Here is a 72,089-nt window from a genome sequence, read left to right as displayed (position 1 = left end):
AATCCATAGAAAAAGAGGGAATGCTCCCTAACACATTTTATGAAGCCAGCATCGTGCTGATACCAAAGCCAGGCAGAGACACAACCCAAAAAGAGAATTTCAGACCAATATCCTTGATGAACATTGATGCAAAAATCCTCAATAAAATACTGGCAAACCGAATCCAGCAGCACATCAAAAAGCTTATCCACCATGATCAAGTGGGTTCATCCCTGGGATGCAAGGCTGGTTCAACATATGCAAATCAATAAATGTAATCCAGCATATAAACAGAACCAAAGACAAAAACCACATGATTATCTCAATAGATGCAGAAAAGGCCTTGATAAAATCCAACAACTCTTCATGCTAAAAACTCTCAATAAATTAGGTATTGATGGATGTATCTCAAAATAATAAGAGCTACCTATGACAAACCCACAGCCAATATCATACTGAATGGGCAAAAACTGGAAGCATTCCCTCTGAAAACTGGCACAAGACAGGGATGCCCTCTCTCACCACTCCTATTCAACATAGTGCTGGAAGTTCTGGCCAGAGCAATCAGGCAGGAGAAGGAAATAAAGGGTATTCGATTAGGAAAAGAGGAAGTCAAATGTCCCTGTTTGCAGATGACATGATTGTATATCTAGAAAACCCCATTGTCTCAGCCCAAAACTCCTTAAGCTGATTAGCAACTTCAGCAAAGTCTCAGGATACAAAATCAATGTACAAAAATCACAAGCATTCTTGTACACCAATCACAGACAAACAGAGAGCCAAATCATGAGTGAACTCCCATTCACAATTGCTTCAAAGAGGATAAAATACTAGGAATCCAACTTACAAGGGATGTGAAGGACCTCTTCAAGGAGAACTACAAACAACTGCTCAATGAAATAAAAGAGGATACAAACAAATGGAAGAACATTCCATGCTCATGGGTTGGAAGAATCAATATCGTGAAAATGCCCATACTGCCCAAAGTAATTTATAGATTCAATGCCATCCCCATCAAGCTACCAATGACTTTCTTCACAGAATTGGAAAAAACTACTTTAAAGTTCATATGGAACCAAAAAAGAGCCCCATCGCCAAGTCAATCCTAAGCCAAAAGAACAAAGCTGGAGGCATCATGCTACCTGACTTCAAACTATACTACAAGGCTACAGTAACCAAAACAGCATGGTACTGGTACCACAACAGAGATATAGATCAATGGAACAGAACAGAGCCCTCAGAAATGATGCCGCATATCTACAACTATCTGATCTTTGACAAACCTGACAAAAACAAGAAATGGGGAAAGGATTCCCTATTTAATAAATGGTGCTGGGAAAACTGGCTAGCCATATGTAGAAAGCTGAAACTGGATCCCTTCCTTACACCTTATACAAAAATTAATTCAAAATGGATTAAAGACTTAAATGTTAGACCTAAAACCATTAAAATCCTACAAGAAAACCTAGGCAATACCATTCAGGACATAGGCGTGGGCAAGGACTTCATGTCTAAAACACCAAAAGCAATGGCAACAAAAGCCAAAATTGACAAGTGGGATCTAATTAAACTAAAGAGCTTCTGCACAGCAAAAGAAACTACCATCAGAGTGAACAGGCAACCTACAGAATGGGAGAAAATTTTTGCAACCTACTCATCTGACAAAGGGCTAATATCCAGAATCTACAATGAACTCAAACAAATTTACAAGAAAAAAACAAACAACCCCATCAAAAGGTGGGCAAAGGACATGAACAGACACTTCTCAAAAGAAGACATTTATGCAGCCAAAAACACATGAAGAAATGCTCATCATCACTGGCCATCAGAGAAATGCAAATCAAAACCACAGTGAGATACCATCTCACACCAGTTAGAATGGCCATCATTAAAAAACAGGAAACAACAGGTGCTGGAGAGGATGTGGAGAAATAGGAACACTTTTACACTGTTGGTGGGACTGTAAACTAGTTCAACCATTGTGGAAGTCAGCGTGGCGATTCCTCAGGGATCTAGAACTAGAAATACCATTTGACCCAGCCATCCCATTACTGGGTATATACCCAAAGGACTATAAATCATGCTGCTATAAAGACACATGCACACGTATGTTTATTGTGGCACTATTCACAATAGCAAAGAGTTGGAACCAACCCAAATGTCCAACAACGATAGACTGGATTAAGAAAATGTGGCACATATACACCATGGAATACTATGCAGCCATAAAAAATGATGAGTTCGTGTCCTTTGTAGGGACATGGATGAAACTGGAAAACATCATTCTCAGTAAACTATCGCAAGGACAAAAAACCAAACACTGCATGTTCTCACTCATAGTGGGAATTGAACAATGAGAACTCATGGACACAGGAAGGGGAACATCACATTCCAGGGACTGTTGTGGGGTGGGGGAGGGGGAGGGACAGCATTAGGAGATATGCCTAATGCTAAATGACGAGTTAATGGGTGAAGGAAGTCAACATGGCACATGGATACATATGTAACAAACCTGCACATTGTGCACATGTACCCTAAAACCTAAAGTATAATTAAAAAAAAAAAAAAAGTCAGGAAACGGCGGGGCGTGGTGGCTCATGACTGTAATCCCAGCACTTTGGGAGGCCGAGGTGGGTGGATCATGAGGTCAGGAGATCGAGACCATGGTGAAACCCCATCTCTACTAAAAATACAAAAATTTAGCTGGGCGCAGTGGCGGGCGCCTGTAGTCCCAGCTACTCGGGAGGCTGAGGCAGGAGAATGGCGTGAACCCGGAAGGCGGAGCTTGCAGTGAGCTGAGATTGCGCCACTGCACTCCAGCCTGGGTGACAGACCGAGACTCCATCTCAAAAAAAAGAAAGTCAGGAAACAACAGATGCTGCAGAAGATAGAAACGCTTTTACACGGTAGGTGAGAGTATAAATTAGTTCAATCATTGTGGAAGACTGGCAATTCCTCAAGGATCTAGAACCAGAAATACCATTTGACACCCAGCAATCCCATTACTGAGTATATACCCAAAAGATTATAAATCATTCTATTATAAAGACTTGCACACATATGTTTATTACAGAACTATTCACAATAGCAAAAACTTGGAACCAACCCAAATGCCCATCAATGATAGACTGGATAAAGAAAATGTGACACATATACACCATGGAATACTATGCAGCCATAAAAAAAGGATGAGTTCATGTCCTTTGCAGGGACATGGATGAAGCTGGAAACCATCATTCTCAGCAAACTAACACAGGAAGAGAAAACCAAACACCACATGTTCTCACTCATAAGTGGGAGTTGAACAATGAGAACACATGGACACATGGAGGGGAACATCACACACTGGGGCCTGTTGAGGGAGTGGGGGGCTAGGGTAGGGATATCACTAGAAGAAATACCTAATGTAGATGATGGGTTGATGGGTGCATCAAACCACCATGGCACCTGTATACCTATGTAACAAACCTGCAGGTTCTGCACTTGTATCCCAGAACTTAAAGAGTGTGTGTGTGTGTGTGTGTGTGTGTGTGTGTGTGTGTGTATAGCTCAAATTAAAAAGACCGACCATATTAAGTACTGAGAAAGATGGATGGGGAGGAATTGTGATTTTTATACACTGCTGCTAGGAATGTAAAATGGTACAACCACTTTGGAAAACAGTTTCACAATTTCTTAAAAAGTTAAAAAATACAACTACTGTGATTTGTCTATTCCACTCCTACACATTTATCCAAGATAAATTAAAGCATATGTCCATATAATGACTTATACATGAATTTTCATAGAAACTTAATTTGGAATAGTCTCAAACTTGAAGCAACCCAAATGTCCATCAACAGATGAGTGGTTAAAGTGATACATTCATACAATGAAATACCACTTATTTAAAGTGGGGATGGCTTAGGAGAGGAGAAAGAATGACTCCTCTAAAGAGTTTAACTGAGATCACATTGACAACATCACGTGGAGGCCTTGAGGTGTTTTATCTCTAGTGCAGCTCTGGTGCTCAATTGCAGTCCCTTGCCAGGAGCCACTGGCAATGCTGTTTGACCTTGTGATAATTTTTTAGGATGTTTCTGTGTTCTTTATAATCCCACTTGCAGCTCCCCAATTTAAGTCAGTCATAGAAGAGTTGCTTAGATACTTACCTGGCTATCATCTATCCTCTAAACATACCTACTGCAACAGACTAGAATACATTTAGAATTGTGAAACTGCAAAATGTTTGTTTTTTGTGGGAAATATTTTATAAAACCATAAGACAGGCATACATACGTTCTCTCCCTTCAAACTTCATTTGCAGTTTTCAGGTATGGAAAATGGTTTATTCCTTCAGTGGAAACCAGAAAAAGACAAAGTTTTCCAGCTCAAGGTAGATATTTAGTCTTTCTTTTCTTTCAAAATACTAAGACAAATATTTGCCCTCCAAAAAGTCCTCCATGAACAATATTGTAGGAGGAACGTGCTGTCTTCCAGAAGTGTGTTTGGGTGTGGTAAAGATCCTGCAGAGACCTACCGAACTCTAAAAGCCTCTCATTCCTGTGATTCATAACTGCAGGGATGATTTCACCAGGAAAAAACCTAGGGATACATATTCAGGGTTTGTGGCGGCCTTGGGCAAAAAGCTGTAGGCCTGAGGAACCTGTGGTCAGGGCTTTGGATAAGGTAAGGTCTGAGAAGCTGCTGACTAGCCCCTATTGTAACGATTGCAATCTGGACTTTCTGATCTGAGTCTCCAGCTGTGAGTGGATTCTCAGTGCCTCCCAGTTGTTCTTCTGTAGGTTCCTTCTATACTTCCCCATCTTCACAAGGCTGTTTCAAACCTTCTCCACCTCTTTTCAATTTCTGGCCCTTCAAAATATCTGGACTTCTCTCTTCCATCAGATGTAACCTCACTCCAATTCTGGCCCCTAGATCCATAAGTGAACCTGCATCCTTAGTCATTCTTTTCTACTTTTCTCCTTCTAGAGAGGGAAAGGTCTCTAGATCCTATGCCACCTCTTTCTCAGAAGTTTTCACCTATAGGTTACCCTTTTCTCCCCCTGTATCTTAAACCACCTCTTCCCTACTGGTTTCTTGCCATTTATTTTTAAATGATGTTAATTTTCTTCCATTGTAACACAGAAACAACATATAAAGCCATAACACCTTCTCCCTTTATCCCTTCTTCTCATCCAGATATTATCCTCTCACCTTTCTTTTACAATTAAACTTCTTAAAACACACACATAACACAACTATCTCCCACTCACTCTTCTACTCAAATATGTCTTTCCACATCATGCCATTAAATTTCCTATTACCAAAGTTGACAGGAACTCTCTTGCTAAATCTAATGAACACTTCTCATGTCCTACCTTCTCAACCTCTGTGGTGTGTGACAATGCAGTATAGCATAGTGGTTAGAGCATGAACTCTGTAGCCACAGTGCCACGGTCTGTCTCTGATTATTCCTTATATTACCTTTGAGTAAGTTCTCTAACTTCACTTGGCTTTGATTTTCTTCCCTGGAATATGAGGATGTTAGTAATAGTGTTTACCTTATAGGATTGTTGGGAGCATGTGGCAAGCTCTGTGTATAGCACTTAGCACGGGGGTGCCTGGCACAGGGTAAGCACTCTCTAAGTGTTAGTATTATTATTGACCACTCCCTTCTTCATTCCTGAAACACTCTTTTCAGCCATTCTGCACTCCTCCAGCTTTCCAGAGACCTGTCCAGTGTTGCTTCTCATCTCCTTAGCAGGTACTATTTCTCTGCCATCCTCTAAATGTTAATGTTCCCCAGGGTTTTTTCGTAGGTCTTCTCAGTCTCCTTGGGTGAGCTATCCCAAACGTTATTTTAATTCTTTCTTATATCCCAATGACCCCAAACTGCCTCAATGCCCTAAACTTCATATCTGAAATACTTACTAAACATTTCCATTTGTATGCCCCATAGGCTGTTCAAACTCTACATGTCCAAAACTCAGTTTATTTTCCCCTCCAAAACTTGTCTCCTCTATTTTTTATTATCCTAGAGAATGACAACATGATCTCCTCAGGTAGCCAAGTTAGAAACATGGGTTGCAGTTTGAATTTCTCCTCCTCTCTTCATTTCACCCATCACAATCTATCACTAAGTCAGGGCTACTTCATATATAATTTTGATTCTATTTTTATCTATTCTTACTTTTAAACCCTGGTTGAGGCTATCACCATCTCTAGCATGGATTACTGGGAAAAAAAGAATTTGTCTTCCTCCCTTCAGTCTGGTTTCTTTCTACACAGTTCTTTGCAACTCAACCATAAGACCTTGTTAAAATGCACACCACCTTCTACCAATTCTATATACCAAATCTTTCAATATCTCTTTCTTGCTCTTAAAATCCAAATTTTTAGACATGGTGCTCAAGGCTCTTTAAGGTCTTCTATTTTAATTTCTGACCATTTTCTCCCTTCACCCTGAACTCTGTACTCCATCAGACTAAGGTACATTCAATTCCCCCAATTTTTGAAACTCACACCCACCCCCAGACTTAGCAGTCCTCTTTCCCCTTTCTACTGTCTCTCTACTATCATCTGGTTAATTCCTACCTGCCTCAGATGTCACTTCTCATGTTCAGTAAAATGCAATTGATTATCACCCTGCTGATGTTGGGCAGCTCTGTGTCTATTTATAGACAAGAGAGTTTCTTACACCCTTTTCTCCTTACCCCTGGACCTCTTATCCTGTCCCTTTTATTCACTTCCCATCAATCTACTGATAATTTCCAAATCTCTAATCTTAGCTTGGGTCTGCCCTTCAAATTAGCATTAATATTAGCATTTCTGATTATATATATATATATATAGCATAGTGTATGTATGCATACATACATATGTATATGTATACATACATGCATAGTGTATGTATAATATATGTATACATGCATAGTGTATGTATAACATATGCATACATGCATAGTGTATGTATATGTATACATGCATAGTGTATGTATAATATATGTATACATGCATAGTGTATGTATATGTATACATGCATAGTGTATGTATAACATATGCATACATGCATAGTGTATGTATATGCATACATGCATAGTGTATGTATAATATATGTATACATGCATAGTGTATGTATAATATATGTATACATGCATAGTGTATGTATACATATATACATATATACATGTATACATATTCTTTGACTTATGTGTAACATCTTACTAGTTTCCTCATTTATGATATAAATATTTAATACATGTTCACTTTACATTTTACATTTGTATGAGAATCATTTTACCCTTTTTAAAATTTATCTTTTAATAACCATGTAATAGATTTACTATCATTATCCCCATTTTACTTTTGATGAAACTGAGCCTTAATTGGTAATAGAATTGGGTCAGAGAAAGAGGAAATAATTTACTAGTAAGTGACAGAGAAGAGTTTTAAACCCAGTCCATGCTCTTAGGTACTACCTTACCTTCTGTGAAAAGTTGGGGTCCCTGTTGGTTTTGTCCACCAGAGTATCCCAGTACCTAGAACAGTGCCTGACAAAAGGTGGATATTCAGTAAATATTTAATAACTTGTGGGCTGAATTAGTTGACTAAAATTCAAGTATCTGACAAATTTCAAACTGATTTTCTGACAATTCCATCCCCCACAAAGTAGAAAAATCAGCCACAGATACTGTTACCCAGGAGATCAGGAAAATACATGACAGTTATTACATTTAGATTTTGTATTAGTCAGGATTCTCTGGAGGTATGAAACTAATAGGATATTATATATATATATGAAAGGGAGTTTATTAAGGACTCAAACGATCACAAGGTGTAGTCCTACCATAGGCTGTCTGCAAGTTGAGGAGCAAGGAAGCCAGTAGTGGCTCAGTCTGAGTCACAGAACCTCAAAGTAGGAAAGCCAACAGTGTAGCCTTCAGTCTGTGGCTGAAGACCCCAGAGCCCCTGACAAACCACTGGTGTAAGTCTAAGAGTCCAAAATCTGAAGAACGTGGAGTCTGATGTTCAAGGGCAGGAAGCATCCAGTAGGGGAGAAAGATGAAGGCTGGAAGACTCAGCAGGTCAGCGCATTCCACCTTCTGCTTGCTTTTTCTAGCCATCCTGGCAACCAACTGGATGGTACCCACTCAGATTGAGGGTGGGTCTGTCTCTCTCAGTCCATTGACTCAAATGTTAATCTCCTCTGGCAACACCCTCACAGACACACCCAGAAACACTTTGCATCCTTCAATCCAGTCAAGTTGACAATATTACCATCACAGATTGCAATATAGCATTTGACAAGGTCTCTCATATTACCCTTTTGGGGAAGAAAACAAAATGCAAACTTGATATTATTTATTAAGACGGTCAAAATTAGCTGAAACAGAAGGAAGCTGATTTCCCAACTACAGAAAGACAGTACTCTGTCTCATCTCCATCTTGTTGAAATATTTTAATCTGTCTTACACAGAGCAAGTCTGCTTTATTACCTGCTTCAGCTCCAGGACCTAGAAGAATGCCTAGCATGTAGATATAAATTTGTTTGAATGAATATTGTGATATACTTGCTAAAGTTTGCATAATAGAATTGTAATGAAAGAAATACACTGGACCTCTAAGCAGCATTAGAAACAATTGACAATTCCATCCTTGAGAACCTCTTGCTGGTTTTCTATCTATAAGTCGGGATACTCCCTTTCTTCTTCTTCCTTTGTGGAGTACTCTTTCTCTTCCAAGACCTATGTGGTGGGGTTTCTTACACCTTTTTCTCTTCTTACCCCTGGACCTCTCATCCTGTCCCTTTTATTCACTTCCCATCAATCTACTGATAATTTCCAAATCTCTAATCCTAGCTTGGGTCTGCCTTTCAAATTAGCATTAACATACTCAACTGTATATTTGACGTCTCCATTGTTGCCAATCCAAGCTTATCATGTGCAAAATAGAACTTATAACTCACCCAAGAAACCAAGAAAACACCTGCTTTTCTTCCTATGTTTTCTCTTTCAGCAAATGTACTCATAAAAAATGTTTACCTGAATGAACAATACAGAGGCCACACCTAAGAATACCCATTTAAGTCCCAGAGTTAGCTCTTTGTTCCAAAAAAAAGCATCTGCATCAGCAAGGGTGGAGGAGAAGGAGCTTAGCAACAGCACATGTGACAGAGACTTTGGGAATTGTGTGACAAGAGGCTGAGAATGAGTCAGTACTCTGAGCTGTGGCAGCCAAAGAACTGATTCAACTTTGATAGCATTGACCTGAACCATGGTATTTGAAAAAAGAAAGTGGTGGTTTTGGGTGTAATAAAGATAAGTTGGAGATAGAAGAAATTAACTAGAAAGATGCTGCAACTTAAAACCATTAGAAGGGAATCAGAATACACTACCCCAAGATATGCCACTTTGCCGTATTGATTACTTTGAGCTGAAGACAATGAGAAAGAGTGGATAAAGGTCTCTCAACTCTCCCTATTTCTACTTAAAAGGTAGGGCATAAATTTCCTTTGGGAAAGGTGCCCTTCATGTGCCAGGAAGAAAACATTCCTATCTCTAGAAACAGGGAGTTGACACAGAGATGAGTCTGTATAAATAAACCTCACTAAAATAACACTTATCTTCCATTAGTTTCCCTATATATTTCCTAGTTGCTTTCCTACAACTTACTGCCTCCAGCCCAAGTCCCTTTTTCCTTTTTCTTGTCATGGCTCCAAAATCTATTACTCTTTGTTAAAATGTATATAGGCCCACAGGTCTAACTTCTTCTTTGGGTTTTTAAAATTATTTCTATGGATCCCCAATGCCACATAAAAATATTAACATCAAATAAAATTTGTATGCTTTTTCTCCTGCTAAGGTGTCTTATGTCTGTTTAATTCAAAGGCCCAGGAACAGAAACTAATGTGAAAGGAAAATAAATCTTGGCACCCCCAAACCACTAAGCCAGGGGAAAAGTCAAGCTGGGAACTATGTCAGGCAAACCTGCCTCCCGTTTTATTCCTAAATAAGATAACTACAAAGATAAGAAGCTACATACCTCTCTCACAATTTGCCCACAAAGAAATTCCTTGTGGACAAAGGACAAACAGAACTCAAAGTCATCCCTCTGCTCACGTGAGACAAATGCATATCTGATTGTCTCCTTCGCTCTACTGTTTCACTAAGCCAGACTAAAGCATAAGTGACTATTCCTATAAATCATGTATTCAGAGAAAGGCTAATCAGAAACTAAAAATAATGCAACCTTTTGTCTTTTTTCTGCCTATGACCTGGAAGCCCCCGCTTTGAGTTGTCTTGCCTTTCTGGACCAAACCAATGTATATCTTACATATATTGATGTCTCATGTCTCCCTAAAATGTATGAAACCAAGTTGTGACCCAACCACCCTGGGCGCCTGTTGTCAGGACCTCCTGAGGCTGTGTCATGGGTGTGTCCTTAACCTTGGCAAAATAAACTTTTTAAGTTGATTGAGACCTGTCTCATATACTCTTGGTTTGCCCCAAGAGGGCAGAGGAAAAGTCTTTCCTTCCTTACACATGTGAAGTGAGCTATTAAAGGCTCAGTATAGACATAAACACTGCATCTCTACAGTTGTGCTACTTTTATCTTTTAATCTAAGATACAGGGTGCCTAAAAGACTGATGGAAAGCAACAGGTCTCAAATATATTTGCTGATTGATTCAGGACTTTAGCAATTGACTTAGTCTGCTTTCTTAAAAGGCTGAATGGCTTTCTTAGTCCTATTAATGGCACATAATTTGGATATAATTAAATATTTATTTTACAGATTTTGTCAATTCCTTGGAATCTTATGGTAGAGCAGTCCAGATTCTCCAAGCTGAGCAATTTGGCTTCTCCACTTTGTTTGGAAAGTAGATTTGGTGCAAAGGGGTTTAATTACCTTCCAGCCTCTCTAAATAGGTATGAGATTCCAAGCTTTATGATCCTTGATAGCTGTAACCAGCTTATGTAAAGATGCTCAAAGCAGCTTCTATGGCCTATTTCTTTTTTTCTTCCTGGAGTTTCCCAAATACCTCTAAGATGCAACATTTGCGTGCCCAGTGGGTATATTCAATCCTATTACTGTGCTGAGTGTGAAACTGTCCACCCACAGAATGGTCTCTGCCCTCAGGGTAAATTAAATGAGATACCAGATGTGGTGGAATACTACATTGAGTAAGTGCTTGATAATAGTTGGATGTGGATGCAAAAGAACTATCTTGCCTCTACACTAATTCATTATTGAGAAATAGCTCTAAATATTGGCCAGTTTTCAATAAGTATAGATATTGCTAATGAAACCAACACAGACTGTGAAAAAAGTGTTATTATTATTTATTTATTTTTATTTTTTTTATTTTTTTATAGAGTGAGAATGGTATTTAATAGGGGCATTTTACTCATCAAGTATAGAGGTTATGCTGAGTCTACCCAGGTGAGAGCTGATCATTTAACTTGGAACCAAAATTTAAAGGTCATAATAAATTAATTGAGGAAATGTTTTTAGGTGAAATATACATTTTTTTTTCTTTCTTTATATCCTTATTCTATACTTTTTTATTTTTTTAATTTATTATTTTTTATTTATTTGTTTATTTTTTATTGTACTTTAGGTTTTAGGGTACATGTGCACAATGTGCAGGTTTGTTACATATGTATCCACGTGCCATGTTGATTTCCTGCACCCATTAACTCCTCATTTAGCATTAGGTATATCTCCTAATGCTGTCGCTCCCCCCTCCCCCCACCCCACAACAGTCCCTGGAATGTGATGTTCCCCTTCCTGTGTCCATGAGTTCTCATTGTTCAATTCCCACCTATGAGTGAGAACATGCGGTGTTTGGTTTTTTGTCCTTGCGATAGTTTACTGAGAATGATGTTTTCTAGTTTCATCCATGTCCCTACAAAGGACACGAACTCATCATTTTTTGTGGCTGCATAGTATTCCATGGTGTATATGTGCCAGATTTTCTTAATCCAGTCTATTGTTGTTGGACATTTGGGTTGGTTCCAACTCTTTGCTATCAGAGAAATGCAAATCAAAACCACAGTGAGATACCATCTCATACCAGTTAGAATGGCCATCATTAAAAAAACAGGAAACAACAGGTGCTGGAGAGGATGTGGAGAAATAGGAACACTTTTACACTGTTGGTGGGACTGTAAACTAGTTCAACCATTGTGGAAGTCAGTGTGGCGATTCCTCAGGGATCTAGAACTAGAAATACCATTTGACCCAGCCATCCCATTACTGGGTATATACCCAAAGGACTATAAATCATGCTGCTATAAAGACACATGCACACGTATGTTTATTGCGGCACTATTATTATTTAATCTGGGTATTTCATCTCTCACCAGATACTTTTCAGATCTTGGGTATTCTCTGGAGATAAGGAGTGGGTGTAGTGACACTGGTAGTAAAGATCATGGATCTCATTAATGAGACATTTTGAGACAAGAAATCTGTCATGTCTAATGCAAAAGTCTTCTGTGAAAACTTAGAGATAGACGCACTCACTCAACATTATTTACAAAAAAGTGGATAATACATTTTCTCCCTGTGAAAATTTATTCATGAAATAAGAACACAGAAGCCAAATTGGAGAGCATGACTCAGTGGACCTCTGGTTGATTGACAGACTGATTAATCTGAAAAGAGCCTTTCCTGTAAAGAGTTTAAGGTGTTCCTCTTATAATAGAATAAAATTGAGGATACTTGAATACAAAGCATTGGCATTGAAACTGCTAGAATGTGGCACATTTTAAAAATGTTAATAGTGGGAGAACTTCCAGAATTTGTAATCATGTGCAAAGTTCATATCATAGTTTCCCAATACAGTTATACCATAGTATGATTATATGTTTCTGACATTCCAGCAACCATAACAACAGTTCACACTTAATGAGTACTTACTATGTGGATGACATGATGCTAAGACCTTATACAGATTAATTTAACAACCATGTGAGATTGGCAGGGTGGGGTGGGCTGAGGTGGGAAGATGTCTTGAGCCCAGCCAGGAGGTTGAGGCTACAGTGAGCTGAGATGGCACCACTGCACTCCAGCCTAGGTGACAGAGTGAGACCCTGTTTCTTAAAAATCAACGACAATAAAACAGAAAACCACCACCACCACCATCAAGACAGCCAAGTAATTAAAAGGGGCCCCTGGAGAATCTCTGGCCAGCTGGCACACTGGGAGGATGGGGTGAGGCCTTGGGAAGTTGGTGCCATTTGCAGTGAGGAGGAGCCTGGCCTCTCCTCTTCCTGGATGGTGATCTGGAATTCAATCTGTGAGATTGGGGCCTGTTAACAGAAACCTCTCTGGCTTTGCTGAAAGTCTTTTTCCTTTTTGCCCAATAAATCCTGTAATCCCTCACCCTTTAAAGTGTCTGCGTGCCTAATCTTTCCTGGTCGTGTGACAAGAACCCAGTTTTTTCTACAGTACTACCATGTGGGGCATAAACATTTTCACCATTTTGCAAGTAATGATGAAAATATCTAATATTTACTGAACATAGGCACTATTTCAATGGCTTTATGAGCATTATTGCATTAAATCCTTTAAGTAAAATTACCAAAAACTTAGAAATGAGGTAAAGAGGCTGCATCATGACCTTTTGAAGACTTATAGAGCAATGTCCAACAAACTTGCATAAGGGTCATATGGTTCTCTAGAGGAGGTAACTTTGACTAACCATTTACTACTAATCAGATCCCGTGCTCTGTAAAGTTCGTTTCTAACTTTTAGAAAATCAAACGTTACAAATGATTTTTGCAAATTATTTTTGTCTGATAGGAAAGATAATCCTAATGATCATAGTGCTTTTACTTATAGGACATTAACCAGTTTTCTGTCAAAATGTTCCAATCTTATTCTGGTGCGTCTTTCTATTTTCCAAGTTTCTTGTATCTTCCTTTACACCAGTTTTGTCATCCTCCTGGTTCCATCATTAATAAGTCAAATTAATCCTTGATACATTTTGTACCTTATATTTGCATAATTGTGTATTTCACGTATTGAAAATTATATAGTTGTATATTATAATACTTGCAATGATCCTCTGAGGTGGTTGCTATAGTCATCATTTCTGTACAAAAGTTGAGGAAACAGACACAGAGGAGTTCCTTACTTGCCCAAGAACATATGAACGGTAAGTAATAGAGTCAGAATGCAGAACCAGGCAGTTTGCTATCAAAGCTTACATGTTTAACTTCTGAGTTGTCTTCTAAGAAGGCCGAGACAGGGTGAAGCCAAGATGGCTGAATAGGAACAGCTCCAGTCTACAGCTCCCAGCATGAGTGATACAGAAGACGGGTGATTTCTGCATTTCCAACTGAGGTACTGCGTTCATCTCACTGGGGAGTGCCAGATAGTGGGTGCAGGACAGTGGGTGCAGTGCACTGTGCTTGAGCCAAAGCAGGGCGAGGCATCACCTCACCCGGGAAGTGCAAGGGGTCAGGGAATTCCTTTTCCTAGTAAAAGAAATGGGTGACAGACGGCACCTGGAAAATCGGGTCACTCCCACCCTAATACTGTGCTCTTCCAACAGGTTTAACAAATGGCACACCAGGAGATTATATCCCACACCTGGCTTGGATGGTCCGATGCCCATGCAGCCTCACTCACTGCTAGCACAGGAGTCTGAGATCAAACTGCAAGGTGGCAGCAAGGCTGGGGGAGGGGCACCCACCATTGCTCTGGCTTGAGTAGGTAAACAAAGTGGCCAGGAAGCTCGAACTGGGTGGAGTCCACCACAGTTCAAGTAGGCCTGCCTGCCTCTGTAGGCTCCACCTCTGGGGGCAGGGCACAGACAAACTAAAGACAGCAATAACCTCTGCAGTCTTAAATGTCCTTGTCTGACAGCTTTGAAGAGAGTAGTGGTTCTCCCAGCATGCAGCTTGAGATCTGAGAATGGGCAGACTGCCTCCTCAAGTGGGTCCCTGACCCCTGAGTAGCCTAAGTGGGAGGCACTCCCTAGTAGGGGCGGACTGACACCTCACACGGCCAGGTACTCCTCTGAGACAAAACTTCCAGAGGAATGATCAGGCAGCAGCATTTGCGGTTCACCAATATCTGCTGTTCTGCAGCCACCGCTGCTAATACCCAGGCAAACAGGGTCTGGAGTGGACCTCTAGCAAACTCCAACAGACCTGCAACTGAGGGTCCTGACTGTTAGAAGGAAAACTAACAAACAGAAAGGACATCCACACCAAAACCCCATCTGTACGTCACCATCATCAAAGACCAAAGGTAGATAAAACCACAAAGATGGGGGAAACAAAACAGCAGAAAAACCGGAAACTCTAAAAATCAGAGCACCTCTCCTCCTCCAAAGGAACGCAGCTCCTCACCAGCATTGGAACAAAGCTGGACAGAGAATGACTTTGACAAGTTGAGAGAGGAAGTCTTCAGAAGATAAAACTACTCCGAGCTAAAGGAGGAAGTTCGAACCAATGGCAAAGAAGGTAAAAACTTTGAAAAAAAATTAAACGAACGAATAACTAGAATAACCAATGCAGAGAAGTCCTTAAAGGACCTGATGGAGCTGAAAACCATGGCACGGGAATAACGTGACGAATGCACAAGCCTCAGTAACCGATGCAATCAACTGGAAGAAAGGGTATCAGTGATGGAAGACGAAATGAATGAAATGAAGTGTGAAGAGAAGTTTAGAGAAAAAAGAATAGAAAGAAATGAACAAAGCCTCCAAGAAACATGGGACTATGTGAAAAGACCAAATCTATGTCTAACTGGTGTACCTGAAAGTGACAGGGAGAATGGAAACAAGTTGGAAAACACTCTGCAGGATATTATCCAGGAGAACTTCCCCAATCTATCAAGGCAGGTCAACATTCAAATTCAGGAAATACAGAGAACACCACAGAGATACTCCTCGAGAAGAGCAACTCCAAGACACATAATTGTCAAATTCACCAAAGTTGAAACCAGGGAAAAAATGTTAAGGGCAGCCAGAAAGAAAGGTTGGGTTACCCACAAAGGGAAGCCCATCAGACTAACAGCTGATCTCTTGGCAGAAACTCTACAAGCCAGAAGAGAATGGGGGCCAATATTCAACATTCTTAAAGGAAAGAATTTTCAACCCAGAATTTCATATCCAGACAAACTAAGCTTCATAAGTGAAGGAGAAATAAAATACTTTAAAGACAAGCAAATGCTGAGAGATTTTGTCACCACCAGGCCTGCCCTAAAAGAGCTCCTGAAGGAAGCACTAAACATGGAAAGGAACAACTGGTACCAGCCACTGTAAAAACATGCCAAATTGTAAAGACAATCAAGGCTAAGAAGAAACTGCATCAACTAACAAGCAAAATACCCAGCTGACATCATAATGACAGGATCAAATTCACACATAACAATACTAACCTTAAATGTAAATGGGCTAAATGTTCCAATTAAAAGGCAAAGACTGGCAAATTGGATAAAGAGTCAAGACACATCAGTGTGCTGTATTCAGGAAACCCATCTCATGTGCAGAGACACACATAGGCTCAAAATAAAAGGATGGAGGAAGATCTACCAAGCAAATGGAAAACAAAAAAAGGCAGGGATTGCAATCCTACTCTCAGATAAAACACAGCTTAAACCAACAAAGATCAAAAGAGACAAAGAAGGCCATTACATAATGGTAAAGGGATCAATTCAACAAGAAGAACTATCCTAAATATATATGCACCCAATACAGAAGCACCCAGATTCATAAAGCAAGTCCTGAGTGACCTACAAAGAGACTTATACTCCCACACAATAATAATGGGAGATTTTAACACCCCACTGTCAACATTAGACAGATCAACGAGACAGAAAGTTAACAAGGATATCCAGGAATTGAACTCAGCTTTGCACCAAGCAGACCTAATAGACATCTACAGAACTCTCCACCCCAAATCAACAGTATATACATTCTTTTCAGCACCACACCACACCTATACCAAAATTGACCACACAGTTGGAAGTAAAACACTACTCAGCAAATGTAAAAGAATAGAAATTATAACAAACTGTCTCTCAGACCACAGTGCAATCAAACTAGAACTCAGGATTAAGAAACTCACTCAAAATCACTCAACTACATGGAAACCGAACAACCTGCTCCTGAATGACTATTGGGTACATAACGAAATGAAGCCAGAAATAAAGATGTTCTTTGAAACCAACGAGAACAAAGACACAACATACCAGAATCTCTGGGACACATTCAAAGCAGTGTGTAGAGGGAAATTTATAGCACTAAATGCCCACAAGAGAAAGCAGGAAAGATCTAAAATTGACACCCTAACATCACAATTAAAAGAACTAGAAAAGCAAGAGCAAACACATTCAAAAGCTAGCAGAAGGCAAGAAATAACTAAGTTCAGAGCAGAACTGAAGGAAATAGAGACACAAAAAACCCTTTAGAAAATCAATGAATCCAGGAGCTGGTTTTTTGAAAAGATCAACAAAGTTGATAGACCACTAGCAAGACTAATAAAGAAGAAAAGAGAGAAGAATCAAATAGACACAATAAAAAATGACAAAGGGGATATCACCACTGATCCCACAGAAATACAAACTACCATCAGAGAATACTATAAATACCTCTACACAAATAAACTAGAAAATCTAGAAGAAATGGATAAATTCCTCGACACACACACTCTCCCAAGACTAAACCAGGAAGAAGTTGAATCTCTGAATAGACCAATAACAGGCTCTGAAATTGGGGCAATAATTAATAGCTTACTAACCAAAAAAAGTCCAGGACCAGATGGATTCACAGCTGAATTCTACCAGAGGTACAAGGAGGAACTGGTACCATTCCTTCTGAAACTTCCAATCAATAGATTCATTCCAATCAATAGAAAAAGAGGGAATCCTCCCTAACTCATTTTATGAGGCCAGCTTCATCCTGATACCAAACCTGGCAGAGACACAACAAAAAAAGAGAATTTTAGACCAATATCCTTGATGAATATTGATGCAAAAAATCCTCAATAAAATACTGGCAAACCGAATCCAGCAACACAACAAAAGGCTTATCCACTATGATCAATTTGGCTTCATCCCTGGGATGCAAGGCTGGTTCAACATACAAAAATCAGTAAACATAATCCAGCATATAAACAGAACCAAAGACAAAAACCACATGATTATCTCTACAGATGCAGAAAAGGCCTTTGACAAAATTCAACAACGCTTCATGCTAAAAACTCTTGAGAAATTAGGTATTGATGGGACGTATCTCAAAATAATAAGAGCTATCTATGACAAACCCACAGCCAATATCATACTGAATGGACAAAAACTGGAAGCATTTCCATTGAAAACTGGCACAAGACAGGGATGCCTTCTCTCACCACTCCTATTCAACATACTGTTGGAAGTTCTGGCCAGGGCAATCAGGCAGGAGAAGGAAATAAAGGGCATTCACTTAGGAAGACAGAAAGTCAAATTGTCCCTGTTTGCAGATGACATGATTGTATACTTAGAAAACCCCATTGTTTCAGCCCAAAATCTCCTTAAGCTGGTAAGCAACTTTAGCAAAGTCTCAGGATACAAAATCAGTTGGCAAAAATCACAAGCATTCTTATACACCAATAACAGACAAACAGAGAGCCAAATCATGAGTGAACTTCCATTCACAATTGCTTCAAAGAGAATAAAATACCTAGGAATCCAACTTACAAGGGATGTGAAGGACCTCTTCAAGGAGAATTACAAACCACTGCTCAATGAAATAAAAGAGGATACAAACAAATGGAAGAACATTCCATGCTCATGGGTAGGAAGAATCAATATTGTGAAAATGGCCATACTGCCTAAGGTAATGTATAGATTCAATGCCATCCCCATCAGGCTACCAACAACTTTCTTCACAGAATTGGAAAAAATTACTTTAAAGTTCATATGGAACCAAAAAAGAGCCTGCATTCCCAAGTCAATCCTAAGCCAAAAGAACAAAGCTGGAGGCATCACGCTACCTGACTTCAAACTATACTACAAGGCTACAGTAACCAAAACAGCATGGTACTGGTACCAAAACAGAGATATAGACCAATGGAACAGAGCAGAGCCCTCAGAAATAATGCTGCATATCTAAAACTATCTGATCTTTGACAAACCTGACAAAAACAAGAAATGGGGAAAGGATTCCCTATTTAATAAATGGTGCTGGGAAAACTGGCTAGCCATATGTAGAAAGCTGAAACTGGATCCCTTCCTTACACCTTATACAAAAATTAATTCAAGATGGATTAAAGACTTACATGTTAGACCTAAAACCATAAAAACCCTAGAAGAAAACCTAGGCAATACCATTCAGGACATAGGCGTGGGCAAGGACTTCATGTCTAAAACACCAAAAGCAATGGCAACAAAAGCCAAAACTGACAAATGGGATCTAATTAAACTAAAGAGCTTCTGCACAGCAAAACAAACCACCATCAGAGTGAACAGGCAACCTACAGAATGGGAGAAAGTTTTTGCAACCTACTCATCTGACAAAGGGCTAATATCCAGAATCTACAATGAACTCAAACAAGTTTACAAGAAAAAAACAACTCCATCGAAAAATGGGTGAAGCATATGAACAGACACTTCTGAAAAGAAGACATTTATGCAGCCAAAAAACACATGAAAAAATGCTTATCATCACTGGCCATCAGAGAAATGCAAATCAAAATCGCAATGAGATACCATCTCACACTAGTTAGAATGGAGATCATTAAAAAGTCAGGAAACAACAGGTGTTGGAGAGGATGTGGAGAAATAGGAACACTTTTACACTGTTGGTGGGACTGTAAACTAGTTCAACCATTGTGGAAGTCAGTGTGGTGATTCCTCAGGGACCTAGAACTAGAAATACCATTTGACCCAGCCATCCCATTACTGGGTATATACCCAAAGGATTATAAATCATGCTGCTATAAAGACGCATGCACACGTATGTTTATTGCGGCACTATTCACAATAGCAAAGACTTGGAACCAACCCAAATGTCCATCAATGATAGACTGGATTAAGAAAATGTGGCACATATACACCATGGAATACTATGCAGCCATAAAAATGGATGAGTTCGTGTCCTTTGTAGGGACATGGATGAAGCTGGAAACCACCATTCTCAGCAAACTATTGCAAGGACAAAAAACCAAACACTGCATGTTCTCACTCATAGGTGGGAATTGAACAATGAGAACACATGGACACAGGAAGGGGAACATCACACTCTGGGGACTGTTGTGGGGTGGGGGGAGGGGGGAGGGATAGCATTAGGAGATATATCTAATGCTAAATGAGGAGTTAATGGGTGCAGCACACCAACATGGCACATGTACACATATATAACAAACCTGCACGTTGTGCACATGTACCCTAAAACTTAAAGTTTAATAATAAAAAAAAAAGGCCGAGACAAAGAGTTAACCAACTTTACCAATAAGACTGCATTCTAGTACATGTGAGAGCTTGATTATTCTGGCTCTGATTCCACAGGTTTCATGTCTATATTTTGCTGTATATAACATACAGGCACTGCACACAGTCTAGGGAAGTAATTCATGGAAGAGAGGAAGGGAATTTAAAAATAATCTTAATTCTTATCCATTTTGTTAACTTCATTAGGGATACATCACAAGAAACCAAAGCCAAATTAAGAAAACAAAAGAACAGTCCAGAAACCTAAAAAAGTGGCAGAGTAATTTCCTACACCAGCATTTTTTTTTTTTGCCGAGTCAGCAAATGAATTTGCTAATTGCCAGGGTTCCAAACTCTTGGTTTTGCATTTATTCTAATTTACGTTTCAATGCCATTAGGGAAGATTTCTGGAAAGAAATTTAGGGGATGAGTCTACTGCTGGTGCATATGCCAGAGAGAAAGCCACGTTTACTATTTACCAAGTGAAACAGTATGAGAAGTAACTTATGGCACTTACCAAATACAGATTTCCAGGTAGTCAGGAAAACATGTGCCTTTTCTTAGCACTTCTGATAGGTCCCTCATTTGGGGGCTCCTTGGGAAACCTGCAGGACAGAACCCTTCCCACCTACATGTGCTCTTCCCATGCTCTGTATGACCTAGAGAGATAGAACACATCTTCATCCAACAGTTCTAATGTAAATGCACACAGGGAGGTAAGTACAGTGTGAGGATCAGGGGAGGACTGTGGCCTCGCTCTGACCAAAGGTGGCGGTCATTCCTTCACTCAGCTGATTGCTGTCACATGCTACATGCTGACAGGCTTAGTGTAACATCATTCCACTTACAAAAAAATAAAAAGCCCCACAAACTCAGAGTTTTATGTAAAAACTCCTGCTTTTAAATGTTGGCAATTATTTCAGTATTTAAACATTGTGCTGAATAAACAAAACATATCTGAAATCCAAATTTAGCCCACAATCTACTGGTCTGCAATTTCTGATTTAAATAGACCTATTATGGGAAAATCTAGATTTATTCACAAGTTAAAATAGGGTATAATTATTGTTTAAAAAGATTTATCATAGGTTCCTTTAAGAAGCAAGCTCTTTTCCATGTTTAAAATATTACTAGGTTCAGGGAAACTTAATTTTACACTCATTTTGAGTAATACATCAATTATGTAGAATGCCTTATTTGCAGAGACTACCTAATCTTGCTTGGTCCTATCCTAGCTCTTTGAGTTCAGAACAATTCTAATTAAACTTAACACCTTACTCATTCAACGTATAAAGTAACCACCACATAAGAAATTTGCAAGGTGTAGAAAATACCAAGGTAGGTAAGACTTGGTCTGGAACAGCCCTATTCACAGCAGCATAGTATATATAGTGGGAAGAATCTGAGTGACTTTGGAATCAACAGACTGAGTCCTGAATCTGATTTTTTATTGTTGTTTGAGACAGGGTCTTGCTTTGTTGCCCAGGCTGCAGTGCAGTGGCACAAACACGGCTCATTGCAGCCATGACCTCCTGGGCTCAAGCGATCCTACCTTCTGCCTCAGCCCCCTAAGTAGCTGGGACTGCAGGCACACACTACCACACCCAGCTAATTTTTGTGTTGTTTGTAGAGATGAGATTTCATCATGCTGCCCAGGCTGGTCTTGAACTCCTGAGCTCAAGTCATCTGCCTGCCTTGGTTCCCAAAGTGCAGGCAGATCACTTGAGCACCACACCTGGCCTCTGATTGTCATTAGTTCTATTATCTATTATTTGATGTATATTTCTTAGTCTTAGTTTCCTTATCTGGAAAATGTGAGAAATAACATCACCATTCTAAGAAGATCTTGTTACATATACGTGAAAGCACTAGGCAAATAGTAAGTGCTTAATAGTTAACTGAATTGAATCTTTGTGAAAATTTTTCCCACTCTGTTTTTATGAAGTAAAAATTTTTGTTGCAAGTGACATAAACCCAACTCAAACAGGTTAGGCAAAATGGTGAGTTTTTTGGGAGAATACAAAAATAATCTATGTAAGCAGAAGAAGAGTTGAATAATCAAACAACAGGAAGGGCAGGGATGCCTCAGGCAGGAAACAGAACCTGGACTGCCATCAGCATCTCTCTTTCTCTTTCCTCTCTGTATTCTCTTTTATTGCAGTTCAGCTTTCTCCACATAGCAGTGCAGATGCCATGGATAGTGCCCAGCCCTCACACTTCATAGCTTTTACCTCCAGAAAATAACCACCACTATTATTTTAGTGCCAGTTTGAAGAGTGACAGGGAAGGACCCTGATAGGGTTGGCTTGGACCAGCACTCCCTTCTAAAAGAGATCACTAGGGTCCATGAAGTTAGGTTATGGGAACATATGAAAATTTAAAATTCCCTATAACCACATGAGTGCCTGGAGAAGAAAGTTTCAAGGAGAAGAGGATGGGCTGGTACCATGAGAAGGGGAGGCTGTTGGACAGACGCAACAGACTTTAACCACAGTCTTCACCCTCCTGCTTATCTTTGTATGCATCTAAAACATCTGAAATGAGAGTAATTATCAAACACATTCAGACAGTTATCTAATTACTTTATGCTTATAGCACCTCCACAAGGGGCAGGATAAGTATTTCCATCCTTTTTATACATCATGAAATAATTTCAATCAGCATATGGAATTGAACCAAGAGCCAAGTCTACCAAGCAATATACTTTTTATGTTGAATCATTATATGCTCAGGCTAATTTGCTTTTTCCACTTGATTCATAATTCCTGTTGGGGAGGAAAAACTTCTCCTCTACCGTTTTAGGTTCAGTGACTAATGACTAGGGGCCTTCAAATTAGACTAACAAAAGACAGATTGACAGGAGAAAAAGCACATAATTTTCATTAATGTTTACATGCACAGGAGTTCACAGAAAAAAGTGAGACTCAAAGAAGTGGTTAGAATCAGTGATTTAAAGACAATTTTAACAAAGGAAAGGGAGTTTGGATTTTGAGGGACAATAAATCATGGGGAAGTGACTTAGGAAATAAATTAGGGGAAGAATGTAAGGATTATTTTAGTAAAGCTGTTTATGCAAACTCATCTTGGTGTCAACTCTCTGTCTCTGGTGATAAGAGTCCCTCCTTTTCTTTTCCTGGTACAGGGGAAAACCTTCACAGAATAAATTTATGCCTTGCTTTTAAGCAGATAAGGGCAGAAATCTCTTTCTGCATTTGTAGGTTCTTAGTTGCCTTCATCTCAAAACTATCCCTTTTCCAAAGTAGCATATGCGGGGGTGGCATATCCTGATCCCTTTCATTCCTTTAAGGACTAGAAGCTCCTTGGCTCTAAACCATGTTCCCATGAGAACTGGGCACAGAACTAGGTTGCATGTGTGGCAGAGTGACTGAAGCTGTCAACAGATAATTCCATGGATGTTTTCTTTACCTCAAAAACAATCTGCAGGCTCAGAATGCTCTGGAGATTCACCATGTGATGCCCCATTAATCCAGAACCCCCAGGAGCCCCCATGGCAGGAATATTATGCTATCACTATTGCTAACTATGCACAGGAAAAGTATCCCATGGGATGCCACTTCCAGTTTTACTTAGGTATAATTAACATACTGAAAACTGTGTATATGTGGAGTGTACAATTTTATAAATTTTGCCACTTTAAATACTTGTGAAGGCATCACTACTATCAAGATAACGAACATATGTGTCACCCCCTAAAGTTTTCTCATCCCTCTTTGCGATCCCCTCCCTTGTGCCTTTCTCCCCATCTTTATCTCCAAGCATGCACAGATCTGCTTCTGTCACTATGCATTAGTTTGCATTTTCTAGAATTTTATACAAATGAAATCATGCAGTATGTACTCCTTTTTTTCTTGGCTACTATCACCTAGTATAGTTATTTTGAGATCCATCCATGTGGTTGTGTGTATTAATGACTTCTTCCTTTTTATTGCTTGATAGGGTAGTGTTTCATTGTATGGATATGCCACAATTTGTTCGTCTGTTCACCTGTTCACCTGTTGGTAGACATTTGGGTTGTTTCCAGTTTAGAGCTAGTGCAAATTCACCTGATATGAATAGTGAGCAAGTTGTTGTATGGACATGTGCTTTTGTTTGGAGTAATACCTAGGAGTGGAATAGCTGGATCACATGGTAGGCATGTGTTCAACTTTTTAAGAAACTAAGTTTTCAACAGCCATTATATTATTTTACATTCCTACCAGCAATGCATTAGAGTTTCAGTTCCTTCATATTTTTGCCAACACTTGGTATTCTGCCTTTTGAAGTTTAGCCATTCTAAAAGATGTGTAGTAATATTTTATTGTGGTTTTAATTTGCATTTCCCTCATGACTAATGATACTGAACATCTTTTCATGTGCTTAAGTGCCATTTGTATATCTTTTATGAAGTGTCTGTGCAAATATTTTGCTCATTTAAAAACTTGGTTACTTCTTGAGTTTTGAGATTTCTATATTCTAAATGTAAGTTATTTATCAGATATACGCTTTGCAAATATATTTTCCCAATGCATGGCTTTTTATTGCCTTAATAGTGTCTTTCAAAAAGCAGAATTCTGCTGCAAGTAATCACTGAGAAGCCCATCTCAATATGCTGGGATGTGTGATGCTGGTTTCTAGGAGGGGTAGAACAAGAGCTCTGTTACTGGTGCCCTTGTATAATCCAGGAAGTTAGGTGGTGTTAGCACCTGTGGCACCACACTTACCATGTAGCCAGGACATGGGGGTTATGTTCTGTGCCACATCACGGGATCATTAGGTAGTATTTTCATCTAACTCCTGACACCACCACCAGGCAGCAGGCCCCCCTTTAGTGTGCACCCAGATGCTTGGCAGGTTGGCAGGTACAGTGACTGCCTCACCGTACAATCAATCACTCCTAGCATCCTCTGGAGCCCTGAGGCAAACTTGAAAGCTAGGTGCACATACAGCATATGCAGCACCTTGCAGTTCACTGCAGTTTCCTATGTGGTGTACAGCTGCAAGTCAGCATCATCATCTTCAGCATGCCAACAAGCCTGCATCAAATGGCAAGTAGAATGCATGGAGGCAAATGCTCTCCAGCTGTGTTCTTCCTGCAGGACTGCTAAGTCCTGAGATTCCTCCAAAGGTCTTAGTGTGGCAGGAGTAGTATTGTATGACAGTCCATAGAGGGAGTATGGATCCCATTCCAGAGCCATCTACAATTACTTGATTATCTGGAAATGCCCAGGGGCATGGTTAGGTTGACTTTTCCCCAGACCGCCATCCATCACATAGGCCCATCATCCTTCCTGGGTTAGAGAACTGATGTATGACTAAGCAACATTGCCCACAGCCAGGGGCTGCCTCCATTACAAGTGGCCATGTCAAATATATGATGGAAATTATTTGAGAAAAAGGGGGTAGGAAGAGAAAAAGTAATGCTCATATTTCTGAAAGGTTAAAATAGCTACAGTGAAACAGGGTGCTCTTTAGTGCAAGTAAATGATTCTTTTTCTGTCCAGAAATAGCCTTGGAGCCCAGAAAAGGGCTAGCGAGGTCATGCTGTATCTGGTAAGCATCTTCCTAATCACTGAGGCTTTCACCAAAATATTTAACTGAATATGAGGAGGAGGAGCATCAATTTTTTAGAAGAAATAATATAGGCTCTGAAATAATCCTTGACAAGAATCCACGATAAGACATGAAGTCTCAGGTAATAATTTGGGGAATGTGTGGCTAAGGGGTCTAAGAAAGTTGCCCTGAGGTGGAGGAAGGCAAGACTTCACACACTTGGAGGACTACGGGTGAGGTGCCCAGCCAGGTTTCCAGTCATGGGGATACAGACCTCCCAGGTACTCTGGAAGACAGACTTAGAGACTCTGATGGCAAAGTCACCTTCTAAAAAGAACCCTGGAGGGAAGGAAGGAAATAACCACTGATTGAAGGGATACTGGTGTCAGACAGTGAGCACTAGGATACACCTAAGCTACAATTATCCTGCACACAATTAGAGAGTATCTCACTGCATCCAGACAATAATACTGTGAAGTATTATTTCTCTCACTTTTAGATTGATGCTCAGAGTGGCTTCTCTAATTCATTCACTTATTCTAGCATTTACTGTACAGCTTTTACTGTGCAGTGTGTCAGCACTCTGACAATCACTGGGGCTACAAAGATGAATGAGACAAAGCCCCTGACTTTGAGGAGCTCATGATCAAATCAGCCTAATTCATGGGACAGATACGTCAACAGAAAAATGACTGTACAGTGCACTGTAGTATGTTGTTTTACTTCAAATATGCCATTCAAGCTGAGAGGCAGGGCAATATTAGAGCAGAAGTAAGACTAGAAGGACAGCAAATTTGGTCTGAGCCAGTTATGGAAGGCTTCTCTTAGGAACTGACCTGAATCACGTTCTCAAGGGCAAAGGAATTAGCTGGACAAAGAAGGGAGGAAAAGGGCTTTCCAGAGTCCTGAGCTGCTATATCTCAGAATGGATTTTGAGCCTTGCTCTTGTCCATTTTCAAAATGGACTCCAACAGCTACCAGGGTCCCAGCCTTGAAGATTTCTGAGCTCCCAGAACTTGGCTAACTCTGAGGGAGGTGGAGTGGCCCTAGTCAGGTCCCAGGGGGTGAGATGAGCTTCAACAATCTTACTTTGACAATACTCCTAAAGTAGTAGACCTTGATTTAACCTATAGCTTCTGAGACCTGTGGGGTATACCCTAAGCATCCCTGAAATTGAGACAAATAACTGATTACTTCCACCTTTCATGTGAGGTCCAAGAACAGTTTACCCTTCACAAAATCAAGTGAGTTACTTCTTAGCATCTTAGCACCTTCTAGTTTTCTTAGTGGTTAACGAGAGCTAATATTTATTGAATGCTTACCAAGTAGTAAGCACTAAGCATTGTTCTTAATATTTGCATATATAAATGCATTCAGTATTCAATATAATAAGTAGATAATTAAGTATATTTTCCATTTACTAGATGAGGAAAATGAGGAACCGAGAAGCCAGATTGATCTAGTGTGAATCAGGTCCTGAGGAATGGGAGTCCACATTTTCAGACTCAGCACCATATTTATTAAGTTACCAGGAGCTCTAGAAACCAACTCTTGGGGCAGGGGGCGGGGTGTGGGGGGAACCTATTAGTACATCATTTGAATCAGAGCTATGTACCAAGTTGGGACAAAAACTCACATTTTTCAAATTTTTGTGTGTGTGGGACTCCTACAATCCCAAGTGCCAAGTAGCTAGAAACAGCAACACAGAGAGACACTGGGCAAAGAAGAGGGTAGCATTTCATTTCCGCATGACTCAGATGCTAATGAATTATGTCTTATTATTAATAGCACTTACTACACTCTTACCTACCCTTGGCCCTCAAGAGAAACTGAGAAGACTCCTAACAGTCTAATCTCACTCTTTCCACATGTACCTTGCCAGCTGCATGCTAGTCCTTTGGGACACTTTCCCCCATTTTCATACCTCCAAAGTTCCCCTTGATAGTCATTGAACTCAGATTTCACAAAGAACAATTTGCACAAGTTTCCAAAATTGCCCCAAGGAGGGCTTTGCTATGGCAGTTGTTTTGTACTAATTGGATGACCTGTCCTTGGCACACTTCCTTTAGCATATGATATGGTTTGGCTCTGTGTCCCTACCCAAGTCTCAAGTCAAACTGTAATCCCCACATGTTGGAGGAGGGGCCTGGTGAGAAGTAATTGAATCATGGGGACAGATTTCCCCCTTGCACTTCTCATAATGAATGAGTTCTCATGAGATCTGGTTGTTCAAAAGTGTGTAGCACTTCCTCCTTCTCTCTCTCCTGCCACCATGTGAAGACATGCTTGCTTCCCCTTCACCCTTCCACCATAACTGTACATTTCCTGAGACCTCCCCAGCCATGCCTCCTGTACAGCCTGTGGAACTGTCAGTCAATTAAACCCCTTTTCTTTATAAATTAACCAGTCTCAGGTAGTTCTTTATAGCAGTGTGAGAACAGATGAATACAGTATTATTCAGGCACATTTATCAATGGTTCCTTGACACATGCAGTTTACCATTGACTTACTGACTTCCACCTGGAAAGAAGCAACAAAGGCTTATGCCAGAGAGGGCAATGTTCTGCAAGGTAAACATCCATAGACCAAGTTCTCACTGTTAGGATCCTTCTTAGAGTTTAAAACTCATGGATCTCCAAGGCAATTCTCAACACAACCCCTCCACCCCAAACCCCCCACCCATAGAACAAGAGTGTCATTTCCTTCCTAGTTGCTTTTGGCTTGACTCCTTGTTTTTTTCTTCTCCAGACTTGGGAAAGTGTTTTAAGAAAGAAGTTATTCTAATTATTATTCTGGTATTGCAAGGCCAATAGATTGGGAGACAACTACCACTGAAAAGAGAACTTGTTATAGTAACATACTGCAAAATGAGGGGCCACACAAGAATGTACCAGTGTCAGTAGAGAGACAGAGGGAATGGAAGGAAAACAGGGGAAACGCTTTTATTGTAATTTCTCTGGGAAGAAATGGGCAAGGCAGGGTAAGCAGGCTTAGAATGGGCTAGTTTGAATAATTTTAGTGGTTTCTAGGGATGTTCCTAGTTTTCTGGCTTCTGGTCCTGGGGTGAGTAGGGCAGGGGAATGGTGGTCTTGCATGTGAGAACTGCACAGAGGAGATAGTTGGGGATGTGGGCTCTGGATTGGATGGTTTGCATGCAAAACACAGGCTTGCAGTCCAGTCCTTTACAATCTTTAGGAATTGGCTAACCCTGGGAGGGGCAGTCCCTACAGGATGAGGAAAGCCCTAGATTTCAAAGCATCAAATACAAGAACTAGAAAATGTAATTATTATAGAAGAGAGCTGCTAGATTCTTCTCTGCTGAGGAGGTATGTCTCTCTCCAAGGTCCTGCCTTAAGCATTTTTTTTTTTTTTTCCAGAGTGAGGTGCTCTGACTCATCCTGGGAATGCTCCATTTTCTCTGATTTGCATCTAAAAATTAAAATATTCAAATTCAGCAGTGGATCAGGAATTCACACATCTTTGTATGTGAGGCTAGTTTCCCTGGATTGAACATGACTTCCTCTTTCGAAGAAGGATTTTTAAGTCTCTAAGTCTCTGCTGAAGGTGGGGTTATGGATCCCCAGGTCATGTGTGAATAGTCAATTGTTTCTTGTGGGTCAACTGCTGAGAAATCAATCAACAAACAGCAGCCAGATCAAGCCAGTCATCTTAATAGTTACAACAATTAGGCTCGGGCTAGGTATTCTCTATACTAGTACCTTTCAGCCCCAGCTGCAAAATAGAATCACCAGGGGAGCTTTAAAAACATATCAGTTACTGGGGATGGCAGCAGACCAGTTAAAGCAGAATCTTTGAAGGTATGATCTGGGTGACAATATTTTTCAGAAGTTCTCCATTAAATTCTAAAGTTCAGCCAGGGATAAGAACTACTGTTCCATACTAACTGAATTATTAAACAATTTGACAATGGGTCATTAGAATAGCTGGTTAATAGCCAATAGATAATGTAAAATTAAAACTCTGGGTTAATTTGGAACCATCCTGATTTTTAGAACAGAGAGTTCTTGTCATAGAAGAGCTGGGTCTGAGGCACTCAGTGTCTGTTGCTTCCTGCTTCAGACTTCCGAACTGCCTGCCTTCCCCCTTAACACTGCCTGTATGGGTAACTCCACTGGACTTAGAATATCCTCTATTCCCCTTACTCTGTGAAAATAAAAGATCATCGGAGGCCATGATAGATTCCAAGAGGCATGTTTTCACTTCCGGTTGACATTCTGGTGGCAAATTGGATACTCTTCAGCCATGAGACATGGCTCAGCTTCTGACAGAATTTAGTGGAATGCCAGGAGGGAATTGAGGTATCTGACTTTGGGCCAGGAGGCCTGTTCTCTGTAAGCCATCTAGATCCCTAGCCAAGCTTCTTGCACTCTAATTATTGAGATAAGCAGCAGCAGACCATTCACTCAAATCAGCCGAGACCTGCTGCTGTTCCTATTTTCAGAGGCACCAGGAAAAGAAGCTGATGTTCCTAAAGAATCCTCAAGTTTTCCATAAAGTCCTGGGGAGGGGAGGATAGTCCCCAGAGAATGCCACACCCAATTGCAGAGGTGCCTTGGTAAACCTTATTCCAGAATCTTCTGTTTCAGAAATCTCATTAAAGAGTTTGAAACTCTATTTTGGCTGTACTCTTGGAAGCTGATCATGGAAAACCTCTCCTGTCTACCTCAGCCTTCTTCTGCCTTTTTAAGCATGTGAAATGATCATATTATTGGGAAAACAGAAGTATCCAGGAATAAATTAAATGAGCTTTGTCAATGTCAGTGAGAGAACATCTTCAGATTCTCTTATTTAAGATGTCATGTATATTGGTAAGTCATCTTAATGATCATGGACCCAAAAAATATACAGGTTCTGAGAATCTGTAAAATAATGATGGTAGTAGCAGTAGAATTCCTCAGCACATTATAATTTATAAAGCATTTTTCATAGCATTGTCAACAATAGCTAAAATTTAGTGAGCACTTATGTGCCAGATTTTGAGTGATTCAGATGTATTTTCACCTTTAATTTTCACAAACTCCTTTGGAAGTCGGGGCTACTATCCAAATTTGAAAGAAATAAAAAAGGAAGGAAGGAAAGAAGGAAAAAAGAAGGAGAAAAATTGAAGAGAGGTTAATAACTGGCCAGCACTTTCATATTGTTAAAAGATGGTGCTGGATTTCTAAGTTGAGTGTGTCTGACTCCAGGGCTGGTGCTGTTAACCACCCAAATGCCTACAGGGCCTAGGCAGGTGAGAAAAAAGGGGAGGCCAGGTATAAAATAACACTCTCTTTTGCTGGATTTTCCTGTTCTTCCAGGTCTCTAAATGTAGAAGAGAGCCTGTGGTCCTTGGGTCTCTTCTGTACCCACATTTAGTCCCTGAGTGACATCATTCAGTTCCATCTATCTATCAAGGACTCCCAAATTTTCACCTCAGAATCCAGCCTCTTCCACACATCCAGACCTATATATCCAATGCTTATTGTTACTTTCACACTTGAATGTCTAATAGACATCTCAAAGCTAACACGTGTAAAACCAAACTCTCAAGTTATATTCTTTGCTACCTCAATGTTTCCTGGCTCAAGAAATAGCCCTGCAATTCACACGTGTGCTTATGACAAAACTTGTGGAGTCATCCTTGTTGCCCCTCTTATTCTTACACCTCATAACTAATCCTCTTTTCATTTTATTCATTCATTTTACCCACAAAGAATATCCTAACTATTCTCTCTCTCTACCCTGACTTCACTGTTATCATAATTTAAGCCACCATTATCTCTGGCCTGGCCCTTGCCTTTTAATGGTTCTCCCTTTCTCCTTGCCTGTAGTCTCTCCTTTGTCCCCATAACAATTAAAGATGAAGACAAACATCAGCTGGGTAAAAAAGAAACTATCAGTATGTGGAAGGACTGACAACTTAAGTATTGTCAGGTCTCCTTAGCCTCCATCTGGTACAGTTTAGAAACTGCACAAACCCCTCACCTCAAGACATTGCTCCCACAATGACCACAGCCACTGGGCTTTTGCATTGGGTTCCAAATCACTCGTCTGACAACCATGACGTAGAATCAATGCTCACCACAGGGCTGCTTGATTGTTCTTCTATACCATTTCCCCAAGATTCCCCCCTTCTAATAATGGGGTTCTTGAGGTCTACTCCATCTCTGTCCTTGCCCTCTATGCTGTATGCTTAGCTTGGATGACTGAGTTTGTGCTTCAGCCCTGACCCCAACCTTCCTGTTGCAGCAAGCAGTCTCTCCCTGACCCTCCTATGAGCATCAGGCCCTGTCTTGCCCTCGCAAACCCCTCCTTGGGATTCAAGAGACCTGCATCAACACCAGCACTATGCTGACAGTGGTTGCTTTGCAAATGGCACTCTCAAGCCTGACCCTCAAGGCCAAGCCCAGGCTGGTGCTGAGGCAGGCTTCCTTGGCAGCAACATAGTAACTGTGCCGATTTTTAGAGGGCCTGTCTGCTGAGTCTGGCATGCTGTATATAATAATGAAAACTCAGTCATCCTGGGGGATGGAGGTAACCAGGTCCTTACCAACTCAGGCCAAAGTGTTCAGAGGGGCCCAGCTGAGCAGCCAGGAGAACAAAGTTATAGACTAAATAAATTTAACCTAGGCCCAAGAGCCAGAAATTGACGATGAATGAAACACCCTCCGGAAGTAACCAAAAGGATCAGAGCCTGAGACCTTTGTCGTCAGAGCACCTGTGGCTTGAGCTCTCAAAACACTTTGAAGAGAGGGAGTTACTTCTCAAGGAAGCACTAAAGGCCTAGCTGAGCATGTTTCTCCTGTGAGGCCAGTGTATTCTGCAGAGGAAATGTCACCTGGGACCTAGAACAGGCTCCCTTCAGATCCAGAGAAAAAAGAGCTGCTCTGCTAGATTGGGGCTGGGCTCAGAGCTCAGCTCCTCCACCCCCAGCTCTGTGGCCCAGCATCTCCATGTACACCACCTCCTTTGACCTTCTCAAGACTCTGTGGGCCACATAAGGCTGTGTATTCATTTCCTGTGGCTGCCATTATAAGTTATCATAGACTAGGTGGCTTAAGACAGAAATTCATTCTCCCACAGTTCTGGATGCCAGAAATCTGAAACAAAGGTGCCAGCACGGTGGACTCCTTCTGGAGACTATGAGGGAGAATTTCTTCCATCCCTTTTTCCTAGCTTCTGGTGGCTGCTGGGAATCCCAGCATTTTTTTGACCTCTATGTATATCACTGCAATTTCTCCTTTCTTCATAAGGTCTTTCTCTCTGTGTTTCTCCTCTGTACCTGTGTCTCTTATTTTTATCTTTTATAGGAAACCTATCATTGGATTTAGTGGCCATCCTAATCCATCATGATCTTGAGATCCTTATCTTAGTCACATCTAGAAAGGCCCTTACCAAATAAGGTCACATTCTGAAGTCTTAGGTAGACATATATTTTAGGGGGTGATATGGTTTGGCTGTGTCCCCACCCAAATCTCATCTTGAATTGTAGCTCCCACAGTTCCTATGTGTCATGGGAGGGACCCAGTGGGAGGTAATTGAATCATGGGGGCGGGTCTTTCCTGTGCTGTTCTTATGATAGTGAATAAGTCTCATGAGATCTCATGGTTTTATAAAGGGGTTTCCCGTGCACAAGTTCTCTCTTGCCTGCCACCATGTAAGATGTGACTGTCACCTTCTGCTATGATTGTGAGGCCTCCCCAGCCACATGTCACTGTAAGTTCATTAAACCTCTTTTTCTTTATAAATTACTCAGTCTTGAGTATGTCTTCTTTAGCAGTGTGAAAACGGACAAATACAGGTGACATTACTGAACTCACCACAGGCAGACAATTTTATTACATAAGGGAAACCAAGACTGTGAGAGGTTAAATCATCCAAATCACAAAGCTATTAATGAAAGTGCCAGATTTGGAACACAGAGGACATGGCATATCATATCTCTGGGGATGTTCTGAAGCAATGTAATACCCAATGCCTTGTTTTAGCAATAAATGGGTGTCTCAAGTTATGTGCTGTTAATCGTAGGTGAAGGAAAAATCTTAGAGTAAAAATTAATCGGTAATGCCAAGACCAACTCATCTCAATATACTTTTAGTTGCCCAGTTGCTTTCCACAGAATTTCCATTTAATTTGTAGATGATTTTCTTTAAAGCTAAAGTCTCTGATGACACACTTGTTTTCCAATTATTTAATTACATTTATGTGACAGTCTTTTATCAAGTGCCTATTATGTGTCAGACCAGTATAAAGATGTGTAAGACATAGCCTCTGTCGACAGAATGCTCACTATCTGGGGATAAGCTTGTGTCTAACGGACGATTGCTGTCCAGAACAGAGAGATGAGGGTAATAGAGAATGTTTGAAGTGCCAAGAAAAGACCAAAGATGGAGCCAGGAATTATGCCTAAAGACCAGAGGGCAGGGTTCAGGAAGTGAGCTTTAATGAAGTCTTGAAAGAAAAGTGGTGATTCCTCAGGGGGATAAGTAGGGAGAGGATTCTAAATCAAGAGAACAGCACGTGCAAAGGTATTTATAAATAAGTGGGGATGTTTTGTGTGCTGGTGTAAGGGTTAATATCTATTAAAAGTTTGAGAAAGTAAGCAGAGATCATATTGTTACCAGGCTTGTGTACTAGAACAGGCATTCAGGTTTTATCCTAAGCTACTGATGAGCTTTAAGTAGGGTGAGGAATGTCACAGGTGAGTTTGCACTTTAAAAAGACCCAGCATCAGTGTGGAGAATATATAGGCAGAGGGCCAGTGTGGAGACAAGAAGACCATTAAGAGACATTTGCAAGTTGTCAAAAGCTTAGAGCGATGGCACATATGGCATTGGGGATGGAGGGGTGGGATGAACTAGAAAACCATTTGTTGGCACCCATCCTGAATCCCTGCCAGGCTGAGTTCATGACTCCCTTTGTGTTCCCACAGCATTCCTGCTGTGATGTATTGTTCACATATCACATCGCACCATATTTTTGGTTTACAAGTCTGCCTCCATCATTAATCATGGACTCCTTGAGATTGTGCCTTATTCATCTTTGTTTCCTAGAACCTAACAGAGATGTCCAATAAATACATGTTGATAGAATTTTTAATGAGGCAGAACCAACAAGAATTGGTGATAAATTCAATGTAGGAAGTAAGGAGGAAAGGGAGAGTCTCAAAAGAGGAAAAGGAGACTCCTAAGGCCTCACTTGTGTGGGCAGGGAGAAGGTTCTGCCTATTACTATTATTAGCCTATTACCATTATTAGCCTATTACCAAGAAGTTTTTGATTGCTCTGGGCTTGGAGTTCTTTGAGGAAAGATACCTCATCAGATCTAGCTTGGTACTGAGTGTTATAAATACTTCATCAATTGTGTTAGGTTGAATTGCCTGCTGGATCAAAACTCACCATCTAATGGCTAAATATCCCTGGAGTGGGATTCTGGAGAATGAAGGTCTACCACTGGTCCTGCTCTGCCAGCCACAAACTCTTTGCACTCAGAGATGAGGTCCAGCCTCTCTGACTGGAGAGCCATGCTTGCAAGCCCAACTGCTTCAAACACTACCTCCCACTGCCAGCTTTCCCTTGGGACCTCCCAGTAATTTTTTCCAGCTTTATCGAGATATGATTGACAAATAAAAATTGTACATATTTAGGGTATACAATGTAATGTTTTGATATGTGTCTATACTATGAAACAATTAATACAACCAAGCAAGTTAACATATCCATCTCCTCAAACAGTTACCACGTTTTTTGTGATGAGAATACTTGAGATCTACTTTCTTAGCAAACTTCAGGTATATATGTTAATAACTACAGTCACTGTGTTTTATATTATTTGTCTCCAGTTCTCATTCATCCTTTAACTGAAGGTTTGTATTCTTAGTGCAGCCTAATTTGATATAATCTCTCCTCCTTCTGATCAGTCATAACCACACCCCTTCCCACACACAACCCCTATATCTCTTAAGACATTTTCATCACTCTACCTTGTATTATAGTTTAGGGTGAGCACATTCTGACTCCCTTAACAGATTAAAACTACCAGGAGCAGGATTCATGGCAGATTCATTTGACAACAGTATGTAGCATACTGCTACATATTCAATAATTTGGCTAAATGAGTAAATGAATAAAACTCAATGAAAGGTGGGAAAAATCCATCAGGAAAAACCCATCTGGAAGATTCCTCCTGGTTTTTATGTTACCTTGACAATTATTACCTGATCTGCAGGGTGAGCTTGGCAGGAGGACTGGATGGGGTGCAAGAGGGCAGATTTCTGGGGGAAAAGGATTCAGCTCTTCTTATAAGCCAGGGGATCCCATGAGAACATGGCAGTCACTTACCTGATGCCACCTGCTCCCCATCTTAGAGAATAACTGGATAAGAATATGGCTCATTGAGTCTAGAAAATTATCAAAAAAGACATTCAGGATGGGCAGGTTGCTGGTTTCCTTATAGCCTGCATGAAGTTTCTCTTCAGCTCTGAGAATACTCCCAGTTTTATAGCCTACACAAGCCTCTGGTTTCACTTGGTTGCATATTTCAGCACCCAATGATCCAAAAGACCGATAAGGATTTCTTCAGTTGCTGGGGTCACATCCCCTGCCCACACCCAATCCTGGCTGGAAATCTGCTGGGTCTCTGGAAAACTGCCTGCAGCACTGATCCACGAGCAGGGATCAGCACCTATGGGAGGTGCCTGACACTGTCTCAGGGTCCTTCTGGCTGTGAGGGCTCCCATTTGTAATCCACTAAAATACTCAGGGCCTTGGTGACTCATGCCCGCCTGACATTTGCCTAATTAATTCTGCCTCTTAAATTCTCAGCTCTCTGGTCTGTGAAGGGGTGGCTGGGAGCTGCGGGGGAGTGGGATTTGCTGAAGCTGCAGGGGCAGAGCCAGTGGGAAAATGGAAAAGAGCACAGCCAGGGAAGGGACTTTCCGGGAGCAAGGCAAGTGGTTGGACCCCCTTAGCTATTGAGGGAACTTGGGCCATTTTACATTTCTGCAGCTGTGCTGGGAAGACCTGGACAAAACAAAGGACCGCAGGGGCCTGCAGGCAGGATGCCAGGGGAGGGGAAAGGGGGGATTCCCTCTTGGTATTGATAGATATTGATACAGAGCACTCCTGGCAGCTAGCGAGGGCATTGCTGGGGCATTTGGTCAAGCTGAGGGACTGACATAACTACACTACAAGGAGAGAGAGAGGAGAGGAGGCTTTACTCTGGAGCTGCTGGCCAGAAGCATCATGTACTGCCAGCTGCTGTTCATTTGCAGGCATTGCAACAGGGCTAGTGATGTATCAGGATGCTGGGGAGGGATTTTAGGACTCAGAAAGCAGCAATATTTAAATTGTTATATACATTAGAATGGTATAGGAAGCTTGTAAATTGAAAACTCCTAGGCTCTGCCCCTCAGAGATTCACTGCTCATGTTACAAACTCCAGGGTGATTCTGATGCCAACAGTCCTCAGATCAGGCCAGACACACCTACAGGGTGGGTTGGACCAAATGGCCATCCCATGACAACAGGCTGCCCTTCTAGAAGCACAGGTAGCTTACTTTAAAAGTGTCAACTGGGAGCCGGGCGCGGTGGCTCACATCTGTAATCCCAGGACTTTGGGAGGCCGAGGCGGGTGGACAAAGAGGTCAGGAAATTGAGACCATCCTGGCTAATACGGTGAAACCCCATCTCTACTAAAAATACAAAAAATTAGCCGGGCATGGTGGCATGTGCCTGTCGTAGCAGCTACTCGGGAGGCTAAGGCAGGAGAATGGCATGAACCTGGGAGGCAGAGCTTGCAGTGAGCTGAGATTGCGCTACTGGACTCCAGCCTGGGTGACAGAGCGAGACTCCATCTCAAAAAAATAAAACATAAAGTGTCAATTGGGAATTCCCAGGCAAGATGGCCAAATAGGAACAGCTCTGATCTGCAGCTCCCAATGAGACCAACGCAGAAGGCAGGTGAGTTCTGCATTTCCAACTGAGGTATCCAGCTCATCTCATTGGGACTGATTAGAGAGTGGGTGCAGCCCATGGAGGGCAAGCAGAAGCAGGGTGGGGCATTGCCTCACTCAGGAAGTACAAGGGGACGGGGAACTCTCTCCACTAGCCAATGGAAGTGGTGGGGACCCTGCCATGAAAGATGGTGCTAACCAGCCCAGATACTACGCTTTTCCCATGGTCTTCACAACCCACAGACCAGGAGATTCTTTTGGGTGCCTATACCACCAGGGCCCTGGGTTTCAAGCACAAAACTGGGCGCCATTTGGGCAGACACCGAGCTAGCTGCAGGAGTTTTTTTCATAACCAAGTGGCACCTGGAAGACCAATGAGACAGAACTGTTCACTCCCCTGGAAAGGGGGCTGAAGCCAGGGAGCCGAGTGGTCTTGCTCAGTGGATCCCACCCCCATGGAACCCAACAAGCTAAGATCCACTGGCTTGAAATTCTCGCTGCCAGCACAGCAGTCTGAAGACAACCTGGAACACTCGAGCTTGATCAGGGGTGGGGTGCCCACCATTACTGAGGCTTAAGTAGGCAGTTTCCCCCTCACAGCATAAACAAAGCCTCTGGAAGTTCGGACTGGGCAGAGCCCACCACAGTGCCTCAAAAGGCATGGTAGCCAGACTGCCTCTATAGATTCCTCCTCTCTGAGCAGGGGATCCCTGAAAGAAAGGCAGCAGCCCCAGTCAGGGGCTTATAGATAAAACTCTCATCTCCCTGGGACAGAGCACATGGGGGAAGGGGTGGCTGTGGGCACAGCTTCAGCAGATTTAAATGCTCCTGCCTGCCGACTTTGCACAACTATACACACATACAACTGCATAACTCCATGGAAACTGAACAACCTGCTCCTGAATGACTACTGGGTAAATAACGCAATTGAGGCAGAATTAAGTTCTTTGAAACCAATGAGAACGAAGACACAACATACCAGAATCTCTGGGACACAGCTAAAGCAGTGTGTAGAGGGAAATTTATAGCACTAAAAGCTCACAGGAGAAAGCAGGAAAGATCTAAAATCAACACCCTAATATCACAATTGAAAGAACTAGAGAAGCAAGAACAAACAAATTCAAAAGCTAGCAAAAGACAATAAATAACTAAGATCAGAGCAGAACTGAAGGAGATAGACACATGAAAAACTCTTCAAAAAAAAAAAATCAATGAATCCAGGAGCTGGTTTTCTGCAAATATCAATAAAATAGATAGACCACTAGCCAGATTAAAAAAGAAGCAAAGAGAGAAGAATCAAATAGACACAGTAAAAAACGATACAGTGGAGATCACCACGGATCCCACAGAAATACAAACTACCATCAGAGAGTACTATAAACACCTCTATGCAAATAAACTAGAAAATCTAGAAGAAATGGATGAATTCCTGGACACATACACCCTCCCAAGACTAAACCAGGAAGAAGTTGAATCCCTGAATAGATCAGTAACAAGTTCTGAAATTGAAGTAGTAATTAATAGCGTACCAACCAATAAAAGCCTAGAACCAGACAGATTAACAGCCAAATTCTACCAGAGGTACAAAGAGGAGCTGGTACTATTCCTTCTGAAACTATTCCAAAAAATATAAAAAGAAAGACTCCTCCCTAACTCATTTTATGAGGCCAGCATCATCCTGATACCAAAATCTAGCAAAGACACAACAAAAAGAGAAAATTTCAGGCCAATATCCCTGATGAACGTCAATGAGAAAATCCTCAATAAAATATTGGCAAACCAAATCCAGCAGCACATCAAAAAGCTTATCCACTGCAATCAAGTTGGCTTCATACCTGGGATGCAAGGCTGGTTCAACATACACAAATCAATAAACGTAATCCATCACATAAACAGAACCAATGACAAAAACCAGATGATTATCTCAATAGATGCAGAAAAGGCCTTTGATAAAATCGAACATATTTTCATGTTAAAAACTCTTAATAAACTAGGTATTGATGGAACATATCTCAAAATAATAAGAGCTATTTATGACAAACCCACAGCCAATATCATACTGAATGGGCAAAAGCTAGAAGCATTCCCTTTGAAAACTGGTATAAGACAAGGATGCCCTCTCTCACCACTCCTACTCAACATAGTATTAGAAGTTCTGGCCAGGGCAATCAGGCAAGAGAAAGAAATAAAGCATATTCAAATAGAAAGAGAAGAAGTCAAATTATCTCTGTTTGCAGATGATATGATTATATATTTGGAAAACCTATCATCTCAGCACAAAAACTCCTTAAGCTGATAAGCAATTTCAGCAAAGTCTCAGGATAGAAAATGTGCAAAAATCACAAGCATTCCTATACACCAATAATAGAGAAACAGAGAGCCAAATTATGAGTGAACTCCCATTCACAATTGTTACAAAGGGAATCAAATACCTACGAATACAACTTACAAGGGATGTGAAGGATCTCTTCAAGGAGAACTACAAACCACTGCTCAAGGAAATAAGAGAGGACACAAATGGAAAAACATTCCATGCTTATGGATAAGAAGAATCAATATTGTGAAAATGGCCATGCTGTGCAAAGTAATTTATAGATTCAATGCTATCCCCATCAAGCTACCAATGACTTTCTTCACAGAATTAGAAAAAACTACTTTAAATTTCATATGGAACCAAAACAGAGCCCTTATAGCCAAGATAATGCTAAGCCAAAAGAACAAAGCTGGAGGCCTCATGCTACCAGACTTCAAACTATACTACAAGGCTACAGTAACCAAAACAGCATGGTACTGGTACCAAAACAGATACATAGATCAATGGAACAGAATAGAGACCTCAGAAATAACACCACACATCTACAACCATCTGATCTTTGACAAACCTGACAAAAACAAGCAATGGGGAAAGGATTCCCTCTTTAATAATTGGTGTTCAGAAAACTGGCTAGCCATATACAGAAAACTGAAACTGGACCCCTTCCTTACATCTTATACAAAAATTAACTCAAGATGGATTAAAGATTTAAATGTAAGACCTAAAACCATAAAAACCCTACAAGAAAACCTAGGCAATACCATTCAGGACATAGGCATGGGCAAAGACTTCATGACTAAAACACAATAAGCAATGGCAACAAAAGCCAAAATTGACAAATGGGGTCTAATTAAATTAAGAGCTTCTGCACAGCAAAAGAAACTATCATCAGAGTGAACAAGCAACCTGGGGGGTGGAGCCAAGATGGCCGAATAGGAACAGCTCCCGTCTACAGCTCCCAGGCTGAGCAATACAGAAGACGGGTGATTTCTGCATTTCTGCTTGAGGTACCGGTTTCATCTCACTAGGGAGTGCCAAACAGGACAGTCCGTGAAGCGCACTGTGCGCGAGCCGAAGCAGGGCGAGGCATTGCCTCACTCGGGAAGCGCAAGGGGTCAGGGAGTTCCCTTTCCTAGTCAAAGAAAGGGGTAACAGACGGCACCTGGAATATCAGGTCAGTCCCACCCTAATACTGCGCTTTCCAACGGGCCTGGAAAACGGCACACTAGGAGATTGTGTCCCGCACCTGGCTCGGAGGGTCCTATGCCCACAGAGTCTCGCTGATTGCTAGCACAGCAGTCTGAGATCAAGCTGCAAGGTGGCAGCGAGGCTGGGGGAGGGGCGCCCGCCATTGCCCAGGCTTGCTTAGGTAAACAAAGCAGCCAGGAAGCTCGAACTGGGTGGAGCCCACCACGGCTTAAGGAGGCCTGCCTGCCTCTGTAGGCTCCACCTCTGGGGGCAGGGCACAGACAAACAAAAAGTCAGCAGGAACCTCCTCAGAATTAAATGTCCCTGTCTGACTGACAGCTTTGAAGAGAGTACTGGTTCTCCCAGAACGCAGCTGGAGATCTGAGAATGAACAGACTGCCTCCTAAAGTGGGTCCCTCACCCCTGAGCAGCCTAACTGGGAGGCACCCCCCCAAGTAGGGACAGACTGACACCTCACTTGGCCGGGTACTCCTCTGAGACAAAACTTCCAGAGGAACTATCAGACACCTGAATTTGTGGTCTCATGAAAATCCGCTGTTCTGCAGCCACCGCTGCTGACACTCAGCCAAACAGGGTCTGGAGTGGACCTCTAGTAAACTCCAACAGACCTGCAGCTGAGGGTCCTGTCTGGTAGAAGGAAAACTAACAAACAGGACATCCACACCAAAAACCCATCTGTACATCACCATCATCAAACACCAAAAGTAGATAAAACCACAAAGATGGGGAAAAAACAGAACAGAAAAACTGGAAACTCTAAAAAGCAGAGCACCTCTCCTCCTCCAAAGGAATGCAGTTCCTGACCAGCAACAGAACAAAGCTGGATGGAGGATGACTTTGACGAGTTGAGAGAAGAAGGCTTCAGACGATTAAACTACTCTGAGCTACGAGAGGAAATTCAAAACAATAGCAAAGAAGTTAAAAACTTTGAAAAAAAATTAGAAGAATGGATACTAGAATAACCAATGGAGAGAAGGGCTTAAAGGAGATGATGGAGCTGAAAGCCAAGTTTCGAGAACTACACAAGATTGCAGAAGCCTCAGTAGCAGATGCGATCAACTGGAAGAAAGGGTATTGCTGATGGAAGATGAAATGAATGAAATGAAGAGAGAAGGGAAGTTTAGAGAAAAAAGAATAAAAAGAAATGAACAAAGCCTCCAAGAAATTTGGGACTATGTGAAAAGACCAACCTATGTCTGATTGGTGTACTGAAAATGACGGGAGAATGGAACCAAGTTGGAAAACACTCTGCAACATATTATCCAGGAGAACTTCCCCAATCTAGCAAGGCAGGCCAACATTCAGATTCAGGAAATACAGAGAACGCCACAAAGATACTCCTCGAGAAGAGCAACTCCAAGACACATAATTGTCAGATTCACCAAAGTTGAAATGAAGGAAAAAATGTTAAGGGCAGCCAGAGAGAAAGGTCGGGTTACCCACAAAGGGAAGCCCATCAGACTAACAGCTGATCTCTTGCAGAAACTCTACAAGCCAGAAGAGAGTGGGGGCCAATATTCAACATTCTTAAAGAAAAGAATTTTCAACCCAGAATTTCATATCCAGCCAAGCTAAGCTTCATAAGTGAAGGAGAAATAAAATACTTTACGGACAAGCAAATGCTGAGTGATTTTGTCACCACCAGGCCTGCCCTAAAAGAGCTCCTGAAGGAAGCACTAAACATGGAAAGCAACAACCAGTACCAGCCACTGCAAAAACATGCCAAATTGTAAAGACCATTGAGGCTAGGAAGAAACTGCATCAACTAATGAGCAAAATAACCAACTAACATCATAATGACAGGATCAGATTCACACATAACAATATTAACGTTAAATGTAAATGGGCTAAATGCTCCAATTAAAAGATACAGACTGGCAAACTGGATAAGGAGTCAGGACCCATCAGTGTATTGTATTCAGGAAACCCATCCCACGTGCAGAGACACACATAGACTCAAAATAAAGGGATGGAAGAAGATCTATCAAGCAAATGGAAAACAAAAAAGGCAGGGGTTGCAATCCTAGTCTCTGATAAAATAGACTTTAAACCAACAAAGATCAAAAGAGACAAAGAAGGCCATTACATAATGGTAAAGGGATCAATTCAACAAGAAGAGCTAACTATCCTAAATATATATGCACCCAACACAGGAGCACCCAGATTCATAAAGCAAGTCCTGAGTGACCTACAAAGGGACTTAAACTCCCACACAATAATAATGGGAGATTTTAACACCCCACTGTCAACATTAGACAGATCAACGAGACAGAAAGTTAACAAGGATATCCAGGAATTGAACTCAGCTCTACATAAAGTGGACCTAATAGACATCTACAGAACTCTCCACCCCAAATCAACAGAATATACATTTTTTTCAGCACCACACCACACCTATTCCAAAATTGACCACATAGTTGGAAGTAAAGTTCTCCTCAGCAAATGTAAAAGAACAGAAATTATAACAAACTGTCTCTCAGACCACAGTGCAATCAAACTAGAACTCAGGATTAAGAAACTCACTCAAAACCGCTCAACTACATGGAAACTGAACAACCTGCTCCTGAATGACTATTAGGTTCATAATGAAATGAAGGCAGAAATAAAGATGTTCTTTGAAACCAACGAGAACAAAGACACAACATACCAGAATCTCTGGGACACGTTCAAAGCAGTGTGTAGAGGGAAATTTATAGCACTAAATGCCCACAAGAGAAACAGGAAAGATCCAAAATTGACACCCTAAATCACAATTAAAAGAACTAGAAAAGCAAGAGCAAACACATTCAAAAGCTAGCAGAAGGCTAGAAATAACTAAAATCAGAGCAGAACTGAAGGAAATAGAGACACAAAAAACCCTTCAAAAAATTAATGAATCCAGGAGCTGGTTTTTTGAAAAGATCAACAAAATTGATAGACCACTAGCAAGACTAATAAAGAAGAAAAGAGAGAAGAATCAAATAGACTCAATAAAAAATGAAAAAGGGGATATCACCACCAATCCCACAGAAATACAATCTACCATCAGAGAATACTACAAACACCTCTATGCAAATAAACTAGAAAATCTAGAAGAAATGCATAAATTCCTCGACAAATACACCCTCCCAAGACTAAATCAGGAAGAAGTTGAATCTCTGAATAGACCAATAACAGGTTCTGAAACTGTGGCAATAATCAATAGCTTACCAACCAAAAAGAGTCCAGGACCTGATGGATTCACAGCTGAATTCTACCAGAGGTACAAGGAGGAACTGGTACCATTCCTTCTGAAACTATTCCAATCAATAGAAAAAGAGGGAATGCTCCCTAACACATTTTATGAAGCCAGCATCGTCCTGATACCAAAGCCTGGCAAAGACATAACCAAAAAAGAGAATTTCAGACCAATATCCTTGATGAACATTGATGCAAAAATCCTCAATAAAATACTGGCAAACCGAATCCAGCAGCACATCAAAAAGCTTATCCACCATGATCAAGTGGGCTTCATCCCTGGGATGCAAGGCTGGTTCAACATATGCAAATCAATAAATGTAATCCAGCATATAAACAGAACCAAAGACAAAAACCACATGATTATCTCAATAGATGCAGAAAAGGCCTTTGACAAAATTCAACAACCCTTCATGCTAAAAACTCTCAATAAATTAGGTATTGATGGGATGTATCTCAAAATAATAAGAGCTACCTATGACAAACCCACAGCCAATATCATACTGAATGGGCAAAAACTGGAAGCATTCCCTCTGAAAACTGGCACAAGACAGGGATGCCCTCTCTCACCGCTCCTATTCAACATAGTGCTGGAAGTTCTGGCCAGAGCAATCAGGCAGAAGAAGGAAATAAAGGGTATTCAATTAGGGAAAGAGGAAGTCAAATTGTCCCTGTTTGCAGATGACATGATTGTATATCTAGAAAACCCCATTGTCTCAGCCCAAAATCTCCTTAAGCTGATTGGCAACTTCAGCAAAGTCTCAGGATACAAAATAATGTACAAAAATCACAAGCATTCTTGTACACCAATAACAGACAAACAGAGAGCCAAATCATGAGTGAACTCCCATTCACAATTGCTTCAAAGAGGATAAAATACCTAGGAATCCAACTTACAAGGGATGTGAAGGACCTCTTCAAGGAGAACTACAAACCACTGCTCAATGAAATAAAAGAGGATACAAACAAATGGAAGAACATTCCATGCTCATGGGTTGGAAGAATCAATATCGTGAAAATGGTCATACTGCCCAAAGTAATTTATAGATTCAATGCCATCCCCATCAAGCTACCAATGACTTTCTTCATAGAATTGGAAAAAACTACTTTAAAGTTCATATGGAACCAAAAAAGAGCCCGCATCACCAAGTCAATCCTAAGCCAAAAGAACAAAGCTGGAGGCATCACGCTACCTGACTTCAAACTATACTACAGGGCTACAGTGACCAAAACAGCATTGTACTGGTACCACAACAGAGACATAGATCAATGGAACAGAACAGAGTCCTCAGAAATGATGCCACATATCTACAACTATCTGATCTTTGACAAACCTGACAAAAACAAGAAATGGGGAAAGGATTCCCTATTTAATAAATGGTGCTGGGAAAACTGGCTAGCCATATGTAGAAAGCTGAAACTGGATCCCTTCCTTACACCTTATACAAAAATTAATTCAAGATGGATTAAAGACTTACATGTTAGACCTAAAACCATTAAAATCCTACAAGAAAACCTAGGCAATACCATTCAGGACATAGGCATGGGCAAGGACTTCATGTCTAAAACACCAAAAGCAATGGCAACAAAAGCCAAAATTGACAAATGGGATCTAATTAAACTAAAGAGCCTCTGCACAGCAAAAGAAACTACCATCAGAGTGAACAGGCAACCTACAGAATGGGAGAAAATTTTTTGCAACCTACTCATCTGAGAAAGGGCTAATATCCAGAATCTACAATGAACTGAAACAGATTTACAAGAAAAAAACAAACAACCCCATCAAAAAGTGGGCAAAGGACATGAACAGACACTTCTCAAAAGAAGACATTTATGCAGCCAAAAAACACATGAAGAAATGCTCATCATCACTGGCCATCAGAGAAATGCAAATCAAAACCACAGTGAGATACCATCTCACACCAGTTAGAATGGCCATCATTAAAAAATCAGGAAACAACAGGTGCTGGAGAGGATGTGGAGAAATAGGAACACTTTTACACTGTTGGTGGGACTGTAAACTAGTTCAACCATTGTGGAAGTCAGTGTGGCGATTCCTCAGGGATCTAGAACTAGAAATACCATTTGACCCAGCCATCCCATTACTGGGTATATACCCAAAGGACTATAAATCATGCTGCTATAAAGACACATGCACACGTATGTTTATTGCAGCACTATTCACAATAGCAAAGAGTTGGAACCAACCCAAATGTCCAACAACAATAGACTGGATTAAGAAAATCTGGCACATATACACCATGGAATACTATGCAGCCATAAAAAATGATGAGTACATGTCCTTTGTAGGGACATGGATGAAACTGGAAAACATCATTCTCAGTAAACTATCGCAAGGACAAAAAACCAAACACCGCATGTTCTCACTCATAGGTGGGAATTGAACAATGAGAACACATGGACACAGGAAGGGGAACATCACACTCCGGGGACTGTTGTGGGGTTGGGGGAGGGGGGAGGGACAGCATTAGGAGATATACCTAATGCTAAATGACGAGTTAATGGGTGCAGGAAATCAACATGGCACATGGATACATATGTAACAAACCTGCACATTGTGCACATGTACCCTAAAACCTAAAGTATAATAAAAAAAAAAAGAAAAAAAAAAAACAAGCAACCTACAGAATGGGAGAATATTTTTGCAATCTGTCCATCTAACAAAGGGCTAATATCCAGAATCTACAAGGAACTTAAACAAATTTACAAGAAAAAAACAAACAACCCCATCAAAAAGTGGGCAAAGGATATGAACAGACACTTTTCAACAGAATACATTTATGCGGCCAACAAACATGAAAAAAAGATCATCACTGGTCATTAGAGAAATGCAAATCAAAACCACAATGAGATATCATCTCATACCAGTTAGAATGGCGATCATTAAAAAATCAGCAAACAACAGATGCTGGAGAGGATGTGGAGAAATAGGAATGCTTTTATACTGATGGGGGGAGTGTAAATTAGTTCAACCATTGTGGAAGACAGTGTGGCAATTCCTCAGGGATCTAAAACCAGAAATACCATTTGACCCAGCAATCCCATTGCTGAGTATATACCCAAAGGATTATAAATCATTCTACTATAAAGACATATGCACACTTACGTTTTTTGCAGCATTATTCCCAATGGCAATGAGTTGGAACCAACCCAAATGCCCATCAATGTTAGACTGGATAAAGAAAATGTGGCACATATACACCATGGAATACTATGCAGCCATAAAAAAGGATGAGTTTGTGTCCTTTGCAGGGACATGGATGAAGCTGGAAGCCATCATTTTCAGCAAACACAGAAACAGAAAACCAAACACCACATGTTCTCACTCATAATTGGCATTTGAACAATGAGAACACATGGGCACAGGGTGGGGAACATCACACACCAGGGCCTGTTGGGGGGTGGGGGGTAAGGGGAGGGATAGCATTAGGAGAAGTACCTAATGAAGATGACAGGTTGATGGGTGCAACAAACCACCATGGCACCTGTATACCTGTGTAACAAACCTGCACGTTCTGCACATTTCCCAGAACTTAAAGTATAATTTTTAAAAAGTGTCACTTATCTCTCCTTTCTTCTCCTTTCTCATACAGCAAAACCCCAACACCAGATCTATCTAATTCTCCACCTTTTTAAACTCCTTGAGATACTGAATTTTGTTGGATAAACATGAATTCTTGGGCAGATTGGTGGCTCTCGAAGTGAGGGCCTTCAACTTGGCTCAGCCACAACCCAACCATCACACTGTGGTCCTGCCACCTCACTAAACTATTTTTAAGTCTATGCTCTTCACACTTTTGCCACTCTCCCCTGCCTGCCTAGACCACCTACCTGCCTCATTATTTGCAAATGGCTTTGACCTTTACATCAAGTAAAATAAATGTTCTTGGGTTGGAAATCCACTACCTCCCAAACTTACCTAGCACCGCATCTGCATGAGTATCCACCCTGTCTTCTGATCTCAGGGAAGAGATCACAGTCCCCGTCCTTTGTCAGTGTCTTAATTATCTCCCCCCTCTATCATCTTTCCTTCATTGGCTTTTTTTTTTTTTTTTGAGAAACATTCTCATTCTGTCACCCAGGCTAGAGTGCAGTGGGCATGATCTCGGTTCACTATATCCTCTACCTCCTGGGCTTAAGTGATCCTCTCACCTAAGCTTCCTGAGTAGCTGGGACTACAAGTGCATGCCACCACACCTGGCTATGTTTTGTATTTTTTGAGGAGATGGGGTTTGCCACATTGCCCAGGCTGGCCTTGAACTCCTGGAGTCTGGTAATCCACCCACCTCGGTCTCCTAAAGTGCTAGGATTATAGGTATGAGCCACTGGGCCCAGCCCTTTTTTTCCCTTGACAAACATACATGTCCAAGTCTAACTTAAAAAATTCTCCCTCATTCCTATGCCCTTCTTTCACCACTCCATGACTTCTCTTCTGCTTTTTCAATGGGCAGTTTTACCACAACTGTCTCCACTTTTCACCTCCCGTTGAATCCTCTGTTTGTTATATTCCAAGTCCCACCACCTCCACTCTGAGGCTGCTCATCAAGATGGAAAATTATCTTCACTTGCCAAACACCATCTCATTTGACCTCTGGGCAGCTCTTGAACCCGTTTTCATCTCTGTCCTCAAACCTGTCTTTTTCACTGGCAGCACTGCCTACTGGTTTTCTTCCTACCCCTCTGTTGCCTCTCATTTTCCTTCCCAGGATCCTTTCCTTTACCTGCCTCAGAAGAGCATTCTCTCTCTGGGTTTCTTTCTTAGCTCCTATTCTTACTCCATACACTCTCACAGCTTCAACTACCATCCATAGCCTGATATCTCCCAAACTAGATCCCAAACCCAGATCTGTTCTGAGTCTTGAACAGTTCTATCCAATGATTTATTGGTTATCTCTACTCAGAACTCTAACAGAGAGCTTTAACTCATGCCCAAAACAGAACTTACCACTCCTTTATCCCTGCCATTGATAATTCCATTCTGTTACTATTTCTATATTTTGTAACTCAGTGTTTCTCAAACTTTTTCACTTATTGTTATGTCTCACCTTGTCACCTTTTCAGAGGGTTCTCTAACTACCTTATCTAAAATAGCAACCCTATCCTCACCTTCCAACAATCCCCATCCCCTTATCCTGTGTTTTCTTCATGGAATGTATTGGAACCTAAACATTATTGTAAATATTTGCTTTATTTTCTGTCTCTCCTACTTAAAGGCTGTAAAAGACAGGGACTTTCATTCACCACAGCATCTCCTGCACCTAGAACGATGCCTGGGACATAAGGAATCAAAGTATGGGCTCAGAATTATGCAGTGGACTCCACTGGGGTGATTTTAGAATGCAGATTCAGAGGCCCCACTCCACCTCAGCCTCTAGGGTGAAGCCCAGGAATTGACATTTTCAAAAAGCTCTCCAAGTTAGTTATTGTAGGAATTCTTTCCTAACAAGATGAATGTCACTGTCACCAATCTGCACATCCTAACTCATTATTCCCTCTTACTTTTCAGATGCAGTTATTCACCATGCCCTATTTTTCTCTCTCCTTGTCCCATCTAATATTTCTGACATTACTTAGATGTGTACCCTCCCGATTTTCCAATGTCACTACCTTCTGTGAAACAAAAATAAAATCCTAAGTTCCCTGACTGACTGAATGAACCCCTCTTGGCCAAGAAGACTCCAGAAAAACTTTAAAAACTAAATTTCTGGGCCATCACAGGACAGGAGGTTGGTCATGCCTCTCAGTACACCCTCCTTCCTTGCTAACTTGCCAGATTTTTTTCCTAAGAGTTAAATAGAAACCAGCCTTGGAAAACAAAGAGTGGAAAACTCACTCCTCTGCTGACTTCAGCCAACCACTTGATATTATGGCCAATTCCCCTCCCTTTTTGAAGTTTCCTGGTGACACTAATCAGTTTCACAAAGCATTCGTTCCTGATAAATGACCACCAACCACAAATTAGGTCCAGCTGGTTTATGACACTTGTGCACAAAGCACCTGTGTCCTAAATTTCACCTTTTGATGTATAGAGACTAATTTTACTGTATTTTAATGCTATGTCTCTACCCCAAAGTGAACATGGGATGTCTGTAACGTGTATGTTTCCTTGCCATGCCTGCATGACCTCCCTTTATGAATATTCATAGCTCCTCCTAAAACCTGTTGAATATGTATATTTCCTGTTTGGCATAAAATTCCTGTTCTACCTTTCCTCCCCTCTAAGTGCCTGCTTTTGGTCTCAGCAGGAGGCTTCACTTCCTAGCCTGCAGGTTGCAATGCCTCAGAAGAAATAAAGTTCTCTTTTCCAAATTTTAGATCTCATGCTTTTAAGTCAATACTTCATACCATTACTATTTTTTGTCAGCTATCTGGGCATGTTTCTAATCGATATCTCCATCGTTGACCTGACATAATACATTTTTCTATGCTTCCCTCAGATTAAATATCACATCACTTCCCTGTTAAAAATCTTCTATCCATTTCCTACTGCCTTTGAAATTAGGCCCAAATTCATGATTGTGTTCTGGCTACCACATAGCTCTCATGTCAGTCTTCCTGAATCAGCCTTGTACTCTCTGCTCCAGTCAAACTGGACAACTTGCATGGCCGTGTTTATCATCTCTCCTCCTAGCTGCACAGGTTTGTAACTATTCTGTCTGGAATTCCCTTCCCTCTGCTTTTCTCCATAGCCAACCCCAATAAGTCACACCCTCCCACTCAGGTATGGGTCTTCTCTCAGAACCAAATGCACTCCCAGGTCACAGCTGGATGAAGTGGTTTCTACCACTAGCTTGTAGGTCTCTTAAATGCAAAGTCTGTGCCTTTGAGCTCTGCATCCCCAGAGCCTACATAGGCAGGGTAGTGCTGAAGCCAGCTTTCTCCAGCTTGGAAAAGCCAATTAAGCAGCTCTCACCAGTTTCCACATTTACATTAATAGCTTGTAATCAGCCATGGAGGGAGTATTTACACCACAGAGATTGGCAAAGTATATAAATCAGAAATTTTTTCCTTTCCTGGAGAGCTGGTTGTTAAATATTCACCAGCATATCCCTGCCTACAGAGCACCATGTCTGACATCAAATATGCACTCAATTCAATCAGTGTTTGTGGATACATGAATGAACATATGAGCAAATAAAAGCTTTTGGGAGTCACAGTTGTCTTTTTTGAGACTTGCAATTTCATGTTTTTTTCCTTGTATAACACATTGCCCATTCATTCCCTCTTTTATAAAATCCTTCAACTGGAGAAAGATAGCTGTCATGTTTCCCCTTAATCTTCTATTTCTCATACTGGAGTTCCTCAGTTCCTTCAGCCATTCCTAAGGATACTCTTCACTCTGGCCATGTCCCTGGAAAGGCTCTGACATGTCAGGGTTCCTTTTTAAAAACCATGGCTCCCAGATGTGACACATTCTCTAGGATGGCCTGACCAGTGCTGACGACAATGGACTCATGGAATTCCAGTAACTAGTGTTTGGTGCTTCTATCACTAAAGCTTTGGGTATGAGCTGTGCTTACACACACCTAAACTCACACAAATCCATCATACACTTATATACTAAGTGGATATTGATACAAAATGTCATTTTCACAGATAGCCTTGTTAAATGTTGTTCTATATTTTTTCAGCCTCAATTTCTTAACCTATTAAGATGCTATTTAATCTTGATTCTATCATCTCTCCGTGTTTTTGTCTGCCCTGATGTCTGAATTTCAAATTATGCACCAGAGATTCTTGAGTAGGTAATAGAAGAGGAGCCATGGGAAGGAAGGAAGCTAACATTGATCAAGGAATGCCTTCCTTATGCAAGGTATTAGGCAAGATATTTATTGTTATTATTTTTCAAGACAGGGCCTCACTCTGTCACCCAGATTGGAGTGCAGTGGCACGATCTCAGCTCATCGCAACTTCCGCCTCCCAGGCTCAAGCAATCCTCCACCTTAGCCTTCTGAATAGCTGGGACCACAGGTGTGTGCCACCACACCCAGCTAATTTTGTGTGTGTATTTTTGGTAGAGATGGGGTTTCATCATGTTGCCCAGACTGAAGGTATTTCCATATATTTTACCTCCTTTAATTCTAGTGACAACCTACAAGGAAAGCATTGATAGTAACATTTAAACATTAAAACTTCCCAGTGCCACACAGAGTGAAAGTGCCCTTGATTGGAGTGAAGCTGTTTGTAAGCTGGAGCTGGAATCAGATCCCATGTTTATCTGAGTCTACACTTTGTGTGCACCATTGCACTGCTTCCCAGAAAACATTACCAATAGCTAAGGTTAGCACTAATGAAGTGCTTTCATAGTGACTTCTTTATAGAACACTTACAGTGTTATGAGGGAGTTTCTACTCCCTCTTTTTAAAAGACTTACTTCTTTGGCCAAGTTCAGATAATCTCCACAGAGTGGCCAAGGAATGGCCCATGCTGCCTGACCATAAGATAGAATGCCAACAGGCAAACCATTGCTGCCCTCTAGCCAAGAGAGCAGTAATAAAATCAACATTATTTCATAGCCTGTGTTTGGCACTGAGATGCCAAACTCTGTGTGAAGCTTGCTATTTACATGTTCTTGATCACTTTCATAATCAGCCTATGAGGCAGGTGTTCCTATTTTCAAAGTGTGGAAACTAACACCTTGAGAGGTGAGTTCACCTGCCTAGGATCATGGTTAATAAGAGGCAGAGTTGGGCCTTATTAACTTCTGTGCCCCATTCTCATCCATGACAGTTGAGGGGGAAGAATCACCTAAAGGAGTACAAAAGTCCAGATTGTCTCATAGGCCACTGGAAAAATTCCTGGCCTTGCTTGACCTTTTCTCCAAGACTCTCTGGGTTTTCTAAGGGTAATCACATATTTGCAATTCAGTGATGTCCAGATCCATGTCCAAATTCCATTTATTGTTTAAATTTATTGTAAAGAAAGAAGGAAAATAAGCAAACGAAGAGGAGACGAGGAAGGATTTGTGCCTGTCCATTTTAGAACTGCCATTCCCCCCACTCCCATATGTTGCCGTTCTGGCTATGAAAGTCAAGTTTCTTCCAGCATGTGCATATCTGTATGATGTCAAAATGGGTAATCATCCAGGCCTACAAGGCTGCCTGGACTATATGTCAGCATTCAACATCATGTCAATGACCCAAATAGGCCAACAGATTCCTGACAGGTTTATTTCCCCCAGACAGAGGTATAAACCCACCCATTCCTAAGAAAATGGTATCTTTTTTTTTCTTTACTTATTCTTAGATTCTTTCTCCTGCCTGAACAGGTCCTGACTAAACATTGTCACAATGAATGGTGAGGTGTCATGCAGAGAGAAGTGCCATACTGCAGAGGGCATTAGCTGCAAATGGGATCATGAGATCTTAAGACAACACTTCTGAAGCCAGAATAGCTAGGAAGAGAGAAGTACTGCTAAGACTTGGGTGTTTGGTCCAGACATGCTCCTTTTAGCTCAATGTCATTCCATTCTCCTCTCACCCATCAGATTGGATGTACCTAATTGGTTTCCAGGTGTGTTTTTGCTGTCTCTTGTCTCTGATTCTGCCCTATAGCCTGCGACTGCCTGTTAATGCTGCCTGGAATTATGCCCCTCCAAGCTTCCTTTCCCTCTGAAGACCTCCCTAACTTAGTGTACTTTCCAGAGGTTCAGGCTACTATCCCAGGCCACCTTTCCACAACCTAGAGTCTCCAACTGAAATAACAGGGTCCGACTTATTGACACAGTTGCTGGATGGATTCTTGGTCACTGACCTGAGTTGTATTTCTTGAATCTGCCTGTTGGGGAAGAGGCAGAGTTATTGACCAACTCAGAGCAAGGAGGGTGTCCTACTATATTATTTTTAGCTAGATTCTTAGCAGGGAGATCTGAAGCCAAGACCCCTGTCTATGTCACTGCAGACCAGACCTTACAAGCTGCCAAGGCTCTTCAACCCAGCCCAGCTTTGAATGGCTTTGCCTTTGGAAATATGGCCTTTATTAGAATGAACTAGGTGTGTTTTAGGGACAAGGAACATTCAAGGAGGCTTGAGAAGATGCAACACCCACTCTTTCACACTCCACTTCCCATACATGAGAGATGATGATCATAAACACCATCCTTCCAGGGCCAGGACACCATGCTTATCCTTACTCACAGACAAAAACAATTCAATTTATCCCTGTTCCAAGGACACCCTTAGTTTCAATGCCCTTAGTTTTAATACCCTGTTCCTGAGGGAGGTGACTAAGCCCAATGCATGTCCCAGGTTTGAAGAATATCGTTTAGGAAAGGTTCGGTCTGCAATTCCACTCCTCACCATTCCTAAGAATGATGAAATAGGATCTAGGAAAATACGCTCACATTTAGGGGCTTCCTGCTGGCAGGACAACTGAATCACTCTTTCCTTTGCAGTTGAGTCTGCTTATAGAAAATACCATTCAATTTCTGCTCAATTCAACATCCATGTGTTGAATATTTAAGTACCTGGTTCTGTGCTAGATCCTGAAGATGTAAAAATAGATAACAGGACTACTTCACTCAAGCAGTTTATGGTCCAGTAAGAAGACCCAAACTTCTTATGTAATCATGTTACATATGCAACTAAATAAGTATGTACAAGGTTCAGATACAGAAGTGCTATAAAGAAGGAAGCCATTGATCCTATAGGTGTGGGGGCAGTCAAGTGTCCTAACAGGAGATCATGCCACACAAAAATTTGAAAAATAGCTGTGTACTTCCTATTCGAATTAGTGGAATGAATGCACATTATCCCCACTATCTCCTGAAACCTTACCAAAAAACAACACAGGGATTTTTTTCTTTAAGGAATAAATATTTAAAGACAAAGAGATCAGGAAAAGAAACAATATCAAACACCTTATTTTGAAGAAGAAAATCAGATGGGCATTTGATAACGACTCTACAGAGCTGAGAAGACTGAAATCTTAATTGGCAGTGGAAGTGACTGCACCGCAGAACCCCAGAAAGATACATGATGTCTCTAATCATGAAGGTGAACGTGAAGCTAAAAGCAGAAGCATCTCAAAGTTGACCCCATGATGCCTTCTCCCCACAACCACCCTCCCCACCACACATGCAGATAGCTCTCCCTCCTCAACCATGGCAGAAGTTGGGAGAGGATGAACTAGAGGGACTCCAGATTGGGGCCATCAGGTACAGTGAGGGCTGAAGTGCTCTCCTGAAAGCAAGGATTCGGGGAAAGTCTGCACATAGAACTGTCAGAGCCTTTCATACTCTGCAATCAGAACATCAGCACCAGGCTCATTCTCTCTAGGAAAAGAGAGAAAACTGCCTAGTCCAAGATAAAAGACATAAAGGGTGCCACCATATAACAGCATGGTCATGTCACCCAGCCGATGAAGCTGTTTCTAGTAAACAGGCCCCATTCACAAACACAGAGTTCTTTAGGGCTTGGCTCTTAGAGTGGACAGCCCAGAATTTCCAGGTGTTGGAGAAAAGTCTCTGAAAGCAAAGCTCCCCCTCCCTCCAAAAACAGGAAAAAAAAGAATTTAGAAGAAAATCAAGACAAGTCAGGGAAAAGAGGCCTGTATAATTTTATATATTTACATTCATATTTGTATATACAATTTACATATATATATAAAATTGTATATAGGTCTCATATATATAAAAGATATATATATCATATATAGAAGAAATAAGATATATAATTATATAAAATATATATCTTTTATATTTTATAATATATAGTTTTATATTATATATTATATCTATTACTCTAATAAGCTATATAGTAACATATGTATTATATATTATACATAATATCTAAGATATGTTATATGTATTATGATATATATAATATAGATTATGTTATCTATATTTTTTCAATATCCTTAAAGAGAAGAGAAAGTTTTATTGATGAAACAAAACAGGATGATTTAGAAAGAAGTGGGTCATTCAGAGGACCAAAAATTAACAATTTCTTAGAAATGCATAAAAACCTGACAAATATTTGGAAGATAATTTGAAGAAACCAGAGAATAGAATAAAAAAAAACAAAGAGACAGAAAATAGGAAATTATGAAATTAGGAAATCAGCCCAGGAATACTAATGAATTTCTAAAAGAAACAATGGCAAAAATAGAAATTATTAAATATTTCAAGAAAATTTCCCAGAACTGAAGGACTTTAACTTCTGGATTATAAGGTGCACCAAGCAACCAGCACAATGACAGAACACAGGCTCACATCAAAGCACATCATTGTAAAATTTCATACCATGAAGGACAGAGAAGCCCCCGAAACGTTTTCAGGGAAGTCAGATACAAAGGATCAAGAACCAAAAAGGCATCAGACTTGCTTAGTTTTCATTTCTTTATTTACTACTAATCCATGCTTTTTTCCTGAGAAAACTGCATAATCCAAGAGAAAAGCATTGAGAGCTGCTGTCAGTGGATTCGTAGTGAGTAAAGAAAATGGGGCAATGCCTTTAAAACTCTGAAGAAAAACCATTTCCAATCTAGGATTCTACACATAGGCAAACTGTCAATCAAGTCAGAACAGAATAAATATACTTTCAGCTTGCAAGTTTTCAAAAGCATTTATCACCCAAACATGTTTCTCAGGAGGCTACTTCAGGATATGGTTTGACAAAGAGAGGGAGTAAATAAAGACAAGATGACATAGGATCCAGGAAACAGGGAATCTAACATAGGAGAGGGGAAGGGGGAAAAGAGAATTCCAAGATGATGAAGGGAACTCAGGAAGATAGCTGCTCAGCAGGCATGCAGTGCAGGTAGCACAGACTGGAGAGGAAGCATAGGGAGTATCTAGAAAGCTCCCAAGAAGATGAACTTGATGGAATATCTGATGTGTTTAAATATATTGAGAAGAAATGTACATATATGGAACAATGTCTAGGTAGGAATTAGTGGTAGGTGAACAGAAAACTGCACAAACGAAGAAATAAGACAATTATTAACTCCAGGGAATATTAAATGTTGTACAAGAAAGAAAATGTAATCATCCTTTACTACATGGACATGCTGTGAATACAGTCATAATTATGTAAACACTGAATACAGATCTAACTAAAATGATGATATAAGCCTACTGGGAGGTTTGGAAAAAAAAAATTGTGGAGGTGGGTGAGGGAGGTGTTAAAGAGAGCTAATTCTTCATCTTTCATAGTGAGAATTTAATAGATAATTCCTAAAATGAAAAATCAAGAGGTCAGTGGTAGAAACATGTTATTTAACAATTTGGAGGTAAATGCCCAAAGAGCAATCAAAAGTGGTTGCCTCTGGGAAGTGGGAAAGAAGGACAGAGAAGGGGAAGGCCAGGAATCTGCTATTTTTCATAATAAGGCTTATAAGTACTTGACTTCTTAGAACCCATATACCATTTAAATTTAAAAAGATTTCCCTGGGTGGAGACAAGGAAGAAATCATCTCCAAGTATTTACAAATACTCAACATGTGACACAGTGGGGAATACACTCAGAGTTGCCCTAGGGCAGTGGAGTGTGGAAGAGTTAGGAGACCTGGGATAGGCCAGCAGAATCCAGATCATGAAAGGGCTTTGCATGCCCTCAACCCAGATGGATCACTTCCCAGGGCATTGTGAGAAATCTCAAACCGAACCATGGAAAATGGAAGATCGGCTGGGCTATCAAAATGGAAAAATGTTGGTCTGGTTTCTGGAAGGAAGAAAGAGCAATGGCTCATTGTTCAGGTAAAATTCTAGAATGGACTTTAAAATGAACAATTTTGACAAAAGGAATAATCATAAAAAATCAACATCGGTTCATGAAGTTACACCAGAATCCCTCTTTCTTATCCAGTGTGGTTATGAGATTGAAAGATCCAAGAAAGCTGTGCACGCAGGATCTCTTTATTTCAGTTAAATATTTGTCTTCTTGCTGCTGCTATGAATAAGATGAAGATGTGGACCAGGTGACAATATGGTGGGGTGACTATATAACTGATTGATTAGCCATAAGCTGTGGTTTATGTCCTTTGCTCAGGGGTTCAGCCCTAACTGATTTCTGTCCCAAGTCAGTGTTTTAAACCATGAACTGGATGATGACATTTTTATCAAGTTTCCATGTCAGAACCCCAAAAAGGCTAATATTTGGAAAAGGCAGCCTTCTAAATGATCTTGACATGTATGAAATAATGGATTGAATCTAACAACCTAAGCTTACTAGTAACAAATATGAATTCCTTTGCATGGAGTATGTGGCCCTGTCATCACCAGGCCAGCTTTACCTGTGGCTACAAGTTCCTTAGACTCTGGACAAAGATAACTACCTGCAGTACTGAGACAAGCCTTGCTTCTTCTGTTTTAAGTGTCCTCCCACTCTTCTCCTCCACCCCACAATATACTTAATCAACACAAACTCCATTGGCAGGTTCAGCACAAGCTATGAATTTTTGTCTTACTGCGCTCTCTCTTTCTCTACCCCAATACCAGTAGGATTTGACATTTTTTCCTTTGGGTTCCCACTGTGCCCAAGTGATGTCTCCAGAGTAGCTACAGCACTCCAAGGCCATTTCCCCCTTTAATTAGTGAGGAAGTATAATGGGGTAGTTAAATAGCTGCTGGAACCAGAGTCACTGGGTTCAAATCCTGGCTCTACCATTTATTGACTGTGTGATGGTGGGAAAGTCCCTTAAATGCTCTGTGCCTCTGTCTCCCCATCTAGAAAGAAGAGGTGATAATACTTCCTACCTCACTGGAAGGAAAAGAGGATTAAATAAGTTGATGTTAATAACTAGCACAAGGAAAGTATAATCAGTTATATGTATATACCTGTGTCTCTTAATAGTCACTGACCGCCTTATGAATTGTATCTCTGTATCACAGCACTTAACATTTTGGAACATAGCAAATCCAAGAGCACTGACTTACAACACTTCAGTAGCTCTCTACCACCCCTAAGACAAAGACTAACTTCCACAGCCTGCCTAGATTTCCTTGAGACCTGGCAGGAGCTGGCCTCTCAAGCCTACACTCTCCCCCAACACTCTTCAGATGCTACACTGAAGCCCTGAAAAATATCCCAGCCACTAACCTTCTCCAGACCTTTGTTCTGAGGCCTTCTCCTCCCTCTGAATGTTGATGTTCTGGCCAGAGCCAATTTCATGGCTAGACAGCTGGCAGAGAGCAGCAGAACCCAGAAAAATAGTGACGGCTCATGGTTCACCAGTGGCTTAGTCTTTGTGAGGATGTCACCATGGACCAGAACATGTGTCACCTCCACACCACCCTCAGGCTGCCTGTGTGAGCATCTCAGCATGGACCAGAACATGTATCACCCACATACTGCCAACAGGCTCTCTGTGTGAGCACCTCAATATGGACCAGGGTGTCACCCCTGCACCACCATCAGGTTCTCTCTGTGTCTTACCATGAACCAGGACATGTGTCACCCCCACACTGCCATCAGGCTCTCTGGGTGCCTCACCATGGACCAGAGGGTGTGTCACTCCCCCACCACCATCAGTCTCTCCCATCATGAGTGGCTTCTTGCAGAGCCTATTAGCACCTGAAGGGAGCCCTCATCTCTCTGAGTCCTTGGTCTCACAGGACAGCTTTTTCCTCATGTGTGCTGCCCTCTTCAATGCAGATATTCTCGGGGAGTCCAGTTAATTTTTTACTCTTGTAAAATCAACTCAGTATTAGCCAGATCTGAGAATATTAGCTGAGAACATCTTGGTTTCTTCATGACCTTTACATATATTATAACTAATGTTTTGTGGTCAGGGCCTCTGTCATCTCCACATTTGACCTTCTCAGATTCCTAATCTGAGTCATGAACTTGGAAGGTACTGTCAAACCTCACTGTTGATTTTGACAACCTGAAAGCCCACAATTGGGGGTGAAGGGGAAAACATCCACTGGACTGAGAAGAAACGTGCTTATGTTGCTCTCTCTGAAAACCTTTAATCACTATTAAAAAAAAAAAAAACCAAAAAAGCAAAAACAGTGTCCTGTGTTAAGTGCAGCTCTCTGGGGCATGTGGATCTCCACAAGCTAGGGGCCATTTCCTGATGCGGAGGCTCCGGTTGCCTGTGACTGGAACCACAGTGCCATCCAATGGCAATCTTATGTAATGCAGCAGCTCCTCCATCTTTCTGCACCTGTGGTGTCCCTAGTGCTCCTGAACAGGAAGCCTCACAAGTCCTGTGGTACAGAAACCTGTTTTCTGTTCCTGTGTTGGTTTGCTTAGGATAATGGCCTCCAGCTCCTTCTGTGTTGCTACAAAGGACATGATCTTGTGTCCTGGAGGGTGGAAGGTGGAGGAGGCAAAGGATCAAAAAACTATCGGGTACTATGCTTATTACCTGGGTGACAAAATAACCTGTAAACCAGCACCCCCCGCCGCCGTGATATGCAATTTGCCCATATAACAAACCTGCACACGTACCTCTGAACTTAAAAGTTAAAAAAAGGAAGCCTGTTTTCTCAATGTCATTTGAGTATGCAGCCTTTTTCTTTCTTTTTGTTTAATGTACATGAATCTTTTGAAGACTTAGTGCCTTATAGAGTTCGAGCAGCAGTTCGCAAAGTGTGGTCCAGGGAGTCCCAAGAACCTTTTAGGGATTTTGCAAAGTCAGAATTATTTTTATAGTAATACTAAGACATATTTTGCCTTTGGCTTCTTATTCCCTTATAAGGGTACACTGGAGTCTTCCCAGGGCTATGTGACCTGCACTGCCATCAGACTCAGAGGCAGATATGAGAATGGAGCTGTCTTCTATTAAGCAAGATATTACAAAGATTTGCAAAATTTAAAAAATGTCATTTATTACTTTTTTGGAAAATACAGTTATTTTATTGAAATACGTTATTAAGTGTATGCAATAATTGTTTTTTGTTGTTGTTGTTGGTTTTTTTGGGTTTTTTTGAGACGTAGTCTCACTCTGTCGCCCAGGCTGGAGTGCAGTGGCGCGATCTCGGCTCCCTGCAAGCTCCGCCTCCCAGGTTCACACCATTCTCCTGCCTCAGCCTCCGGAGTAGCTGGGACTACAGGCGCCCACCACCATGCTCGGCTAATTTTTTGTATTTTTAGTAGAGACGGGGTTTCACCGTGTTAGCCAGGATGGTCTCACCCTCCTGACCTCGTGATCCGCCCGACTAGGCCTCCCAAAGTGCTGGGATTACAGGCTTGAGCCACCGCGCCCGGCCAATAATTGTTATTTTTAATGAACATTTTTAAAATTTCTAATTTTGAATATGGTTAATTATTGAGAGACGTTACCCACCCACATAGACTAAAGCTCTTTAGAGTCCTGGATATTCATTTTAAGAGTGTAAAAGGGTATTGAGACTAAAAAACTTAATAACCAAAAACTTAAAAAGTTTCAGAGGCTTAGTTGGACTGTCCAACTATGTACTCTCATCATTTCTGTATCGAATGGGACACATGCCAGAACCTCACTGGCATAGTAAACAAAGGGATGTGCGTATATTTTTTCTGGGGAGAAGGCTTAGCGTTCCTCTAGTTTTCAAAGCTCTGTATGACACTGTCCAACCCCATAAAGGTTAGGAGCCACTTAAAAGCGAGCATGACAGCCAAGGGGCTAGAAGGCTTGACACTCATCCCCTCTCTGACACCGACTACTCTGTGACAGATACGAGTCACCTAATCTGTGCTTTATAAGAGGAAAGGGGTAGAGGATCTGTCTGGTGTTTCTCTCCTGTCAGAATATAGAAAAATCAGATAAATGTCCATTTTAATTACTTTATAGTTAAAGGAACAATCTTTTAAGGTGTGATTTATATGATGCCTTGTCCGTAAAAGAACTGAAGGTAGTTTGATTCTTCACCAGCTAATGTGAAAAATGTGATCTACAGCCTGGGGTAACCAAAGGAGAGTAAATTGAAATTAAGACTTACTGCTTTTCCAGATGTTTGTCTATTTTAGTGATCTTTCAAAGATCATGTTGGTGGACTTATTTATCAGGCCTACTGCCTTTCATTTTTCTGTTTTATAGTCTCTTGATTTTTGTTTTCCTGGATAAATTTATTTCATTACTTCTTGTTTTATAATTACTTAACACCGTGAATTTTCCCTTTAAGGTACAGATTTAGCTATATTCTTTGTTTTTATATGTAATGTTCTATTTTTAAAAAATTCTAATTATTGAAGTTTTAGTTTTTTCTATTGTTCAAAAATTAAAAGCTTTTAAAAGTTTATGATTCTTTTAAAAAATACTTAATTTCTAGTTCCATTACATTTTTATAACTGCTGTATTGATATAATTCACATATCCTAAAATTTACCCTTTTAAAGTGTATAATTGTTTTTTGCATGTCAGTTATGTAATAATCACTACCATCTAACTTTAGGACATTTTTATCACTCCAAAAAGAAAACCTATATCCATTAGCCATCACTCCCTAATCTCCTTAGACCCCCACCCCACTCCCATCGTAGAAACCTCTCATCTATTTTCTATCTCTATAGATTTTCCTGTTAGGGACATTTCATATATATGGGATTATATAATATGTTGCCTTTACTGTCTGGCTTCTTTTACTTAGCAAAATGTTCTTAAGGCTTTTCTATGTTGTAGCATGAATGAATACTTCATTCTTTTTTATGGCTGGAATAGTACTGCATTGTATGAATTTACTGCATTTATCTCTGTTCATTAGTTGATGGGCATTTGGATTGTTTCCTTTTTTGGTTATTATGAATAATGCTACTATTAACCATTGTGCACAAATTTTTGCATGAATAAAAACACACAAAATCTATTCCTCTTTGCTGTATACCTTTACCAGTAGAATTGCTGTATTATATGGTATATTAAAATTCTATGTTTAACATTTTGAGGAACTGTCAAACTGTGTTCCAAAGTGGCTGTATCATTCTATAGTCCAACCATTTCTCCACATTCTGCCCAATAATTGATATTTTTTTTCTTATTTTAGTCATCCTAGTGGGTATGAAGGCGTAGCTCATTGTGGTTATAATTAGCATTTTCTTAATGACTTATGATGCTGAGTCCACTGCATTTTGGTCAGAGATTGTGGTCAAATCTTAGAATTTATTGTGATTTTTTCTTTGTAGCTTAATATGTGATCAATTAAATATTCTCTTAATTACAGAAGACAAAATCTTTGTTCTTCAGTAAAATGTGATGGCTTTCTACAAAGATCTCTGATATGTAGGGTGTACATTGCAATATATATATTATTCAATTATATCCTTATTATTTGCCTGTTAAAAATGCAAAATGTCGTAATATTACTATCATATTTCTGCTGCTTCTTGTATTTCTATCGTTTTACTCTTAAACAAATTGAGGCAATGTTACTTGGTACATAAAAGTTTATGACAGTTTCAGCTTCATCGAGAACTACATCCTTGTTAATATAGTGGTTCTCTGTGTAAAAATGTATAAATTTTTTTTATCTGATATTGATATTGTTCACTGTTTCCTTATTAGTTGCATTTGCATAAAATGCTTTTGGTATGTTCATAATTTTATTGCCACTTTGCTTTAAATAAGTATCTGATAAATAAGACAGACAATTTAAAGTTTTTATTTTAATATTAGAATATACTTATACAAATGTGTTTTATTGTCTACTAGTAAAAACAAATAAATGAAAACAAATTTTCTGTCTTTTAGTGTGATGTCCCTTTTTTCCCAATAAGCTGTTAATAAATTAATGGTAATATCACAATCTCAATGTCATCTTATAAATGAAAAACTATATCCTAGGAATAAAGGATATAGGTTGTGGGTTTTTCAAAAACTCAATCTGAATGTCTCTATATTTTAACGAAAAACTTCATCTATTAATAATTTGCATTTATTTTGATAAATTTCATATTTGGTTTTAGTTCTTTTGTAGCATTCCATACTTTGAAAAAATATTTTCTTTTCTGTTGATAAATTATATTTTCTCTGAATTTATTATTTATAGTTTTCAAAGGGTATAAGCAGTTCCTAATTATGCCATTGGCTTCCCATAAGCTTTTCAAAAGCATTGTTAACTTATATTTCTTTAAAATTAGATTAAAAAGTTCAACAATATTTTTAAAACTCCCTTATTTGATGCCATTTTTTCCACCCTACCCCTCGATCACCAACTTCTACATTTTTTATTACAACATTTCAAGTTTTTCTATCCATGTTTTTATTATACAATTATTTTATATGCTTTATATTGTCTTTTGATAAACATTATTTGAAGTTTTCACTAATTTATTTTTCTATGAGACAGGGTGTTGCTCTGTTGCCCAGGCTGGAGTGCAGTAGCACGATCTCAGCTCACTGCAACTCAGCCTCTCAGGTTCAAGCAATTCTCCTGCCTCAAGCTTCCCAAGTAGCTGGGATTTTAGGCCCATGCCACCACGCCCGGCTAATTTTTGTATTTTTTAGTAGAGACAGGGTTTCACCATGTTGGCCAGGCTGGCCTCAAACTCCTGACCTCAAATGATCCACCCACCTTCCTCCCAAAGTGCTCAGATTACAGGCCACTGTGCCTGGCCTGAAATTTTCATTAAATTTTATGTTCATATAAACAGCAAATATTTAGACATCTCTATTTTAACTGGTTTAAGTAGTCATTGCTGCTTTTCTTTTTATATCCTGATCTCCGTAACCTCAAGCTTTCAGTTTTGCTCCATTATTCATTTGGAAAAAATATTCATGTAGCTTATAAAAAGTAATATACATGAGTAGGACATTTTCTGAGTACCTAAACATCTTAGAATATCTTCAAATTGCTGACACATAAGGAAAGAAAGCTTAGCTTTGTACAAAATTCTTAGGTTACAAAATTTTCTAGGTTGTATTCCATTGTTTTCTAGAATTTCCTGTTTCTAGAATCTAAAATAAACCTGTTTTATCAGGCAAAGAAAAATAATATACAATACTACCAGCAATGAACACAATACTTTAATATTAATAATTTCAGATTTTTTTATTCCTAGGATATAGTTTTCCATTTATAAGATGAAGTTGAGATTGTGACATTACCATTAATTTATTAACAGCTTATTGGGAAAAAAGGGACATCACACTAAAGGACATAAAAATGGTTTGTTTTTACTAGTAGACAATAAAACACATTTGTCTGTATAGGTATATTCTAATATTAAAAACTTTAAGTTGTCTTCTCATCTGAAGTTTAAAAAATTATGAAACCTTTTAGCCATTAGCAATCATACATTAGAATAATACACTTTTATAACTTATGTTTATAACATTGATCTTTTTAGCAACATTAGAATTAATACTATGATTTCAAAGTAGACCATGTAATGCCAGGATTTTGTCTACATTTCCCATTTGGAAATTTTTATTGTTTCCTTAATCATATTATTGGACAGAGCCTGAGTGACAGCACTTCTTCCAGACACATGAATTGGTCAGAGCTTTTCTAGTTTTGAAAATTCTATTTGGTATGAGAAATCTGATGGTTTCTACCATCTTTTATCACATTGCTTAGCATATAATATGCAATCTTCTATTTGCAGGAAACCTTTTTATTTTAATGTTGTCATCATACAGACGTCTTTTTGGGACATTTTATGCAATGAAGAGGCATTTCAAAATAAGTTAAAATTCAATGGTTAGAGTTATACCAAGACAAGTAACAACTAAAATGACAACTCAGTGTAAAACTATAGTCTTCAGTGAGGTTCATACATGTAAAAGTAATGACAATCACATCATAATTTACTATTCTACCAGACAAATGTAGGTGGCCTTCAATATCAATTGTAGCATGCATTTAATTTGGAAATATAAGACTGTCTTACAATTTCAATTCTTTTGCATTTGCTGAGAGTGTCTTACTTCTGATTATGTAATTGATTTTAGAGTAAGTGCCATGTGGTAATGAAATGAATGTGTATTATTGTTTTCTTGGGTGGAGAGCTCTGTAGATATCTGTGAGGTCCATTTGATCCAGTGTTAAGTTCAGGTCCTGAATATCTGTTAATTTTCAGTCTTGATGATCTGTCTAATATTGTCAACGGGGTGTAAAGTCTCCCAGTAGTACTGTGTGGGCATATAAGTCTCTTTGAAGGTCTCTAAGAACTTGCTTTATGAATCTGGGTGCTCCTGTGTTAGGTGCATGTATATTTATGATAGATCTTATTGAATTGAACCCTTTACCATTATGTCATGCCCTTCTTTGTCTTTTTTGATCTTTGTTGGTTTAAAGTCTGTTTTGTCAGAAATTAGGATTGCAACCTCTGCTTATTTGTTTTCCATTTGCTATCTACATTTTTTTCTATCCTTTTATTTTGAGCCTATGTGTGTCACTGCATGTGAGATGGGTTTCTTAACAGCATACCAATGGATCTTGGAGTTCCTCATCCACCTTACCACTCAGCCTCTCAGACCACAGCACAATCAAATTTGAAATCAAAACCAAGAAATTTACTAAAAACTATACAATTACATGGAAATTGAATAACCTGATCCTGTATGACTTTGGGTTAAATAATAAAATTAAGGTAGAAATCAAGAAGTTCTTTGAAACTAATGAGACAAAGATACAACGTATCAGAATCTCTGGGACACAGCTAAGGCAGTCTTTTTTTTTCTTTTTTTGAGACGGAGTCTCACTCTGTCACCCAGGCTGGAGTGCAGTGGCACGATCTTGGCTCACTGCAAGCTCCACCTCCCAGATTCATGCCATTCTCCTGCCTCAGCCTCCCAAGTAGCTGGGACTACAGGCACCCACCACCACGCCCAGCTAATTTTTTATATTTTTAGTAGAGATGGGGTTTCACTGTGTTAGCCAGGATGGTCTTGATCTTCTGACCTCATGATCTGCCCACCTTGGCCTCCCAAAGTGCTGGGATTACAGGTGTGAGCTGCTACGCCTGGCCAAGGCAGTCTTAAGAGGGAAATTTATAGCACTAGATGCACACATCAAAAAGTTAGAAAGATCAAGTTAACAACCTAACATCACAACTAAAAGAGCTAGAGAACCAAGAGCAAACAAATCTCAAAGCTAGCAAAAGACAAGAAATAACCAAAGCCAGAGCTAAACTGAAGGAGATAGAGACACAAAAAAACTGTTCAAAAGATCAAGAAATTCAGGAGCTTGTTTTTTGAAAAAATTAATAAAATAGGTAGAGACCACCAGCTAGACTAATAAAGAATAAAAGAGAGAAGATGCAAATAAACACAATCAGAAATAACAAGGGGGATATTACCTTGTTATTACAGATATACAAACAACCATCAGGGAATATTATGAACATCTCTATGGACATAAACTAGAAAATCTAGAAGAAATGAATAAATTCCTGGAAACATACATCCTCCCAAGACTGAACCAGGAAGAAACTGAATTCCTGAACAAACCAATAATGAGCTCTGAAATCGAGGCAGTAATAAATAGCCTACCAATGAAAAAAAGCCCAGGAGCAGATGGATTCACAGCTGAATTCTACCAGATATACGAATAAGAGCTGGTACCATTCCTACTGAAACTATTCCAAAAATTGAGGAGTAGGGACTCCTCCCTAACTCATTCTAGATGGCTGGCACCATCCTGATACCAAAACCTGGCAGAAATACAATAAAAAAAGAAAATTTCAGGCCAATATTCTTGATGAACATTGGTGCAAAAATCCTCAACAAAATACTGCCAAATCAAATCCAGCAGCATATCAAAAAGCTTATCCACCATGCTCAACTAGGCTTCATCCCCAGGATGCAAGGTTGGTTCAACATACATAATCAATAAATGGGATTCATCACATAAACAGAACTAATGACAAAAAAAACACGATTACCTCAATAGGTACAAAAAAAGGCTTTTGATAAAATTCAACATCCCCTCATGTTAAAAACTCTCAATGAACTAGGTATTGAAAGAACATACCTCAAAATAGTAAGAGCCATATATGACAAACCCACAGCCAACATCATGCTGAATGAGCAAAAGCTGAACCCTTTCCCCTTGAAAATTGGTACAAGACACATATGCTGCCTCTTACCACTCCTACTCAACATAGTACTGAAAGTTCTGGCTAGGGCAATCAGGCAAGAAAAACAAAGGACATCCAAACAAACCATCCCTGTTTGCAGATGACATGATTCTTTATCTAGAAAACCCCCATCATCTCAGCCCAAAAGCTTCTTAAGTTAATAAACAATTTTAGAAGTCTCAGGATACAAAATCAATGTACAAAACTCCTAGCATTTCTAACACCACCAACAGTCACGCCAAGAGCCAAATCAGGAAAAAATTTTCACTTACAACTGCCACAAAAAGTATAAAATACCTGGGAATACAGCTAACTAGGGAGATGAAATATTTCTACAAGTAGAACATAAACCACTGCTCAAAAAAATCAGAGATAACACAAATGGAAAAACATTCCATGCTCATGGATCAAAAGCATCAATATTGTTAAAATGGCCATACTGCCCCAAGCAATTTATAGATTTAATACTATTCCTATTAAACTACCATTGACATGCTTCACAGAACTAGAGAAAACTATTCTAAAATTCATATAGAACAAAAACAGAGTCTGAGTAGCCAAGGCAATCCTAAGCAAAAAGTAGAAAGCTGAAGGCATCACACTATCTGATTTCAAACTATACTACAGGGATACAGTAACCAAAACAGCATGGTACTGGTACAAAAATAGACACATAGACCAATGAAACAGAATAGAGAACCGAGAAATAAGACTGCATACCTACAACTATCTGATTGTTGACAAACCTGACAAAAACAAGCAATGGGGAAAGAATCCCTCATTCAATAAATGGTGCTGGGATAACTTGCTAGCTGTATGCAGAAGACTGAAACTGTACCTTTTCCTTATGCCATACACAAAAATTAAATCAAGGTGAATTAAAGACTTAAATGTAAAACCCAAAACCATAAAAATCCTGGAAGACAACGTAGGCAATACCATTCAGGACACAGGCATGGGCAAAGATTTAATGAAGACACCAAAAGCAATTGTAACAAAAGCAAAAATTGACAAATAGGATCTAATTAAACTAAAGAGTTTCTGCACAGCAAAAGAAACTATCAACATAGTAAACAGACAACTTACAGAATGGGAGAAAATTTTTGCAAACTATGCGTCTGGCAAAGGTCTAACAACCAGCGTCTACAAGGAACTTAAATTTACAAGAAAAAAAACAAGCATCCCCATTAAAAAGTGGACAAAGGACATGAACACTTTTCAAAAGACAGCATACATGAAGCCAACAATCCTATGAAAAAAAGCTTAACATAACCAATCATTAGAGAAATGAAAATCAAAAGCACAATAAGATACCATCTCACACCAGTCAGAATGGCTACTGTTAAAAAGTCAAAAAATAACATGCTGGCGAGATTGTGGAGACAAAGAACACTTATACACTGTTAGTGGGAGTGTAAATTAGTTCAGCTATTGCAGAACACAGTGTGGCAATTTCTCAAATACCTACAGACAGAAATACCATTCGACTCAGCAACCCCATTACTGGGTATATATCCAAAGGAATATAAATCATTCTATTACAAAGGCATATGCACACGTATGTTCACTGAAGTACTATTCACAATAGCAAAGACATGGAATCAACCTAAATGCCCATCAACAATAGACTGGATAAAGAAAATGCAGTACATATAAACCATGGATTACTACACAGCCATAAAAAGGAGTGAGATCATGTCTTTTTCAGGGACATAGGTGAAGCTGGAGGCCATTATGCTCAGCAAACTAACACAGGAACAGAAAACCAAATACTGCATGTTCTCACTTAAAAGTGGGAGCTAAATGATGGAACACATGAACACATAGAGGGGGACAACACAGACTGGGGTCTTCCAGAGGATCAGGGAACATAACTGATGGGTACTAGGTTATTTTTAAGGTATAGCCCCTTCCTTTAGGTATTAAGCCGCCACCCTTAATATCTGAGTGATGAAATAAGCTGTACCACAAACTCCCATGACACAAGTTTACCTGTGTAACAAACCTGCATTTGTACTCCTGAACTTAAAAAAGAATGTCTTGAGGTCTATGAAATTCATTATAAACAACCCAAATTGGATATTGATATTTTCCACAATTTAAGCTATTTTTTATTGTTGCAATTGGGATTTTGTACCTACCTTTTTATACTTATTTAAACATTTCCTTTAGGTAAAAATCCTAAAAGATTGTTGAGCAAAGAGTTAAACACTTAAAACTTATGATACACATTGCCTAAATTGCTATCAAAACAATTTATCTGAATTTATGGTTTTGACCAGAAATGAGTTCATATTCTCCTATGTCCATGCCAAAATTGGTTTTACCATTTTATATTGTAGATATAATAATGATATGGTTTGGCTGTGTCCCCACTCAAATCTCATCTTAATTCTAGTTCCCATAATCCCCATTTGTCATGGGAAGGACCTGATGGGAGGTAATTGAATCATGGGGGTGGTTACCTCCATGCTGTTTTTGTGATAGTAAGTTCTCACAAGATCTGATGGTATTATAAGGGACTGGTTCCCCTTTTGCTTGGCACTTTTCCTTCCTGCCATCATGTGAAGAGGGATGTGTTTGCTTCCCCTTCTGCCATGGTTGTAAGTTTCTTGAGGCCTCCCAGCCATGTGTAACTGTGAGTCAATTGAACCTCTTTTCTTTATAAATTACCCAGTTTGGGGCAGCTCTTTATAGCTGCATGAGAACAGACTAATACAGTAAATTGGTACCAGGAAGTAGTGGGATGCTGCTATAAGGATACCCAAAAACATGGAAGCAGCTTTGGAACTGGGTAACAGGCAGAGATTGAAACAGTTTAGAGGGCTCAGAAGAAGACAGGAAAATATGGGACAGTTTGGAACTTCCTAGAGCCTTGGAGGGCTCAGAAGACAGGAAGGTATGGGAAAGTTTGGAAATTCCTAGAGATTTATTGAATGGCTTTGACCAAAATGCTAATAATGATATGAACAATGAAGTCCAGGCTAAGATGGTCTCAGAGATGAGGAACTTGTTGGAAAATGGAATAAAGGTGATTCTTGCTATGCTTTAGCAAAGAGAATGGTGGCATATTGCCCCCACCCTAGAGATCTGTAGAACTTTGAACTTGAGAGAGATGATTTAGGGTATCTGGTGGAAGAAATGTCTAAATGGCAAAGCATTCAAGAGGTGGCTTGGGTCCACTTAAAACATTCAGTTTTATGCACTCACAAAGGTATGGTTTGGAACTGGAACTTATGTTTAAAAGGGAAGCAGAACATAAAAGTTTAGAAAATTTGCAGCCTGATGATGCAGTAGGAAAAAAAAAAAACATTTTCTGGGGAGAAATTCAAGCCTGCTACAGAAATTTTCATAATTAATGAAGAGCCAAATGTTAATCACCAAGACAATGGGGAAAATATCTCCAGAACATGCCAGAGACCTTCATAGCAGCCACTTCCATCACAGTCCTAGAGGCCTAGGAGGGAAAAATGGTTTCCTGGGCTGGGCCAAATAGTT

Source organism: Nomascus leucogenys, chromosome 9 (assembly GCF_006542625.1).
Source record: "Nomascus leucogenys isolate Asia chromosome 9, Asia_NLE_v1, whole genome shotgun sequence".
NCBI classification, from domain to species: Eukaryota; Metazoa; Chordata; class Mammalia; order Primates; family Hylobatidae; genus Nomascus; species Nomascus leucogenys.
The sequence above is the reverse complement of the archived record's forward strand: the minus strand, read 5'-3'. Positions refer to the sequence as shown.